This window comes from Mya arenaria, chromosome 5 (assembly GCF_026914265.1).
Source record: "Mya arenaria isolate MELC-2E11 chromosome 5, ASM2691426v1".
In the NCBI taxonomy this organism is placed as follows: domain Eukaryota; kingdom Metazoa; phylum Mollusca; class Bivalvia; order Myida; family Myidae; genus Mya; species Mya arenaria.
In genome coordinates, this window is record NC_069126.1 from 14214948 (window position 1) to 14287036 (window position 72089).

The 72089-nt window shown below is 34.0% G+C and overlaps 1 protein-coding gene and 1 pseudogene across 3 annotated transcripts; one reads left to right on the plus strand and one right to left on the minus strand.

Moving 5' to 3' along the window:
* Positions 1-12078: 12078 nt before the first annotated feature.
* On the minus strand, positions 12079-18656 carry LOC128235466 (uncharacterized; annotated as a pseudogene).
* Positions 18657-35095: 16439 nt separating this feature from the next.
* On the plus strand, positions 35096-50760 carry LOC128233669 (uncharacterized). 3 transcript variants are annotated; one of them, XM_052947458.1, is made up of 11 exons: positions 35096-35207; positions 38134-38288; positions 39356-39493; positions 41595-41621; positions 44018-44331; positions 46130-46192; positions 46502-46616; positions 48239-48410; positions 48681-49388; positions 49543-49607; positions 50155-50760. In XM_052947458.1, exons 6-11 carry the CDS (start codon positions 46139-46141, stop codon positions 50274-50276), a joined length of 1236 nt encoding a protein of 411 aa, XP_052803418.1. In that variant the 5' UTR covers positions 35096-35207; positions 38134-38288; positions 39356-39493; positions 41595-41621; positions 44018-44331; positions 46130-46138; the 3' UTR covers positions 50277-50760. The 3 variants fall into 3 exon arrangements, with proteins under 3 accessions (XP_052803418.1, XP_052803417.1, XP_052803419.1); XM_052947457.1 differs by lacking the exon at positions 41595-41621; XM_052947459.1 differs by lacking the exons at positions 35096-35207; positions 41595-41621 and adding an exon at positions 35739-35802.
* The last annotated feature ends 21329 nt before the right edge of the window (positions 50761-72089 follow it).

Below are 72089 nucleotides of genomic sequence, written 5' to 3' on the forward strand. Positions count from 1 at the left end.
GTTTTTACTACCGTCACCGTGTTTGTTCGATATAAGTACGGTACTCCTTTGATATGTACCCGATTGTTCACTAGTTGTGTACAGTTTAGCACGATTTACTACGGGTTTATACGATTAAATACACCAGTCGGTATGTTATGGTACTATACATTGCGGACATTGGTATGGTATTTTAAGCCTTAGAAATAATTGAATGCGATGTATGAACATGTTTTACCATTTGCACAAAAGGTGGTTGCAATGATAAATACTGATTTGTATATAGCATTGGTATATAGCTCTCGATAGGGGTTAACTGTGTGGATCCTTGTTTGGTTTATACCACACGATATTGCTTAACTCAAACGCATATTTGCGAGCAATTATTCGAAGAAAGGTCGCAGTGAATGTCGCAGCAAGTTGTGCGTTACCACCCTTACCTCCCCCTTTGTCGCCCGTGATTTGACAGTTGTTTTGGGAGAGAACAGGCAATTACATGCGAAATAAGCGACAATAATCAGGGCAGTTGTACGACTTTCCATGATTCGGTTACGAAATTTGTGCGAAAACCGTTAACGGGGAGAATTTTAACAATTTTAGGTATCGTAAGCACTTCCAGAAATTGCGAGGTAAGTCCGACTTAAAGCGACGTATTTCCACATCTTTACGACATTCCCATAACATAGGCAAATGTTCTACCTACTGTTTTTACTAGTCTAGACAGGATAGCACGTGGGATATATGTTTCTCATCGGAGTTAATTTTAAACAGTTAAGAATTCTCGAACATTATGCGAACAGCGACGACACTCAGTTCAGTCCCATATGAGATAATGCTGTGTTTTGGATTTTGAAATTTTAAAACAGTAAATGATCGTTGCTTTAACCCAGTCGCTATCAATCAGGTGGATTACAAATTAAGTGCAACATCAATAGCCTGGCGATCGACTTTACACATCAAAGCAACCGACTGCCTTCATCAGAGATATCCCGTATTCTTTTACACATCAGGTGGAACTAACTCCGGAAAATTATTGCAAAGCAAAGCATCCAAACACGTTAACTTTACAATTAAATTGTAGCTTTAAATTCACTTGCAAGAACGGCGCGATGACAAACGAAGTTATTCGAAGTGGTGAAACTGGCTGTTGGAGTATCACGAAGTTACCGTTTCTTCCTTGTAAATGGATCTGTTTAACCGTATGACAGGCGTGTTGCGCAACGTTCTTGTTAAAATGGTAGTATAACGACATATCAACGACCTCACGACGACACGACACACAGTGTTTACTCATCGAAATTTGTAAAAAAGTTGCAATTTTCTCTAGCTTTTACTTTCTAATTCTAATGGCACATAACTCTTATGGCTGTCTCTTATGATTGGTTTATCATTTCATCAAAATAAGCGTATATTTTCTTGCTTAAACATTTCATTTTTACCTTTTAATAACGACGTAGTTCAAATATTAAATATCGGCGCTTAGTTTAGTAATATTTTAATCATGAATACATTTTAAGTGGTTTTTGTTGCTGTTTTGTTTTTATGTTCTGTATTTATACATATTTGGAGTTGTACTTGCAAAATTATGTCTTGCATTTAATATATCTGTATCATGTTTTATAAGACATAGTTAAGTTCAATACAGAGGATACAACTTTTACTATAATGTGTGAACTGAAATGCCAAAGGCCACTTTTTATGTCATGGACGAAAAGATTAATTGTACGGCATTTCTTATGGAATGAATTTAAATCACTTCTTGAAATAAGAGAAAAAAAAGAAAAAGTATTTTATAAAGAAAAATGCAACAGGTAATAAGGAAGATAATATACCAGCTTTTCAGTTTGTTCTGTTCAGAACTGACATTTTCCCATGTTGAAACAAATTAAGCAAACAAAGCGTTAGTTTATTAATTTGATCAGTTGAGCGTGTGAAATATATTGTACGGTTATTAGTAATGCGTTTTAATCCGAGAAGATGTATTCGAATCGAGTGGACTTTTGCATATTCGAATTTCAAAATCAAACTGAAATCAAAATTTTCAAATATCGAATAGTCGAGTACGACATTTTTGCGGCAAAACGCTTTACTATTAAACCTTTTATTTTATACATTACTGGTTACATCACTTAAAATATTTTCATAACAAATGTCATTTTAATGACGCACTATTTTGTTTATGACGTCATTTTAACATCGCGCAACGATACATTTATGAGGTGCTGTTAGCAGATTCGAATACGACCGCATTGCACTGGCATGGAATACGGACTACCGAATTTGCGATATGTATTTGGTGTGGATATATGGTTGGTATATAAGAAAGTGAGGTATTTTATTTTGGTCAAGTTTGGACTTATTGGTGCAATATTGACATATTAATAAACATCTCATAACCTGTGTGGGAATAAAAGGATAGTGGGCGGTTGATTGGAATGCAAATCGAGGTTATGAAACGCGAGAAGGAGAGAGGCACAAGTATTATCACTTTCGTCATTATTCAAGGCGGGACAAGTTAAAACAGTTGCATGCAAACCGGTTCTTCGTCAGGGTTTAAATGAGTGTGTCCAAGGTTTTTATCACTGAGTATTGCACACCTATGCAACGCCGAAAGAAATATTGATATGTGTAATAAAATAATGGATTATACAGAGACAGGGCTAGAAGACGCAAAAATAAAATATACTAATTAATGTTTAAAGGTGCTCGGATCAATGTCATTCGAGCAAAAAACAAAAGACACTAACAGTTTAGACAGCAATCATTACAAGAATATCAACATATCGTCATTTTTGAATGTCGGGTGAATAAAAACGTAAGAACTTACTCGGGGCTTATAAAATGGTTTCCGACAACCCAAACAAGAAGAAAAATATCATAGTTGTATACGGGCATGCCACCAAAGTGTGCGCCAAACCGGCAGAGTAAAACGTGTTATGTTAACATTTATGATACACTTTGTATAACATAACAAGTATATATGAAGTACATAGTCAAAATCGGATGCTTGTAACAAAATAACATATGCAGGAAAAATCATGCTTTCTATAAGGCATTATTTAACATGAATGCTTCTATATATAATAGTGGTATAAATGCAATGCAAACTTCAGGGACAATCTATATTCTTTTCACGTTGTTCTTAAATTATGATCACGTGGTATTGACTTCATACACACGTACTAGACATTGGTAGGTTTTGCTTCTGGAACAATTCCCTTTACAGCCGGAACTCGAACGAATAAAGTTTTATTTGACTTAGATCTGAGGAACCTGTCTGTTGTTTAGTGTATCTGTATGCCTTAAAAAAGAGTCAACTGTCGAGATATCATTAAATTCTTCAACGTCTAGTTTTTCTAAGAATCATTTTAGAATTAATCAGAGATTCAAAACTAACTCATTTGGCTTCGAAAAATATTGTTACATAGAACCAAAATGCCAATTTTCCATCAGGGAACTGATAGTTCTAGTTATATTGATTAGCATGAAGCACAAACGTATAAACCATTGTTGTTTTCTTCCATGTATATCTACAGTAAATTTTAGTGATTTTCAGAAAAGTTATTAAGTTCATAATAAGGATACTGCAAATTTGTCCGGCAAATGAGTTCAATGTGTATTCGTTTAAACTATTTTTATCATAAAAAAATGTTGTTCCCCGGCTGCAGGGAAACAAAACACAAACAATCAAACCTACATTTGCAAATTGTGAAGATGTCCGTCCGTGCAGGTTGTGAAAGGCGTCCTTTTGGAGTATATTTTCAATGGTATTTCAAATATTCAATCTGCATTCACTAGCGGGTTCAGGGGAGGGGGGTTGGGGCGCCGGCTAAAATCGTCCAAAATTACTTTTTATTTCAATAAAGGAGATGAAGTAATAAAATACGCCCAAAATGCACACTTTCGGACTAGAAATTGTTCACATTTTCTTGCGGGAGGACACCCAAACCCGCCTTCCAACACTTTAAACCAAATAAATTTCGTTGTTGAGGGAGGGGCGCAAGTCAAAAGAGTACGCCCCTGGCATTCTACTGTATAGCCATGAACATTTCGGTAATTAGAAAAAAAATCACATTTTGTGCAACTTTCCACTTCCATTCAGTCACAATATGTGCGTGTTTTTTTCTATATCATGAAATTATGCTATCTAAAATAATGTTTCTGACCTGTAATGATATTGGAATGTAGAGAAACATTTGCTTACCTTTAAGCTAGATAATTAACAAATTTACTGTTGTCGGTAAGCACAAACCTCAGAGCTCTGTGTATCCAGTATACATTGGAAATGCTTTTGTAAAATTCCTAAATTGATATGGCAAATTTATGTCAAAGGAAAGTTACTCTGTTAATACTTACATGAAGTAAGCAATATAAATATTACAGATAACTGTCTTTTTATAAAAAATATATCTTATGTTTTCGCGTTAAAAGTATTTAAATAGTTTGGCATGCTTTTAAGCCAATTGCCATGTTTATTTACCATTGCAGTTACTTATTTTAGCTATGCGATCGAAAATGCGATCGAAGTTAAGCGAAACGATCACACGTTCGATCAACACTTTCAATATTTTAATGTGTGTCCTTAAAAACATGCAATTGATGTTTTAGCGACATTTTTAGTTAGACATCATTGCTGTTTCAAACGATCAAGTTTATCGAAATATTTTGATTTGTTATTCGACGCATTCCGATCCATTTCGATCGCATTTTTGGTATTGATGGCCGCCGATTTTCGGCACAAAACAACTGGTCCGTTGGTTTCAAGCAGTGCACATGTCCTTTGCATTTATTTGCAATAACGGGTAATTAAAGGGTTAGAACCTTAAAGTTAAGTAATGGATTTGGACGATCTAAAGGAATGGTTCAAAATAAGGTGAAAAAACATCCACTTCAACATTATTATCAGCTGAAGAAAGATATAAAATCGTCTATGAAAGAATTCAACAACAGTCTTCGACGTATTCTATTATGCATACTAACATCACAGATTCAGGCAGTGACATTTTATATTACACTTACGATGTGTGCAAACTATTATCAAATGTACTGAACAAAACTGTACCGGTGCATCATTTTTAAATAAATGTACACCAAACACGGGACACACAATGTGTGTGACAATACAAACGGGTGAGGCTAGAGTTTAAATAGACAAGGAGAGTGACAACAGATAAGACCATCTCTTGAACACTCCTTGGCCTTTTTCACGTCCCAGCAGTAATTATAGTCACCTTAGTTATGAAGATGTATAAAAAAATATTGTTAAAGCTGCACTCTCAAAGATTGGCCATTTTAACAACTTTTTTTTTTGTCTTCGAAAGAGGAATTTTTTGCGTAAATATCTGCAAACCAATGATATAAGATTGCTGACAAAAAATCAGATCGTAGATGTACATATTTCTGTTCGAAAATTAATGTTTAATGGCTTAAACCATTACTAACGGTTTGAGAAAAATGCATAGAATATCAATTTTTGAACTTAAATATAAAATCTACGATCTGATTTATTGTCAGCAGTCTTTTATAACTGGTTTACATAGATTTTCGCAAAAAATGGCTCGTTCCAAGACAAAAAATAAAAAACAGTTGCCAAAACGTTCAATCTTTGAGACTGCAGCTTAAACGTCTCGACTTTTTAATGCTTTTGGAAAAAAATGTTTCAATAGCTTTAAAAGTAAGTAAAGTGTTTTAAACATGCAAGGGGACAGCAGAAGAAAACATAATTGCACTTAACATGAACATTCTCGTTCGTTAATCTCAAAATAGTTTAAAATCGTTCCGTGATGTGCCTTCCAATCAACCGTGACAGCTATAGGGACAATGCCATACCGTACTCATATATTTCAACTATGCTAGCAAGAAAATAATAAAAATCACTATGTATTCGTCATTTAAGACTGTAGAGTCAATTTATGTCTAAAAAAATCAAGACTGCGCTAGAAATTATTTTATATAGTTGTTTAATCGACATCAGCGGTTTATGGCTGTTGTCAGATGTTTCCAAAACATTTGTTGACAGTCAGATTCGCGTGTATGCCTAATGTACGAATGATTGTCTATCCAGTCCAGAATTTCGAGAGGCAATTCTTCCGCGGGAACATTCTCGTACAGTACAATTACTAAACACCCATTCTCGCTCACACGCTTGTCAATACTTTCCATTCTTGCCATGTTGAATTCAAATATGCACCATTGCTTCATTACAAAGGTTTTAGAGAGAATCACAACCGTTTCCTTTTGCTAGTGCGTATCGCATCCACTATGTTGTCCCATATTATATGCCAGGTAGAAAGTCCCGTTCATGGACACACAGCTTCATCCCTCTGCCCTCCAGCCTCGGTATAATTTCGTCTCGAATAAAATGTAAATCATGGTCTGAATGAGATATAAATGCATCGTATCGGTAATTTTCAGTTTTATAGTCGTTTACGAGTCGGCGGGAACCAAAATAATTTTGTTTTGTCATGTAGTACCAATACCGTATTTTCCATCTCTTTTTGTACAAAATGCCTCCAAACATAATTGCACAGACTGACAAAACGCCAAACGCGGACAGTACAATCGCAACGATATATGATCTACATTGTGAACGCAAGTGGGGCACATCGCGCAGAAATGCATTTGCATCTACAGAGCTTCCATTTAACCTAAAGAAAACCATCTCATAAAAACCTAGTAACCTTTCTTTATGATCAAGCAACCAGTACAAAAACTTCTGATTGCTACAACTGTATTCGATTGAATTGTTTCGCAAATACAGAGTAAAATTCATCTTTGTTCGCTTTGAATTGTCTTTAAGAAGTTGTCTTATTTAATGATCCAGTTTAGAAACTGCGTTATTTCGAAGGTTCAAATAAAGCAGATTTGTCAAAGACATGGACGTCAAACATTTCAATGTTGTTACTGCTTAAATCAATTTCTTGTACATTTCTGAGACGACTAAAGATATGCTTTTGTAAGCGTGTTATGTGGTTGTTCGAAAGATATAGTGTTTTCAAATTTGTTAGATATTCAAACGTGTCTCTTCCTTCCTGATGTGCAAACATTCCTCCTAAATAATTCTGATCAAGCTGAAGGTTTTCAAGTTTGTCTGTCGACAAAAAGTCTGAACTGATAAATGAACTATAGGAACGGGAGAGTGACAGAAACTTTAGATTTGGAAATGGCCCAATCCTGCTGTTCAAAGAATTGAAATCGTTTCGTGAAAAATCCAATACTTCAAGTGAGTTATTTGATGGATAAATATGCATTTGTGTATTGTCAACGCTGTATGCCATGTTGCAGCCAGATAAATAAATGTTTTTGAGTGATTTTGGAAAATGTGGAACAATATCTGTAACGGTTGCATGTGTTGAGAAGTACGAACAATCGAGAATATCTTTCGCAATGGACTTCAAACTGTCTTCCGTCATGAATTGACATTCCGAATCCCTGCTTCGTTCGTTGTTTTGGTTCCGCAAGGTATGAAATAGGTGTATGCATCTTATGCTGGTTATTTGCATGGATATGTATCATGTTTTCCATGCAACCCAACTGAAGCAGGTATACTCCAAAAGAGAATTTGTTTTCTTGTGCATAAATTGTTTCAAGGTGCTCAGGAAGTAACAAATTCGTGTTCTGTTCTATCATTTGAATCCTGTTGTCATCAAAGGCGATTGCTTTCAGAGAAGTATTCCGTAGGTAGCATATATCTCTGTTCAAGAGTATTGTTCCAATGCCAAATGAAGTATAAACCCGCGAGTAATTCAGAAATTGGATATTTGTCAACTGGAGCGAATATGAAACCATTCATCAGGGAGCTAAATCCAAGACGTCTGTTCAAAGAAAGGTCCAGAATTTCAAGACTCTTCATGTGTTTGAAGGCATCTCTGTAAATATTTTCAATTCTGCACGAGGATACATCTAGAACACGCACGTTTACAAGCGAGTGAAACGTGGTCTGGAAAATTTCCTTTATGGAGCAGAACCCCAGAGGCCCTTTTGATGATAGAGTTAAATTTTTGACACCACTGTTTTCATAGTCTATGCCGAAATCGGTTACAACGCCATCCATCTGCAACATCGCAAGATTACGTAAATTTGAAAAGTTTGGGTAGGCAAAGCTTCTTTCAAGCTTGCTATCCTCTCGAAAATTGCCGTAGAGTTTGAGGATTCTCAGAGATGATGGAAGCACGCTTGGGTCAAACGCCGTTTTGTTGTAAATGTCGAGCACGTTTTCGCTCAAATCAAGGGTCAATATATTCCGAAAATCTTTAAAGACACCACTACGCAGAGACGAGATCTGGTTGTAATTCATATTCAAACTACTGATGTTTCGACAGTGGTTCAAATCTTCGGCATTAAAGTTACCAATGTTATTTCGTGCAATATTAAGATCCGAAACAGTTGGGTATGTAAGCGCAATGCTTTCACAAACCTGGCGAAGGTTTACTCTTCTTCCTTTACAATCCATTTCAACCATTTCTGACGGCATGCACGAACATTTTAGGTCGGGTCCACATTTAAAGAAGCTCATAGAGATATTCGCGTGTACAATAAGCAATGCAAGAACTAATAGACTATTATTCAGTGCCATGTTGTTCAAAATGAAATGCCTTCATATGAGATGTGTGTTATCGTTCCAACTAAATCGTTATCATAAAGGCTCTCTGAGTTTCATTGGTAGAACATTCAATTGAAAAAGGAAATAAAATGAAAAATGAATAACAACTGTGCCACTTTCTGTTCGAAATGCAATGTACCGGAAAATAATAACTCAACATGTACAATGTGTTTCAGATTAACCTGAGTTTAATAAACACGGATATTGTATAACAATAATGACAACGACAATATGTTATCTTCATTCAATGGCATGATGCGCACCCGGATATTTTTGTGAGTAGTAGGAAGTGGTTTACATTTGCTGTTTATATCTGCTGTCATTGACTCTCCCATTGTTTTATCTGTCATCGAATAGTGGGCTTGTAAACATGCTTTAATGCAAACTATTTTATAAGATGGCAATTGTAACACCAAACATTAGGCCCCAGTTTCTCAAAAATACTCGAAAAATTACGCCATCTTATTCAATTAATTAATCCACGAACAGCCTGGCATGGTTCGAAATCTTAATGTTTAGATTCTTGAAATAACGCGTTACCCCATAAATTATGTTGAGATAAATATTTGGTCATTATTTCACAGAATTTTATTTAAAGAGCATGAAATGTACTTTGGTGATAACTCAAAATTTATTACCGATTGGATTACGTTTTAAAACTGATTTTCATTAGTAAGAAGCATCATTTTCTCTTCTTAATTTTTAAAAAACCTAAAACGAAATCAGAACTAAAGATCTGCAGAGATAAATTCCATTCGTTTATACACTGGATTAAGGCATACACATAAGAAAGTACTTAAGAATTTTCGAAACAAACCGGGGCCAGAGTTTAACTTCGATTACCTTATCTAACATTTCAAGTATATCGTCATCTAAAGGCTCGAAACCATATGAAATGATAATGCAGAAGTCCACGTAGTCTAGAATGCAAATAAAGTGTGCGTGCGCGTGCGCGTGGTAGTGTGAGTGGTAGTTTGTGTGCGTGTGTGTGTGCGTGCGTGCGTGCGTGCGTGCGTGCATATTAATCAACATCTGAAGGCTTGACCATTCATATGTGCCCTTTTAAGATAAAGAATCTAAAATCCAATATTTGCAAGTTTACGAAACAAAAGAGCAACATATCATATTGTCGAACAAACTGACTTGGTACAAATTAAATACTCTGACAGTTTATTTCAATTCTTATATTATACTGTTCAACACCCAAATCCTAGCGCTCTCATTTACACATTGATTCAAATAAAAAAAATAACCTTTTTCGTTTTTCATAGCTTTTTATTACAGTTTCGTTTAAATTAATGTTTCATATAGATACAAAACGAAAATCAGTAAAACATAACAATTTAAAAACAACAAAACAAAACAACGAACTACAAAACGTTGTTATGCACAAGGTTATGATGGTCCTATGCCTAGAAATACCAAGACATAACACATCTAGACTAAAGGGACTTGTTCGCATATTAATATATGGTCGGACATAAAAAAAAAACGTTAATGTCAAAGGTAAACAAATGCTATTTTTATGATTAAAAATCATCAAACGTTCACATTAGAACTCTATCGTTAAAAAACATTATGACAAATAATGCTCTATTTTGCCGAAAAGCGTTGGATAAGCTAAATTTGAATGAGCAGAAAATAATGTGAAATGGGTATCGGCTTATTGCTGTTAGTTGTGTGTTCATTAAAGCTGCCCCCTAACAGATATACCATTGGAACTTTTTTATTACTTGTCTTGGAAAGAGCATTTTTTGCGTAAATATCTGCAAACCAGTGATATAAGATTGTTGACAAAAAATCAGATCGTAGATTTTCATATTTCCGTTCGAAAATTAATGTTTTATGGCTTAAACCTTTCCTAACGGTTTAAGAAAAACGCATAAAACATCAATTTTTAAACTCAAATATAAAAATCTGCGATCTGATTTATTGCCAGCAATCTTATATAACTGGTTTTCATGTATTTTCGCAAAAATGGGCTCGTTCCAAGACAAAAAAAAATAAAAAAAGTTGTCAAAACGTTCAACCTGTGAAAGTGCAGCTTTAAAGTAAATAAAATATTTGATTTAAACAAAGTTTAAAAGGAATTGTTGCTGACATAAAATATGTAAACGAGTCGCTTTATACAGTCGATATATTTAGGTACAATATATTTTAATAAATCTAATAAATACTACGAGTATTGTCACTATTCACTTTAAGTACAACGTCAATAACAGTAAAAACATGCACATTTGTAGTGGGCAACTTGCACAGCTACCTTAGTGCAAATCGGTGTCACTAATTGATTTATAGCATTACTTTGTGTTCGAATATCGGACGGTATTCATTAAGCATCTCAAGTTATTTTCTGACTTAAGTCACTGTCCTAATTTAAGGGCCGAATTCAGAACAGCCACTCTCACTCCAACCACATTAACTTAAGGATCACTCAAGTGGAGTGGTACAAGGGGAGTGACACTTAAGTGATCTATTCGTATTCACACGCCTCACTAATATCGGAACTGCTATGTGATTACAGAGGGTTAACTCATTGAGTGTGGGTGAGAGTGGTTGTTCTGAATTCGGCATTAAGTATGTCAGTGGTCTTATCATATACGAACTTAATACTTTTTTGAATTACTTTATTTCCATTGACATTATTGAAAAAAATACAAATTCTATGAAAAAAAAAGACATGGACTTAAATTAGGAACTAACTTTAGTTATATTATAAATACCAGTTCCGCTGACCATTCCCAAGCAGAAACAACAGTATTTGTTGATCTGTCTTTATTCATGTTTTGTTTATTTTGACGTTCGCGTCATGTTTATAAATTTAAACATGTTTTTTGAGAGGTAAATCAAGTTGTGTTGACTATTATTGTTGTGAATCAAATTCATAAACATCAGGGCCAAAACCAACCTCGCGGCAAGTTTGCCGGGCCAGTATTCAGTATTGATCTTATCCTTATAATTAGTCATTCCTCAGTGATTCCATTCACCTTATTGGTCAGCTAAATATACAGGCCAATCAAAACACTTAAGTTTCTAATCTTGATTGTAAGTTCAATCCAAGTTGCTTATTGAATAGAGCCCCTGGTGCCATGTTGTTTGAGAGGAAATCAAGTTGTGTAAACTACTATTGTCGTGAATCAAATTTATTAACAACGGGGACAAAATCACCCTCGCGGCAAGTTTGCTGGGCCAGTATTCAATATTTATCTTATCCCTATCCTTAGACATGCCAGTGATTCCATTCCGTCCATTGGTCAGCTTAATATACAGACCAATCAAAGCACTTAGTTTCTAATCTTAAATTTAAGTTCAATCTAAGTTGCTTATTGAATACGGCCCCTGGACTATGCTAAAACATTTTAAAGGGTAAAGTGGCGATCAGGATTGTATGGAACATTCATAGTGCGTAATCCGACAGAACATACTATGCGTTTAGTACAGTTCTACGAAGCATGTGTAATACTCATTTAATTACAACATTCCTAATTTCTCTATCGTTAATATTGTCCATACGGGTCATTTTGGCGATTGTCATACTCCTCGTCGCGTGAATAACGTCGACGTTGTGGACGTGACGTGATGTCCGGCAGTTGTTCGAACACAATCTTCTCCCTTGGATTAGGGTCAAACTAAAAGGAAAAAACGTGTTTGAGACACACAATTTTAATATCATGTAACAATGTAACTATAGGATAGAAAAAAACAGGGTTATAGTTCTGTTACAGTATTATTTTGTTCGTGAGGTAGATAGGTAATATTTCAATTGGGTCGATGTTTGCATCTTAGGATTTCACGTGGCGCTATTCGAATAAAACCTCCCAAATTAAAAAAGTACTTAAAACTTTTTAAATATATGACTCACTTGTTAAATCATTTAAAAGACACGTTTAAACGTAAAATGGAATACTTTAATAATACACTATGTATCCAATGGCACCATTTGGTATCGCATAGATGTTGCCTCAGCAGAAATGAATACGACCGTGTGTGTTCTTAGATATGTTTTACTTTTTATAATGAGATTAAAACATTTTATCATGTTTCATCTGCAGACACATTCGTTCAGAAAATATACTTCGGATATATTCCTTTCGCAATTTACAAAAGTAAAGTCGCTAAATAAATACGCACATCTTCAAATGGTTGAGACTCCATGGATTGCCTCTGTCTGCTGTGACGCTTCCCACCATGGTGGCCACGGGACTCGTGGTGCCCGGTGTCACGATGCTCGTCTCCATAGCGACGCGATTCTCTGCAAGCAAAGCATCAGACCTCATTTTGAAACTGCTTTACTTAAAGTGACACTCTTATTCAAACTCAATAAATACACATGTATAAAAACAAACATAAATTTTGAGTGATAAATCTTTAACTACTTACTAAAAATGCATTTATGGAAAATATTGATTACTGATAACAAGATTGTAACCGAGTATTTGATAGCACAAAACCCAAAAATATTAAATGATTGGTCAATGTTAAAATATTTATAGTGATCTACTATCGTCGCATAAGGTAGAAATACCGTGTTTTCTGCACCTTTCTTTCAAATTAAACTCGGAATCCTTCATAACAACCATTGTTTTCGACATTTATTCATGTTTTCTGGTATATCTAAACAATTGTATTAATTGTGGTAAATCTTATTTGTGAGCAATAGTGCATCTTTAAAGGTTTGTTCAAGTGGCAGTGCATTTGACTACGACTGCATAATGTCAATCCCTGTTCAGGTTTTACTAATGTACCGATAAATAAAGTAATATCACGTCTTAAGGACAGAGAACTTAAAACGATATCCGAAATCCGTTCAAATACTTGAGTAAAATAAGGCTTCGAGTTAACAAACTTGAAGCCATATTTAACGCATGTAATGGAATGGATTTAAGATCTATGTCCTTGAGAAGAAAATATTTCAAAAAGTGGCAATGTTAACGGAATCTCGAACGATAACATGCCGATCATGTAGTAAAGCGTCCAATTCATAAATGCTATGTTTAAATTGTCAATATAAACAAAGTAAAGCGGAAATTAGCATTACTATGTCGCTACATGTAATCTGTAAAAATATGAAAATACATTACATGTTATAAACGGTTCATTGTTGAAAATGTCTGGCAGATATAGATTATGCCAGACGGATGTATTTTTTAAGTTTCAAACTAGAAAAAGGTTTGTAAAGTTTAAAAACGACCACAAAGTTGGACGGCAATAGACCCTAAATAAAATGTATGGTAAGCGAACTATATAAAAAGTATGGAGGGTGGAGGGGTGGTTCGCGGTTGATAAAATAAATTTGTAAAACTTCTCTGAAAAGTTTTCGCTGCTGCGCATCCAAAACGAGGCTAATTTATGACAGAGGTTATGTTGCATTTTACAATGTGCGGTTACACTAAACTAATTTAAGTTGCGATATCTCCAACCTCCAAGGCAAACATACAATGATGAAAATTATAATAATAGTATGTCTCGCAAATATGAACCACTTTATAAATGGCTTATAAAGTATGATTTTCTTACCGAAAATCGCAGTGTATTTTGCAAAAAGCGAAACATAAAAGGCACGGTCTTAAAACTTTTTACACTTGCAATTATATGTCTTATGTTTACGGAAAGTACCAATAGATAATTGACCCTATCTCAAATAATACGTGTACCCGGTATCCTTATGTTTAGCGATGTATAATTGGCAAATACCAATAGCTCATCATTATAAGTTGTATTCGGTAAAGCATACACCCAAAACTGTCGGTACCTTTGACCCTAGTAATCCTCTCGTTCTCGCAGACCCTCTATATCCCCACTTTGGCGCCTCCGTCGCTCCCGACGCTCCGTTCGCGGTTCCGAGTGTTCAAGACTGTGACGTCGTGGAGCTTCATGCGTTCTCGCGTGATGTGGCCCAATCTCGGATTTCACTTCGGGTTGGTTATCTGTGACGTCACGGTCTGACGTCAGCGGTTGGCTATCATCACGTTTCTTGTGATGACGACCAAATCCGTCGGTGTCATCTACTTGTTTCTCCGTTCGTCCTCGTTTATGGTTAATGGAGTCCTCGGCGCGTGTATCGGCATGGCGAGGATCGATTGCCTTCACCTTTTCCACCTTGGCGTTATACTCGTAGCCATAATCAGCACGAGGATTAAAGTCCTCCACCGGCTGTTCTGCAGGCTGAGTGCCTGGGAATTATATATAACGCATATGAGACATAATAACTATTACAAATAACGTATATATCATATAGCTAATCATAAATATCGGTATATATGGCAAAATCCTACTTTAATGTGTCTGGCAACTACAGTAATGTTAATACTTCATTCCATAAAAGGAACACTTTCTATCCCATGAATAATGTATATTTAACAGCTTACCTTCATCGCTTTTCAAATCGGATCCGAGGGTTGACCCATAGCTTTTTACTGGCTGTGCTGAAATAAAAAAAAAACATTTTAAGATAATATCAACTTAATTCATGATAATATTGGTTATAATAGGAAAAAATATATTTCATTGCACCAAAATATATTTTGAAATCGAGATCCTTCAGAAGAACACAAACTATTCCAATCGGAACCTAATAGTTTAATTAGGGCAGTTCGTCAAACCAATAGCAGTTTCATCACTGTAAGTGCATCTTTACAATTGCTAAAGAAGTATTTTTATATTTTTCAAACGAATAATATAAAAAAAACTCCTTCCAATTTACCGTCTAGCTGTTTAAGCTTGTTGCTGGAGAGGTCACGTGCCATACCGGAAGGCACGCCATGCGGGTTAAAGGTCATCGCCTGGTCCTCGAGAGTCTCGTGGGGAATGTGACTTTCCATGGAGACGCCTTGACGACGGAGATACACACCGACCCCGATGAAAGCAATCAGGACGAATATACACGTGATTCCATAGGCGCGGAAAGTTATTTCACTGCCTGCAAGTCGAAGAATTTTATTGGGCAGACATAATAAAAATTGGTAAACATTAACATGAAAAACATCTAGAGTTTGGATAGAAAAAAATGCTTGATTTGTTATGCCCCAGTCACACTGTCACGACATTTCACACGAAATAAACGGCAATATAAACCTTACAAAAATCACCCTGGGTGACAATAATTATTATTGTCGGCGCAAAGTTTGTTTAAAATGTATGTATGAATGTTCTACGTAACGGCATCTTTCAACTGTTTAGGGCCATATATACGAGACTTTTACGACAGTCTTCGACATGTATGCAAACGATAATACTACCGAAACCAGCTAGTGGAAATGTAAGGTTTTTGTACGAAATGAAAAAGAATAATCGAGTTTTGGTTAGCAATTTCTCGGCATACTTAGTCGCAGTAAGTTGTACGTTACCCCAACGCCTCTTATTTTGTCGCCCATGATTTGGCAATGCTTTATTGATGGTGTGAACAGGCACATAACATAAGAAAACCGGCTCAAAATTCAGAGAATGTCTACTACAATGAACGAGTTGATTACGAGATGTGTTCGAGAACAGTAAAGGGGGAGACTTTAAAACACTAAAAATATCGAAGCCAGTTCCCGAAATGGCGAAGTCCGATTTGGTGCTACGTATCGCGAAATCCCTACGTGCTAAGCGATTTTTTTAAAAGCTCGCCGATACTCGTCTAGACACGGTGGCAAGGATATCAGTTTCTGAACGGCGTCAGTTTTATACAGCTCAAAATCCACGCAAGAACTTTTTGTTTCGACAATATGGAAGTAACGAGGACACTGCTTCACATCTTACTGTTTATTGTGCTTCATATAAAATTACCGTTTAATCGTTTGAATGAGTGATGACCGTGGCGTCAACTCCGTCGTTAACCAATTTCTCGAACCATCTTAAGCTTAACAGGCTTAAGTTGCTTATTTCAGTAAAATACAAACTTTCAGTGATATTTTTATTCTTTTCGAATTTACAGCCTCTTCGGAGTTTATGACATTACGACCGTGTTTTGTAAAACTGTTTGACGCGCCCGTGTCACTAGGTTTAAATAAAAACGCTAGTGTCGTGATAAATCAACGATCTTCCTATGACAAGTTATAAAGTCATCGCAATTCGTAGAAAAAAAGAAACTGTCATGGGAATTTAACGTTTTACTAAATACATACTAGGTAGCACTAAACACAATTTCTTTTAACTTTCCAAAGTATGATTTTATAGACACTCGCACTTATGTTTTTTATGAATTCATCCAAACTGATATATTCTTGGTAAACGTATCATTTTTTCCCTTTAAAATAACAACCATATTTAACTATTTAACACTGGCATTACTAGTGATATTTTAGTCATGAAAACATTTTTAAGTTTGTTTTGGTGTGGTTTATTTAGCTATGTTTTTATCAGTGTTGTATGGATTTTTACTTGGAAAATGCTGCCAAGGAAAAGATCTGTATTAAGTTTCCTAACAAATTGTTCAGCTCAATAGAGTGAATATCAATACTGTCATGCCTAAACATAAATGCTAAAGGCCACTGACGAAATGGTAATCTGTTTCGCAATTTTGTGTAGAATTATTCGCGTTCACATCTTGACATTGAGGAGCTTGAATTTAAATGTTGTAAATTAAGAAAGAAATGCAATAAAATTAAAGTTTAGAAATAATCAGGAAAAATGAAGTTCCAGCTTGTCAATTCAATTTGGCTTCACCAGAACTGATATTTTCCCATGCTGAAACATATAATGCAAACAAAGGGTTAGTTGAGGAGTCTGATAAACATTAACATTTAAATAACCATGTGACAAAATGTGTGGGAGTAGAAAAATGTGTGGGAGTATAAGGGAATTGGGCGTTTAATTCGAATGGTAATCGTTTCTTTGAAACACGTGGGGAAGAGGGGCACTAATATATTTGCATTTGAATTAAATGTCTATTACATTTTGGTAATAATTCGTAATACGTTGACATCTTAAGAGCGATCAAAGGTGAAAACAGCTGAGGTCAATGTATGAATTATCTCTTTTTTCAAGTTTTTTGGTTGGACAATAAATAGATGAAAGCCATCTGGTATTAACATATCGTCATTAGTGAATATTTCGTAAACCGCAATGGTAAGGTCGATGGAAAATATGTCAGAGCTCACTCGGGGTTTCAACCGGTTTGCGACAAAGCAATGAAAAAATAATAAATACCATAGCTGTATACGAGCATGCCGCCAAAGACAGCCCCGCATCCCCTCCCAAGCCCGTGGTGAAGGCCCTGTAGGATCCCCTGGGCCGAAGAACGTAACGTCAATGGAATGGCCTGCATCACGTAGGAACAAGTCGTTGCCCACACTGAGGCGTGTGTAAGACCTGCAGAGAAAAACGTGTTGTATATCACACATTAAGTATAACCTAACACGTTTATCTGAAGTACCTAGTTTAGTTTACAACGTGCTGTTGTATTGTTTGTTTTCGACTGTCCAAGCAGAACCTCTTCAGTAAAGTATTCGACGTCGAAATATTTTAAAATCAATATGTGATATAAAAGTAAACTTTTCAGCTTAAAATAAAAAAAAAATACATAGAAGCGTGCCAATTTCAATTTACCATAAGGGAACCTATTATTCTAGTTATACTGGTAAGCATGAAACGAATACAACATTGTTGATTTCCTATGTAAATTAGTTTTAATGTATCTTGGTGAGGATACGGCAAATACTTCCAGTTAACATGTCCTAAAGTTTTCGTTATTCTTATTACAAACGTACTGCCAAATATGTTCTAAAATTCGCTGTTGCTTTTCTTAAGTTTCTTTAACCAAATACTCATAGTATATCATTTCAACAGTTGTTCCAAAAAACGACAGGATTACAATACACATTAATATAAATATATTTGCATTTGAATGTTTGGCGGTAGTTTAACTTCAAATGTGTTCGGTATATCTTTTTTCAAAAACCATATGTGACCAACCATGTCGATTTAAAAACGTATATCTAAGTTGTCAACAATTGTTATGTCAACGCAGCTAACCTTGCACGAGCTCAAACGGCAGCACCATCCAGGGACTCGTGAGACACGAAATGTAGATGAAGCGTACAATGTTTCCTACCAAACCCATGTACAGGACCTTGATGTGACCTGAAAGTAGAAATTGGAAACATAGTTGTTAACATGAGAACGTAACATACGTGTCGAAAATGCATAAAAGATGCTTATCTTGATTTGACATCTTCATCTGAAAATGGCCTGAACTACGACCCAAGCAAGAAAAGCAAAAAGCACCATTCAGTTGACCTCCGGACTCACCTATTCGAAGCGATGGCTATTGGTTAGCATTGCACATGTATCTTGGGAGATAGTTGGACAAGAAAAGTAGATAAATCGAACACTGTAATACGTTAGGAAACAAATACCTTTTTAAGTTCCAAACAAATCGAAAATGCATTAGGAAACAAATGTACAGTACATACCTATTAACATTATTCAGTCCCTATACATATCGAAAATGCATGTCTATGATTTCTTCATTTGCCATATCCACCTACAAATAGCCTGATCGAAGGTACATGCAAAAAAGGATAAATGGCTGATCCATAGGTGATCAATATCGCTCAACATTGCAACTATTGTGAACTAGTGAAACTGAAGATACGTGTTAACATCAGTAGTTACGGCCCATTTGACATGTATTAAATTTGTATTTGGACAGAAAGAAGTATAAACTTAATTTAATATTATCACGTTGGCGTGTGAGTTTCAAGAGAAATACAGCCTAATTGTCAGCTTAATACACCTTTATGCGTGACCTTCAGTCGAACATGATTTTTGTTTGCGCATGATGTGAATTTCTGGTACTAGTTAATGACACGTATATGGGAACTCTATTAGAAAACACAAATAAGTTTCGTTTGCAACATTGTTTGATCCGCCAGAGAACACAGTAGTGGTTGCTGCTTATTTGCCTAGATGTGTGACACGGCAGAAACCACAGCATTGTTTGCTGCTTATGTGCACCATTGTGCGACCCGACAGAGAATACAGTAGTAGCTGATACTCCTTTGGGCGGACCGTGATGTGACCCGCAAAAATATATAGCAATTGTTGCTGCTCACGTGCACCGTTGTATTAAGGCGAGAGAAAACAGCAATGGGTGCTACTAATTTGCACGATTGTGGGAACCGCCAAAGAACACAGGAGTGGTTGCTGCTCAGTAACTGTTTAAGTGTTGTCACAATAAGTAAACCGTCAATGTTGTAGTTTGGGATGACCTTATTTGAGTAGCTTGTGTTGAGTAATGCGAAATAGTTGATTTGCAGTAACATCACGTGGTAAAGTACAATTCAAAGCAAAAGTCAATGGACAGTGAATTCATTTGTAAATCCACTATCTCCCATTTTAGTTACATAAAATAAATCAACTGTGCCACGACTGACAGTTTACATACTATTGTCCATTAACAAACAAAAGGGCTACAGAAAATAGTGCGGATGAATTAACTTAGTATAAAGTAGGTCACATTCATTCTTTTGTTCCACGGATTTTGCCAAGATAATGGAGCGAGCGGGCGAAAAAAAACATACAATTTTGTCATTTTATTAATCCATGCAATGGCATCTAACCCATTTCAACATATTCTTAACCTTAATCTCTATTTTACAATAAATAAACTATTTACTTACAATTGTTTAGAGTAGACACAGAAGTGGATCAACCGAATTTTACCAGTATGATTATTTTAGGAAAAATACGAGAATCACTTTAACAATATCGCAACCGTATCAAAACATGAATTATTATTGATTTTGGACGTTTAAAATAAAACTAGTAAGCATAATCGTACAAAGTCAGCATAACATATTTCAGGAGCCTGTAAACAATTCAATTTCTTGATTTGATTTTATGTTCAATATATTGTAAATGAAAGGGCACATGCTTACCAAAATGAACAATACCAATTGCATCTTCAGAATACTTTTAAGGTCAGAAAGCTGGTGGATTCATCCAAAATAAAATACAGATATCAAATAAACCGTTATTATTGCTTTGGTATGTCCGGACCAGTTCTTTGTGCAAGTATTTGTTAAAGAATGACTTTTAAATATCATTTCAGATCAAACAATGAAACACATTTACTTGGTGTTATTGCTATCTTCCTCATCATTGACGTCATGAAGTCTTATTCTAGTTATGAGTATCATGACTTGAAACAGTTTAAAGTCATCTAAGCAGAACTTCTAAAAAACAGTTAAAAGCTTGGACAAGCTGCAACTTGTGTTTTTTTTTATCATCGTGACACACAATTCATAACAGGCGTTTGTAAGAGAACTTTTGCCTTTTAAAGATATATTCGAAGTTCAGTTTTCATTTTAGTGAGAAAACAACATTTTATTTCAGTTTGAAAATTGCAAAAAATGTTTATCGGATGCCGCCATTTTGTTTGAAATGAACGAATAGTATGAATAAAGCAGATTCATGTGGAAGAAGGCATTGGAATATGATCAGAGATATATCGTATACACTGTTTCATTAGATAAACACAATGTCACATTACTTGCCTTTAAGAATAATTATAAATAAATTCGAATCTTAACCTATACATAAACAATAAATGTGAAGCAGATGTTATGATTATATTTGTATATAGGTGCAAAGCATACCATAAGAAATGTGTACTCTAAGTTTCAATTTTTTACCAAAAACAGGTTTCGAATTGCTGTGTTAAAGAATAATGATATTCAAAACGAACTACATGTTCTTATAATTGAATAAACCAAAGCGATGGAAAATATGTTATTAGCTAAAATGGGCTCTAACGTATACACTTAGCAATACTTTCTTTCAAAAGTGCAACAACTATGAGCCTGAAAAAAAAAGACGTAAAAGTGATGCAACCAGTTTTTCGGTTCATAAACCATATTGAGCGCGTGAATGCCGGACACCAAAATTTCACCAGAGCGTGACGAAACTGCGTTCGGTAGTTTTCGTCATCGCGAATTCGGCCGATTCCGTGAAGAATATATTCACATGAAAATTGAAACTACGAGAATCAAAATAGCGCCAAAGTAATTATCAAAAGAGTTCCATGTATGATTATAAACAATTGCTATAAAAACAAAGAAAGACAAGTAAATCATATTTATTAAGGTTGTCGGCGGTATATAAAAATAATGAAAAATATGTATTTATTATGTATTAACTTTTTGATTAAAGATATTCATACACATGTGGAAATATGCGAGAAGTGACGGTGCCCATTTAACAAAGTTTAAATGAGGTACAAACCTCCTGATATTATCGGTCCGCTGGCACAGCGAGAAGAACGAGGTGTAGTGGCGCAAGGCTTGGAGACACAATCCGCACTGCACGGTCACGCAATCCGCACGGCTCGTAGCAAGGGTCTGAACGTTAGGCATGATATGAACTTAATAGGTTTAAAAAATCGCCAAACATAAACGATATTGGAGGTCTCTATTTAACATTTATTGACAGAGCTTATGAGCCTTGTCTTACTCAAGCGAAATCTTAATATGTGAGAATATTTGTATTAATATTCGAAACAATTATTATATAAGTTGAAAACATTTTTAATCGTTCTATAATATCTATCTTAAATTATGAATACACACATATTTTTAACGGTCATATTTTTAAAATGATATTCCAAACTCTGTCATGCTTTAAATACCTTATGTGTATTTTTAGAATTAAGATAACGACTCTTGCGATCGTAAAACTAAACCAGACTTTGAATTTCTCTCCCCTTTGTTGTCAAATTCAGATAAACATTGATATGCGAAGTCACCTAGCTTGAAAGTGTTAAATGAAGACAAGAGTTAAAACGAAAACTAATCTAGGTATCTCACCTGTATGTGATACTGCAAATAATAAAAAAACGCCGGAAATCGAATCACAACAGTACAATGTCAATTGCGGTTTTGGCATACGAAAAACGTTAACTGGCTGAATGAGTTTGTTTACCTACGTTCAATTGACGTTATTTTTAGAGGACTGTTTTGGCGGGGAAAAACAACTTAAATAAATGCGAATAAATGACACACTATAATGTTTTACTTCATCTTGCAGATATTCGCAAGTATTCAAATATTTACAATAATTGAACCAAATGCCATCGATTTTGGTGACGTGTAATAAAAATGTGTGTCTCTCGAGGAGTCCAGAATTTATCAACTGCTACAAAATTCCACCCCTAATGTGAACTCAGCTTTGTATGTGGCATTTGATAACAATTATCAATAACAGTTGCATGTTTTGGATAGGACCACTACCACTCTGACCGCATGTATACCATATATTTTTCGGTGAATGGAGAGGGGACACATGTCGCAAGCTGCGCCCCGAAACTGTTTACATTTAAATTGATATAATTAGACACATGAAATAGGATTGTATTTATTTGAATCACGTATGGACATGTTAACATTTGTTCAGGATGCCTTCGAAGCCATTTTCGAGGTAAGTAGAAGGGAACAGGATATCCTAGGGCCCCGTTGGGATTGGAGAGATTAGGGGAAGGGGACAGGTGACCATAGAGGAAGATCGAGGAGGGGGTCAGGGGCCCCCGGTGGAATAGGATAGGTTAGATAAACGGGTCAGGATGATCGATGATTGAACCATTGGTCTTGCAATGTTTTTTGTCACTTTTCTATTGCGCATCACATGATCCGCATCTGTAATATTGTAAATGCTTATGTATGTCACGTAACAGAAAAGAATGACTATGTCATACGCACCGTTATTTTTTACGGGATATATCGAAACGTTTGCATTGAAAAAAGGAATAAGCTACACCGGATATGATTGTAGCCTCCAAACTCCAAAGACTCTTTTTCCACATAGATATCAATATGTTCGAATGCTAAAACAACAATAAAACGTTTAATAGGCTAGATAATATGCTATGACCTAAGAGAAAGGCGCACCACGTTGAAATGAAATCAAATGCTTCGAGCGGCGAGGATGTTACGAATGCTTTTAATAAGAATGAATAGGGCAAAGAAGAAGACACGGGTGACTCCTCAGAGGACGAGCAAGTAGACCCCTGGGGGACTCTGATAGATGGAAATGTAAAAAGTGTAAATCGGAATACAAAGACAAAGTGCAAAACTACCTGGACATCAAATGTCTTGCGGAAAATGATGCTTGAACTTTTCAACGAAACTTTACCAAATTTAGGTAAGGCTTAATTTTCTTGCTATGATATCATCTGCATGTCAGTGATGAATACATTCTTGCATTTTAATATATACGCTTATATAATATAAAAGTTTGCATGCCGCGTTGAGCAATTATCCCATTATGTAAGACGATACACAGGATGTTTACATCATCTTAAGTAAATTGATAGTTTTTCTTGTCTGATTTTTAGAAAACAGAATCTTTTTTTCTTGTTCTTCTAGGAACGACAAGAGTGCAAACATGCGACGTTTGTCCTTGACACAGATGAAGATCACGTTTTGGTATCATGAAAGAACGCTCTTGACCTAGCATCTCAAATAAATACTTAAGCAGCGATATTATTAACCCATGTATACTAGTTTCATAGGGTAAACGATTTTCTTTGTCCCCTATCATCTTCATGACATCTTTCATGATGAAATCTTAAACATGTTATGTTGCATCATTTGATAATTTACTAAACATTTTCTCTAAATGGTTATTTGTTTTTAGCATGATATCGGATACAATTATTTAGATACAATTTAATCAAGTTTCAACATTTTTCTTTTTGTAAACATCAGGACATACAAATAAACCTAAAATACAAACAAATCACACCAGATGACCAAATGGTTTGGGTAACAAGTAAAAACAATATGTGTTGAAGCCCTTTCCATGCATTCCCTGTAACGTCAGTGACGTATGTATTTAAGAAAAACTAGAAAAAATGATATGAATTGGAAATACATGTACATGTATTTTTTGGCTTGCAAAAGATTTAGTTGCCATCATTAAAAAACTGACATACGTTGTACTAACATATACCAGGCCATTTGTGTTGTATTTTAATGCGAAAATTAAAACAGACGCTTGAAATCATGTTCAAGCCATCTTGATTTAAGCAAAAGCATATTGTTTCAATTCCAAAAAAGCGTTTATTACATCTAAAACGTTTGAAACAAAATGTCAATTTCTAATTGAATTTGTTTGAACGTGTTTTTTTCAAACTACAGAAAGACAAGCTTTTCTAGTTCCCACTAACTTTAAACAGTATTTTTGTTGCACCATACCGGCGTTTGAAAGATGTGATCACTTTTATTAACCTCTGGACCTCGAAGTAGTTTCGGTCAAGCGCTTTGCGCGGAGCTTCTATCCTTTTTCAAACAACTAATTGAAATATGAAATTACAAGACATGTAGATAAACACAAAGGTGAAAATGATGCAATATAAAGTAAAGTTAATCTGTAAAAGACAACAGGGTTAGCATAATTGTAAATCGCCGCCCAATACCATGAAATGTTAAGATTAAATAGGTCAAATATCGTAGGCCGGTTAACAAAAGAAGTTTCACAAGTTATATATAGTACTGCAAAAATATCACGAGATGCCATATACACGCCCTTAGACATGATTTAAGAAACACATTGCACTTTGCAAAGGTTTTCAAAAACAACAATAATGTGTAACCATGTTTTCGAACAACAAAATATAACAATAAATGTCGAGTTTTACTGCAATCATAAATCAGAATAATTAATCTTATTTTCAGTTTATGAGATCGTAATACTTTGCGCATTGTTTTAGAGTTCGCATTTACTTTTATAAAACATGGAGTAAAACATTTGTTATCAAATAAGTATTTTTCCAAACAATATATTAAATATGAATATCATTAAAAAATATAAAAAGCACAAACGCTCACATTTTTCAGAGCTTTGTTTTCAAAATTGAGCAGAAGGGTTAGTGTTTCCCTAACAACAGACTGCTTTATTAAATGTGTTCTGGTTTCTTGTTTAGAAACCCTTTTTCAGATTAAAAGCCTTATCATGAAATGATATTCTGTAAAATCAAATCTTCTTCATCTGAAAATGTTTAAACTATTAACAATAGTTTGGTATTGTTTCAGTTTATCTAATATAACATGTCTTGTCCTTGTGGTCGATGATTGTCTTAGTATATAGTGATTAGTAGGATGTGAGAAAATCTACATAAGGATTATTCCTAAACAATTCTTTGCTCCTGAAGTGAAATGGCCCATGGGTGCAAATATACACACAAATGTACAAGCTATACTGAATGGAAGTGCGGTAGCTATTAACGTTTAGTATATTGAAATGTGTTCGTACTTTATTCTACTTGTATACAAGCCTCAGATGAGACCAAATAGTAAGAAAGAGTCGCCTGTAAAATGATGGGCTTAAAATGTACAAGACATACTGAATGGAGTGCGGTAGCTGTTAACGTATTGTATATTGAAATGTGTTCGTAAGTCATTCTATTATTTTATTACTAACTCATTATTATCTATAAGACAGTTTTTCCGACATTTTTCTCATTTGCATACTTTTCAAATGATATGCACTTGTAGGAGATTGTATTGCATTTAAATATTCTATTTTATCATTTAATATCTAGCAAAGTAACCGCATAATCTAAAAATAGCATTCCATGAAATCCGTTACAAAGAAGTATAGTAATCCTTCAGTTGTTAGTACATAACGTCGTCGTGAAGAAGTCTGATATGAGCTTCAAAAGTAATTGAAGACGTTCATATTTGTTCTTTAAGGTTAAAAAATCACACTCTGACTTAGCACAGTAACCGAATTTTCCAAAAATAGCATTCCATGAAAGGCGTTAGAAAGGAGAATAGAAATTTATATTGTTTTTCGTACATATTTAATATTTCGGTGAAGTCTTACATGAACTTTAAAATATACGAAATTATAGAAAAAAAACTATACACATTAAATGTAACATTAAAAACGTTTTAACATGAATTTAGTATTATAATAATCTGCATCTTTTTAGAAATGATTTCACCCCATTTGTGAGACATTTTATATTTTCATCTATTTTTACTAGTGCTTTAGTTGCAACAAGCACATTGATATTAAAGAATGCTAAACATCTCTTATGAATAACTAACCTCTTTAAAGAAAACAAGTTAAAATAAGTGTTTGCATTTTTTTAAACACATTTTCTATATAAAATTAAAACAATATTTTCCATAAATGCTTGTACCTTTTCTTTGACATTTTGACATAACAAATGCGATCATGAGTACTGAGTTTTCATAGGGTATATAGCATGATTCTCGTTAAATTGTGATAAACCAAACTGTAATTTAATCATTGTTATTATGCTAACGCACTAAGGCAACCATTATGGAAACAAGTCCAAAAAACAATTAACAAGTATATTCTCATGATATTTAACTTGCAACGTTTGACTTTATAAACTTGAGAATGCCAGGATTTGGGAGTTTAAGATTGCCTTAAGCACGATTCTTCAAAAATTGAACTCAATAACAAATGCAAATGTAGACTAATGTAATGATAGCCCAAACTAAAAACATGTCACGATATTATTATGAAACCTGCTACAAAAGAGGGGTAGTTTCAGATAACACAAAACTTGTTTCAATCTTATGCGAGACAAGGTGTGTGTGTGTGCCACCTTGTGATAACCTGATGAGCTGTGCCAGGTGTGGGCTATCGTATCACATACGTATAATTTGATTAATACACAACGAACGAATTTCACGGTGTTGCGTTTCCATGAAAGTAGTAATGTATTACCTAGTCTTTGTAACAGAAATACTTCATTTATGAATGTATATGTTTGTTTTTAAACGATTAAGTCGGTAGGCTGGGCGCAGCCAGTTTGCATATGCGAGCTTCTAAAAAGCTCAATTAAACCAATTGAAAAATGCGAATACGTAACTAGAAAGAAGGGTTTATAATATTAGGAAACAAAGGAAACTGTACCTATTAATTTCCTCATTCTTAGTCATCATTTCCGTTGTTTTCATATGACGTATGTTGTAGAATTTCTCTTAGTATTTTCAAAGTGTATATATAAAGCTTCCATTATCCTTAAAACAATTAAAAGCTTTCTTATTATATTGATGAAATGGTATGAATCAAGTATGAATCAATCAAGTTTATAAAACACATACATTACGCAACAGGCTTTAATTGTTTGAATGCTGACTGTTGCCCGCTGTAGTTTACTATGTATTCAATACTATCAAAGATAATCAAAAACATGAGATGAGTATTCATAAAATTTCATAACTTTCTAACGTTTTTGGCAATAACATCGGCGGAAGGATCGGAAACATCACCTAGGCGGAGCCGAACGCCCGCGTTTGACCAATTAGCGATTAGAATTCGCTGCATAGAAGTGTAATAAGAGTCTGAAGGGTCTAGGGTAAACAAGCATCAAACAAGAGACTCTTACACTACAGACAACGAACATCACGAAAAGAGCAACATATCGCCATTGGTGAATGTCTTTTTAACCACCTGACTCTGATAAATTACACAAGATTTTGTGCTTTCCCCTGAAAACGATTAATTACAGATTTTAAGGGCAAATGATACTGTATATTCAAAAGTAAATGCTTATTTCAAAGAAATGTTTAAAAAGTAACATCAAATACTAAGAAAATATGTAAAATGATGACCTAGGTTTCAAAGACGGAGTTCAAGATATCAGTAATAAAGATTAAATTCAGTATTTATTTTCACAAAATATTGCACACATTTTAAAAAATGGGATGTAAACTTCAATGTACATTGTTCATATTTCAAATGCTTAATGCTGCATTACCTAGCTCAAGGAAAAGTTTAAGGCCACTTCAAATACAAAAAAAACAAAAACATTTTAGAAATCCAGATTTTTTTCTGGTATAGAGCAGCATATGGGTTTGGTTGCCAAAGTGTTTAGGACTTAAAATCATATTGTGTTAGACACATGGGTTTATTTGGCTCTAGAATGAATAAATCAAGCAGCATTTGGGCTTGAAAGGCATTTAATGGGCTTAATGATTGAATAATGTTGTCTGATTTGGACTGAGTAGGCTTAATTAGAGCTTCATATGGTGATATTGATCTGTGTATGAGCTGTTTGTTACGATTTGATCTTACTGGTACTGAGTATGCTTCATAAAAGCAGCAAATGGCTCTAAATGGGACGGACTATTTGGCACTGATTGAGCTTAATAAAAGCTTTGCATTGTATGTCTTTGCTCTGATTGTGAAGTTTCCAAAATGTGGAATATTTGGCAATGAGGAGGCTAACTAGAGCTTCACATGCGTTTGTTTGGCTTTGAAGTGGTCACAATTTATATGTTGGAAAGTGGACCGACTTACGTATATACCCAGTGAGGTTTATTTATCTCTTAATATGCTTGCCTGTAGTCACTTTGGTAATTGTCAGATCCAGAAAACGTTTGTGTGGACGCCAACAATGGTTTAGAATGCCGATTGTAATGCTGCTATGAGGTTTGGTTATATCTTAAACGTAGTTGGATCAAGAAGAGCCCTCCTGTTGAACGTTTGACACAAGATTATTACACAGGAATTTGGATTTATTGGGCACTGGATAACATTCATTAACACCAAAAAGCCTCAAGAATAGCAAACCTTTGTTTATTTGGCACTTGATAGAGCTTCATAGATATGCTGTGTTTGGCACAATATGGAATGCCAAAAGGTCTTTTGACACACAGTCGACTTTAGAATTTTGTAGTGAATGAATGGTAAATTTGGGTCGTTTGTAGCTTAAATGTGGTAGCTTTAGTTGTTAATGAGTGGGATTGACTATAACCACTATAGGGATATACTGAGCTGCTCGAGACCTTTTGTGTCTAAACGAATTGCAATGGACTGCAAAAGACGTTAGCTTTCTAAATACTGATTGGAACTTGAAAATAATGTTTAAGGTTGTCTGATACTAGAATATTCACTTGATAATATAAAGTTAATAGTAATATCAGTTGCAAGGACATGGAACACACATATTGTATATGTAACCTATTAAGCTCTAGATGCGCTAAGGCAAGACCGTTGTATGGTTTATATGAATTATAATATTGGAGAGGAGATGAACTTTAAGCGTAACTGTTAAAATATTTTATTTAAGTTCTGACTTCTTTAATTAATATAAGTTTATACCTAATAAGTAAAATTGCTGTCAATATTTGTAATATTTCCATTTTGACATCAAAATGATTTGAAATGCTTTGTTTTGTATATCAATATGAAGCTCATTATGAAACAGTCATCATTAATCCACGCTGACGAATTTGCACCTGGGGAATTTTATGTCTACCTCGTAACATGATGACAAAGCTATTATATCAAAGATGACACGACTCTTTTTGACCTTTCGATATTATGTTGCATTAATTTAAGTAAAATAATATGAATATCTTTGTCATTTACGTAATAGTATATGTTTATAGAAACATAACCTTTGAGGGGGAATTTAAATCCAAACTAATAAAGATCAAACTGCTTTTAACACTACAATGTTATCAAATAAAGATACAGTACATTTCTACATTTATATATTGTAAAATGAAGTATTTTATATTCAAATACCTCATAACCGACTCGTTACGGAGACAATTCAACGTATAAACGGCTCTTTTTTACTTATAAAAGGACCATTTTCGTTTGATTTTCGTTTCCAAATATACAAATGATACGATTTATTGAAACAAAATGTACATTTATCTTCTAAAATAATACCATAAGAGCTTGTACAAATGATCAATTAGAGAATACTCCAATGCATGAACAATTCAATGTACTTCCGTAGAAATGGCGCGCTGTTTATTTTTCAAAAAATTTTATAGCTTAATTCACAATAAAATGACTGTTAATGATGCATTAACATATTTGTGTTTAATATTGTCAGCGTCATCATTTCTAATAATACTGTAATTGAACGTGTTCTTTATTATTTTATTTTCATATGCGCATCTAGGTATTTTCTAATGCCATCGCCAAAGTACGTGAAATATAAACCTCAGTTTTACTTGTGTAGCGACTTTAAAATGTTAGTCTTTAGGTTGACTTTTTTGTTAAGAAAAACTATTCAAACATACCCATTTACAAGTATCTTTCTCGTACTGCCAAAGCTTTATTTCATGTATTATGATTATTTATATGCGCACAATATTTCTGACACAAGTTATTTCAGGAACGGAGGACCGAAATTTGTGCCGACCGCTTCGGACTTAAAGTGTCGTCTGTCTACGAAACTGAATAAAACACAAAGTCACGTCATCGTTCATATATGAGTAACTACCCGTGTCTAGTATACCAAAGACCATTCCCAAGCTGTAGTGGAGGGGAACATCACATGAATAAAGCGTAAAGAAATTTTAAATTAAGGTCCTTCACTTAAAACGACTGTACTCCGTTTGATAAAATAACGAAAAAAAAAGAAATTGTGGAAAACTGACATAAACTTGGCATCGATGTGTACAATGCATTGAAATTTACTAACTGAAGTACCACATAGTTTACAATTTATTTAAGTTGAGCAGTTATTTCGTATTTTTCATTAAAAAAGATTACTGGGTATGTCTACCAGGTATAATTTATTCCTTATGCGTGATTGGCTAGTCGGTTTTATCACGTGATATTACCGAGGTAGGTGTATAGCATGACTATGTCACTCGATTTGAGTAAGCCCCAGTGGCTCAGTGGATACGACGCTTGTGTAATTTTGGCGACACGGGTTCGAACCCGGTCTTCGACATAGTTTTTTTTTACATTTTGGTACCTTTTTTTACAATTATGATATCAAAGCGTAACACATTCTATTAGATAATTGTCCTGAGATTCGTTACAGAACAAACTTTTTTTGGTGCCAATCGGGTGTATAGTCCCTTTAAATTAATTGTTCATATATAAACCACCAAACGTCTTTTTCTATAGTGTGTGGATTTCTTTAGTTAAGCTAGATATTTTATTGTCAATTACGCAATACCTCACATGAATAGACATAATTTGCAAGTACCAATATAATAAAGGACTATGCAATTATTGAAGTGTATATATTGTTTATATTATAGAAAATGTATGACCACTTCAAACACTAAAGTGTAAATTTGGAATAGATATTGTTTCTTACCCACAATTAATAATGGACAATTAAAAGGATTGTATACCAGATTGGCACAAAAAAGTTTTTTTCTGTAACGAATCTCAGGACATTTATTTATTAATATGTTTAACTCTTTGATATCATAATTGTAAAAACAGTTGACTAGGTTGGAACCGGTTTCGCCAAATTCCAGTCCAGTGTTATATCCACTGTGCTACGAAGGCTAACCCAAACCAGTTGGGTAATATCACGTACTAGGAATGAAGTCTACTAGGTAGACATGACTAGTGATCGCTTTTAATGGAAAAATCGAAAAAAACTGCTAAATTTTTTAATAACTATATGGTACTTCGGTAAGTAAGTTTCAATGCATTGTACAAATAGGTTTTTCGCTATTTCATCATGCGGAGTACAGCCCCTTTAACAATGAGTTGCAAGAAAAACGTTTCGTTTCAACAATTATTAATGTATATTTTTACTGTGAGCTAAAATACAAAACGTTTCGTGTCTACATCTGTAATATATTTGGTATATTTATGTTAATATGTTCACTCAATGTAAATAAACAATGTCCTATATGTGTTATTACGAAAAGGATACCAAATGTAGTATCGTCTTAGTATTACATTTTAAGGGAGCTCGTTTGCCTTGGTGTCCCTTTCTAGCCAGTGTCGAGTAACTACAAACTCCTCAACAAGACCACCTGTTGTGCGAGATGAGGGCTTAACACTTTCCAAAGATATAAGATATAAAATACAGTGTACGTTTCATAAATAAAGTAATGATCTTTGTGTTCTTCGCATGGGTTTGGGCTTATAGAACGAACATGGCCACCAGATTTTATCATATTGACGAGCACTTTGACTTGTCCGTACGGCCATCTTACTTTAGAACGTATTGCCATATGTTTGTTTTCATTGTGTTTTCTTGTTCAGTTTTGCTTTGCCTTGGTAAGTCAAATTATGGACACTAGTCTTGTAAGAGTTATGCCTCTTCTCACTGACATTTTCTAAATTCTGCCCGGGATTAAAACTAAACAAGAAGACACAGTCATCACTGCACACCCTATTAAGTCAATGCAGATGTTTCCTAACTCGATGGCTGCTTCAAAACTCTAGCGGTTTCTGTACTCTGCCCTCCGCTTAATCTTCTCGCGCATACAGTTTTTATATTCCGATATGTATGCGAGCTTAGGTGTGGTATTCCTACAACAGAGAAGTGTTCAGAATTGTATTGGTTTCTACAAAAGGAGCCTAATAGTTTCTGTGAGTATTTAAAGAAAAACATAAGAGTGCAATAATCTGGTTAATGTTTAAAGACAAATACACACGTGTAGCTCGGATAATGTGTCTCACACATCACTCATTTAAGTTATAAGCCCTTAAAGTGAATTTATCGAGACCTATTTGCATGTATCAATAAACATGTCAATGCCGTTCAAACCAGTAGGAAAATATTTTTAACAGGGCCTCACCAAGCGTGCCATAATTGTAATTATGAAACCTGTGCTTTTAACACCACAATACATTTATATAATATTTTCATAAGAAATATTATATTTGAAAACAATCTTAGAGATATTTAAGATGAATAAGTAAGTGAAATTCAAATGTGGAAAGGGACAAAGTTTTAACTAGTTAAAAACCAAATAATGTCAATTTATACAATTTTCTGTTCGGGACAATTTTATTAGATACTAATTGGTAACATAACTCTACGCTTGGCTCTCGGTCATATATGCATTTAATATATTTTAATCACAATCCACAAAATCGTTTTTTGATCAATATCATATAAATATTACGTCTTAAAAATGAGTTTAAATGGATTTATTGACACTTTGTTATTTTTTAAATGTTAATCTGCATGATTTTTTATTGTGAAGTATTTAAAAAAAAATGTTCAAAAGATAAAACATACAGATGTTGACAACTTTCTATCCTTAGGTAAAGATATTTCGGATAAGCACGCTTTGATGCAATGGGAGAAAATTATTGTCGACAACTTTCACCATGAACTGGAACTGAATGATTTGCGAAGTCCTGAACACAAATTAAATGACACATACAATATGTGAGTTGAAAAGATAGATAATTTGCAATTACCAAAACATATTAAGATGACTTTTTGGCACAAAAGGAACTTCTGTGCTATTTGCTCTTCATTTTCGCAATTTTTCTCTTCATGTGTAACTACATTTATGGCCATTGTAGATAATCGCCTGTTATTGACAGCTTTGTAAATATGGCATGTGTCTGTTTGTTTTATGGTTCTTACTCATTTGTACTTTTTCATTTATGCAAAATACATGTTTAAGTTTGAACTGTCATAGTCAATGGTTACAAGTAGTTAAGGCATTTTTCGGCCTCTCTTTTAGTATTCAGCAGAATCACGAACTGCTTGAAGAGAAAACTCCACTGGAGACGAGGCTGAAAAACATCGAAAATCAGGTATAAAATTAAGGATAAAATAACATTTTCAAAATAAAATAACGTGGATACGATATGATTGAGTGATGCCTCGGTCAACTACAAGTGTTCCACCGAATATAGGTCGATCAGCATGGAGCTGTAGATAAATTGTAGATTTAATACTATTGCATGTACACTACAAATAAGTATGTAACAATGTTTTAAAATGTTATAAAAATAATTCTTCGCAGTTGGAGCAGCTCATACGGATCAAGGAGAATAACCCCCCTGAGCCAGCCCCAACGGTCCAGTCTTGAAAGGAAATGTGTTGAAGGTATGGACTTATCTCAGATAAGGGCTGTATTAGGACACGCATTTGTAAGGATTTATCTCACATAAAGGGGATGCATTATTTTTGTTTCTCTGACTCTTGCAAGGAAGCTTTCCCATTATTTGTCGATACATATTTGATGTTTGTGTGGTCTGTTGTTTGACTTATGAGTCTCACATTGAGTACCTTTTTGGCCGCAACCTTGTGCATCAACCGGGTTTATACAGTTATACTACTGGACGTATTATTATTGTTCATTGTGTTCTTGGCTTGGATCTAACCTCATAAAGGTGGCGGGCATTGTGTCAAACTCAAACTTGTGTAGGTGCTGACCTCAGATTAGGGGTTAGGAAGATAGTCATAAGCTTTTTTGTAGTTTTTCATGTAAATTATTCATTGTTTCAAACGTAAACTGAGATAAAATATGTTAACATGTAGCAAATTTTTTAAAGAATACATAAAAATAAATTAAACTGTTCCATATCTAGGTACTCCGAAGACAAAAATGGCAGTTCTTTTCATGCAGACTGGTAGTATCTTTAAAAATGTCATTTATATCAACCAAGTGGTCTTGAATCCTATCATAAAGATGGAAAATTGTTTAGTTGTGGTGCAAGTCAAACTAAAAATATTTCTAAAACAATGCCAAAAGTGTTCTGATTTAGATACTCAATCAGTACCAAAATAGATTCAAAACAAATCTGGGACACTCCGAATACAGTACTATATCATGTTCCATTTATCTGTTTATCGTTATCTCCGTTTACCTTTGTTTTGGTGGCGGAGGGTTTGTTAGTTTAAATACCGAGTTTTAGTGAATTCGAAAGTATATGGAGCTGGACTTGGACTAAGACAATTTAGTGCTTGGAAGTTGTGAGTATTCAGTTTATAATTGCCCATAATTGACTCATATGTTCGATATAAAAAAAAACGTTCAAATGGAAACGATTGGAAGTTTAAGATATCGATACAAACATATAAAAGCCTTACTTTCAATACGTCTTGAATTAAATCAAAAGTATGAATACACTTTTAAGGAGATGGCATGACTTACATTATTATTATTTGTTGTACAAAAATGGATAACTTATTTGTGTTCTAGACACTTGAACTTCGATGTTAAAAGTTAAAAGACTTCCAAAAGTGAAATTCAAAGAAGTTCAAAATTCCACTTTCTTAGCCCTGGTTAACAACTCTATATTCATTTGCACTACATACTACTTAAAGTAGGGAGGAGGATGCGGAGCTTTGCAAGGACGAAATCCCGACAAACGGGGGGGGGGGGGGGGTTCCAAGGACCTGTACTTCTTAAAACTATAGCAATTGAGTTAAATCGCGCATCAAGAATACGCGAAAACAGATTAAGGCGGCGAGATACACAATGCCGGACGACGTGACGTGACTCATCACCGGACTGATAAACAGACTGTATGAAGACGAGAAAATAGAACTCATGTTTATTTATTGGGTGAGTGTTTGAAAATGGATAAAACATGCAGTCTTACTCCTAAATTAGATTTACCAGAATTAAAACAATTGTTTGAATTTACCAAAAAGGATGAAGAAATGTCGAAAACAATGGTCCTTATGAAAGATACAGAGTTTAATTTGAGGGAAAGGTGCAGAAAACACGGTATTTCTACCTTATGACACGGTATTTCTACCTTATGACACGCTCGAAGATCACACTAAATCTTTAAGCATTCACCAATCATTTAATATTTTTGCGTTTTCAGCTATTAAATACACGTTTACAATCTTGTTATCAGTAATTAAGTTTCCATAAATGCATTATTTAGTAAGTATTTAATGTTTTATCACTCAAAAGTTATTATTGTTATACATGTATATGTATTGATTTTAAATAAAAGTGTCACTTTAAGTTTGACATTTATGGTAATTTATGTCCTCAGCGATTATCGATCAATACGGGTAAGGAAGTTTCAAGTCGAATTCTGCTTTTTATTATTATTTTAAGAGCGCGATACAATGGTTGATTTCTGTGTACATGTTTACACGCCTTCTTAACTTTTCCTAACATACATGATCTAGAGTAATTTTATTTAAGGTTTTTAACTGATGATACCAACTATGTGAACTATTAGAAGGTGTGAGTGTTTTTTTTTTATACTTTGTGTACATTTGATGTAGATCTTAATAAAATGTGTGAACTAAACTTTGATTAAAAAAACTGTTGAAAGTAAAGATATTGGAAAAGAAATCAATAAATACCCTTATACATTGTTTCTGTCGCAAAACCATTTTTTTACCACTGATAACGTAAAACAAATTTTGCACATGCCTTTATTCTATAACTATTACTTTAAAATGGAAATTATGTATTTAAACATTCCTTATTTATCAACAATGTGTAAAACAATTATTTGATTTTAATGCTAAAATGTATGGTCTGAGTGCTTTAGAATTTATTGCAGGCAAGACATTGAACTTGTTGCATTATGATGGACTTTAATCTGTAATAGATTCATATATAACGAAAAAGAACATTGTGTTAAGAGACATTGACTTTGTTTGGTTTAAACAATATTTATTGTATATAAGTACGTTAAGCAAACACATAAACTACATACATGATAATTAAGGATTGTGGAGATAACTTACAGATAATATTTATACCTCTCTACTTATCTGTAATTTTATAAAGTCAACAGTGTAAACATCGATTTAACAAGATAAAATAAATGGCGATGTAGTTCGAGGGTTGTAATAATTGCGTAGCATGTAAAAGGAAACAATATGTTCTTACTTTTGATAAGCACGAAGATGTTCGAAAAAAAATCGATTAGAGGATTGGAAGAAGAGGAAGATAGAATAAATTGAACGTTTAGACTGGGCATGCCCTAATTCATGGGAAATCCCGAGTATGCATTTGGCATTGAAGAAAATATTTTTGTGTCAGCGATAAATTTATGAACATGTTTAAATATGGTTCTTTTTGAATTTTCGTTTAATCGAGAAGTTCCAAATAGAAGTGTCTGGGCGGTGATATGTTCAGTTGGTTGGACACTTTGAAAAAATATTTTTTCTCTGCTGGTGGTAGAGTTGACAATAAAAGAAATAATGCTCTGTTGATTCAATTTGGCCACATTGACAAAATGGATCTGGAACAACATTCTGTGAGACAAATGCTCTCGAAGGGTGCTACAGTAATTCCTAATGCGTGAAAATTCAATGAAAGGTGCACTTTGACTAAAAAACACAGTTTCAAATCACGCAATTTTCTGTTTTCACTTTGTAAACAAGCGATCGCTCAGCTTATACATTCAATACTTTTTTAATTAATGCCTCTAGAAACATAGGTTAAAAAATCTGATAGAAGCTTACACGTGTGGCCTCCGTGTAGGCGTATTTATAGAGCGAGAAAAGTGATAATACTTACTTACCAGGTGAAAATATCCTCCCCAAAAACATAATCTCTTCAAACACCGCCATTTTATACCGCATCACACAGTTCCCTCACTTAAAATTCGGAAAACACAAAACATTTTGGACCCCCTGGTGGGGAAATAATGTAAAAAATGACGTTTTCCTACATCCCATGGAATCGTTCAGCAGGTGCGCGTGACGTATATTCCTACCATTGAGTATTGGGTTATTCAAATAACTGTATATAATTGCGTCACGAGACCAGTCAAATATAAAAACTCTTAAAACTGATATCGCTTCCTCAACGATAAGTGTCAGTCGAATAAGCCTAATTGTTCTACTGTTTACCTTACTTTGTTTACATTTGTAAATGCGCCATGTTATCTTCTTTTTGATACTTTCATTATTTCAGATGGTACAGATGTTTTCGGTGCTATAGATGTCTTCAACGGTATATATCATCGAATCGACAGATTCTCAGTGCACGTCGTGAGGCAATTAGTACGAATCTTTGTGTTGAGTTATTCAACCTGTTCCCCGAACCTACCAACCATTTGAAATCAAAAGGTAAGCCAGTGACATTTTCTTTTTAAGAACTTTCGAACCTTACAAGCACAAGCGCAGCTTAAAGTATTTTTGTCGATTAAAAACATGAACACGTTAATTAGTCGATTAGTAAATAAAATGTGGGTTTTGCACAATTTGTTATTACAAAATTGTTCAGAATGGTCGAACGCTAAACATGAGTCTTTAAATGTTTTATATACGCTGTTTATATGACGAGATTTATTCTTAGTCTGGATGTGTCTAAACATAGGAGCTGTTTTACATTCTGCGTTGTGGCATGTTACAGAGTGCTTTCTCACATTTGCTTTTCGGTCATTAGGAGAATGTAATATGTTTTACAAAGTGAAATGGCAAATTTAAATACGGGATATAATAATTAACAAAAATAAGGTACCCTCATAAACGGAAATTACCAAGCACTTCACAACAAGACCCCTGCTGCTCTAGCCTATCACGAAGAATGTGGTTTACTAAGTTAATAGAAGCAACCCGAGGGCCGCGTCATTAGGGATACATGCTTGCAATTTTCAATTTGGAAGTGCCTTTGGATAAATCTTACAAAGAAATGTAAGAAAAATGACATCTCGCTGTAATTACAATTCTCTTAAAACTTTACTTAAAAATTGTGATCACGAACCGCGCTGATGCATACCAAAACAACTGATAATAAGAGTAAGCCTTACGATTAAAAGGAGAAATTTCAAAAAGTTATTCAGTGTATATTGATGTTGGCTGCTCGCCGGCCGTACGACTTATATAGCTATTTTAAAAAATATTCAATATCTATGAAAACGATTTACATGCATATAAACGTTGTGTTTATAAATGATAATAGTTTATGAGCTGTTTTTTATTAAAACGTGTAAGTACTAAAACACGAAAATAATTGACAACAATAAATGATAAAAATGGAATCCGAAAGGGTCCAGGCCGAAATGAAAAAGTGACCCGACACTTCTGAACATTATCGGTGATAACACAAGGTATCAGTCGAGTTCTAGTTCATCTGTTGATTCTTTGATCTTGTGTTTAGCATGGCCAAGTTATTCCTAACCCTTTTATTGCAGAAATATGCTGAAGACAATGGCGTTCTGTTACATTTGTTTCCTTTTTGCCATTGTTGGTGTCATACTGTCGAATTCAAGAAGCATTTCCGACACTGAGGACATTTGTGACGGTGTCTGCTGGAACTGCTTAAATTGCAGGTATGGTGTATTTAGATAAAGAAGATATCCAATTTTTACGTCGCAAACATACATTAATATGTTGGTGTATTTCTGTATAGGGTATAGTTCATATATTCAAATTTGCATATTTAAATTTAAACTAATTATTTGTATATTTCGTATTAAGTTATTGACGTCGCTTGGTAGGTTTCAATGTCGTACAATGGAGAGTCACGTGATCAAAATTATTATATTTTAATATACACAAACAATTATATAAACTGATTTAAGAAAAAAAAAAACATCAATAATATACAAAAACAAATCGTATGTCTCTTTCTTTTTGGAATTGCCAAGCATGACAATCCGTTTATTCATTCCAAGTAATCACATCGACGAAATAGTATGAATATAAAAACATAGTTTACATGTCGTATCTAGTAATTACATATGAATAGTATCTTTGGTACATTTCACAAAACTTCAAAAAAAATACATTTCTGTTTGAATGATGACTTTGGAGAACAATTTGATCGTAGTACAAATAATTTAAAATATTTACATAAACTTATCTTCTTTCGCTTACAAAATATGTCTTAAAAATAAAGTACGCTATTTGGCTAAGGACAACGTTAACAGTGTTATACTCTTTTTAGTCTATTGTATATCCCTTGACAATATATTTAATGTGTTTAAAAGTTCTGTTAAAACCACATTATTGAACACGTGATTTATAGAGTTCCGAAAAACAGACAGGTAGGGACAATGTATGAAAATATGTTCGTAATCTTCTACTCCATTAGCATACAGAGGGGAATCTTTTATTTTAGAAAACAAATTATAGCTGGTCGGAACGAGATTATGAAGTAATTTTATTTTAAATTGTTTTACTTTGTTGTCAACTACTAATGCATGTGTTATTTAATATCAAGATTCCCAATTCATATTTTCATATATGCGCTGATTCCAATAAGTGTGCATAAAGGGCTTTTCAAAATTGCGTTTTATGTACATCTGGTAAATGTCTTTATTCGACATATCATTAAGAGGTATTTATTTGCATGATAGTAATAATTTTGTATTTACTTTTGTATTCATTGATGTGTCAGTTGTAAGCGTGTTTATTCCTACGATTTTGGAAGGCTTTTAATAGAATATGTTTTTCAACAATCCAGTTAATTATTTTTAACTTACTTAAGGTGATATTTATTTATTTCATGCATACTGGTGAAAAAGTGAAAATTTTAGTGATTGAAAACTTGATAATTTCACTCGAGTGAATGATAACCCTTGCTCATTCCACTCTGTACAGACAACCCGGGACTATTTTTTTTCCATCTTTTATAAGATTTGCTTCCCTTGACTTTGAAAAAAATACATGTATGTCACAAGTACATGTTTGTTTGTTGTTGTTTGTAGTGCAGTAATATACACATTGACCGAATCTTATTGAATTGTCAAAATCAAATTATGCAATAGTTTTCATAAAACAAACATTTTTTGCGATTGATTATAACTATTAAAAAAGAACAAGCTTACCAATTTATGTATGAACTATTTCAACATACTTTAACAGTTAACCCGCTTGGTATGTATCGGTTGAATGTTTACTTGGCCACATGTGCTAGTAATAGAGTTGATAAATCATTTCTTCCTACAAACTCTTACAGTGTACATGTATGCACAAGCATTTTGAATTTGACCTAATTTCCAGTTTACATTCATCAGTTCAACAATTCATTTTTCTTCCTTCGGCTGCACTGAGCATGAATTCACCCCGAAAAAAACCGTTAGATCCAGAGTCTGAGAGCGACAGTGACTAGATATACACTACGAAATACACACTAAACACAGACTTCCGTTGCTTTTACAAATACACACTTGTATAAGTCCATCATTGTTAATTTAAATCTGTTGAAATTGTTTTTGAATGTACAAAAAATTCACATGCGTAAGTTTCATTGAATTGTATTTCTACCCGATACATTTTTTTATTTCCGAAATGCTTTTGTTTAAATACTTGTTTTTTTGCCTCAATAAATGTTAAAAATGAAAGGTTTCGTTGACGGAAATAGGGTTTTATCTAAAACTATTTTCAATTCCAACAACCATTTTCATTAAGTGTTGAACTTTTTTTTAGTGGACGGACTGCTTGCACGAAAAGGAGGTAACTTTGATATAGCGATTAAGCCGCAGTTACTTCCCTTCGCAAAGAGGCCACAGAAATTTACTCTGTTTCTTTTTCTTTTTTTCTGTGTCTCTTTTCTTGTAAAGCAGTAAAATAACACTCTATTTTTGTGTTAGAGATAATTCACCTTTACGGTACCCTTCATTTAGAGTTGAAATTACTAAGTGTCCAATTGTTGGCCAGAAGACTTTATAAAACTGCACAGTAAGGCAATGAAGCCCTGGGCCTTTGTTAGATTTCATCTCATGGAGAACTGCTGTAGTTTCTGAATAAATTATTTCTCCTTCACATTTATTTGCAACATTATAATCTTAAGTGTGTTCTAGGTTGATACTTTTAACATTGTGAGTAGTCTATATTACTGTCAAATTTTTACTTATATACATTTTTAGAATTTAGAATTTAGAATTTATAGAATTTTACTTCAGCTTTTAATATATCTTGTGTTTCAAATTAATATATCTTGTGTTTCAAAATTTAATATTCTATTTTGCCTATTGTCACTAAATTTAATACTTTCCTGTTTTGTCGTGATTTTTCAAGGTTTAAAAAATATTTCGAAAAATATTTCAAATTGTATGTCTTATATCGTTTATACAAACCTTTGAACATATATAATGGGTATTTAAAAATTGTACCAAAACTCGCAGGCAACAGGATTTTTATAGCTTGGTTTACGAACCGTACAACCCATTTATGAAAGCTCAAAAAAGTTTTAGATGATGTTTTGCATTTTTAAAATAATCTTATTTTTAATCGATGGGTAGCCTTAAAAAAATCAATAACAATTCATTACATATAACAGTATGAATAATATAATGTAGGAACTGTACGTAACCCAACTATGCAACAATCATGGCCGGATCATTGTCTTATTACTTTCCTTTTCTTCAATTAATATATTTTAGCTTCCAATTGAAATATTATATAAAAATAACAGTGTGAAATAATTATTTGGTTTAAAAATATATTTAAACAAATTACTTCTTAGTTAAAATATAAATATTATACTTTCGGCTTTAGTTTTGGCATGTTTCTTATTACGATAAATGCTTTTTTAGATCATACAATAAAACAATGTTAAAAAGGTTTAGAAAAATCATTTGGATAACATTTATTTCGATAAGTTTACATTAAAAATACTAAAAGATTCTGGGAATGGGACAATAAACATAAAGGACATTTGTGGCTAAATTTAGATAAATAGTTGAATATAACTATTATTTCTATGCTAAAGCAGTTAAAACATGTTGGTTTCTAACATTCACTTTAATACAGTACCGTTTGTTTATTCAGTCCATTGTATTCTTACTAATTGTCGAGTATACAATCATGTTTTATGTATTTAACTTTATATCAAATATCATAATTGCTCCTTTTTGACAATGAATATCATTTGACTTGTTTTAAATACTTTCAATTTCTTTTCTTATATATGCTTCTTGGTTGATATTCATAAAACATCATAAATCATTTCCTAATTTAAGTCCTTTTTTTAGGTTAAGTACTTCACTGATCATATGATATAAGCACTAAATATATCTGAACTACTTTGTTTTCATTAATTTTAGGTTATACACATAATTTTATGTTAAGAAATTTGTACTTTTTTTATTATACCATAATTTTAGGAAATCGACTAATTTAAAAAAAAAAACTTAAGATGTTTTATAAATACAAGCTCAGTCTTTATTATCCCCTAATCAACTAAAAGAGTATAGAATTTCCCTTTTTCACATAAAGCTTGTGTCAAACTAATTATTAAAACATAAAACCTTAAGTTGATAATTGTTAGCATTACAGCACCTAGGATTTTATGCCCCAAAGGGTGACCTTAGGTTCGTAAGATTTGCAGGTTGGTCATGACCTGCAGATAAAGCCGTTTGATTTTGAGGTCAATTGGTCAAAGGTCAATGTCGTTGTGACCTTAAGATAACTTTCAGCTGAAAATCGGTTTCCTATCAATATATAAAGAACACTATGGCCCAAGGACGACAGAATTCGTATGCAAGTTGGTCATAACAAGCAGATGAACCATATTGCTTAAGAGGTTAGGTGGTCCAAGGGCAAGGTCGTTGTGACTGTAAACTGAAAACACGCAGTTTCCTATCAATTATTCAAAACGCCTAGATACTTCGAAGTTGGGGGTTAGAGGTCCCTTAAACATGACCAGCACCCTAAATATTGTGAGGTCGTGGTGACCTTGAGCTGAGAGTCAGACTTCGTTCAATAACTGTAGAATGATTTTATCCAGGTACCTCAAACTTGCTATGCTGGTGAACTGCATCTGCTTCCTTTTGATTATGTTTTAAAAACATTCGTGGCATCTTTGATGCTTTTCAACAAAAGAAGTCTTGTTTCTCTTTATGAAATAGAAAATGCCACCAGAAGATGTGTGATGATGACAGACACGGTTTAATGTTTAAGGAAAACTGCTGCTTCAGGATCCATAAAGATTACATGACCTCGAACTGCAAAAGGATATGCTTTTCAGGTTTAGTTTTGATGCACATAATCATAAAAGTGTATTATATAGCAGTGTATTTATAAGCTTGGCTTACAAGCGAGTTTAAAAAAAAACTACAAATTATCAATTCAATTTGTCGTTGTTCATTCTTAGTTGAATAAATACTGAACAAGTACATAATGTTTTAATTGTTTTCCGAATTGCATTTCAGAAGATGAAAAGGTATGTAGGAATCATTTTAGGTCGAATATTCGAAGAATAACGAGAGCTTTACTACTCACCCTGGCCTCCGCGTCACACCTTCGTTATGGTTTGCATGAAAGCAAATATTTCAGCAAATACTTTATGTATTGCAATGCATCTTAGACACGTGCTCCATTCACACATGCAAATAAGTTGGTCAAGTTAAGAAAATCTTGCATATTTACATGAAAGCACACATGAGTCAATATCTCAGCAACTACTTGATGAATTTCATTGACACTTTTTACTGGGGTTCTCAACACCAAACATATTAATTAAGTAAGATAACTCTATTTCGCATTTATTTTGCAATTCTAACTCTTTATTCGACGTAATAACTCTGGTTAAAGTTTTACTTGTAACTGTGCATATATAGTCGATATCTCAGCAACTACTTGATGTAGTGCATTGAATCTTATACAACTTCTCAGTCATTACACCTTCCAAATTAATTAATTTAGATAACTTTATTTAGCATTTTATCCAAAAAAATGGCTCTTTTTACTACAAATTTTGCATTTAAACGTGCATAAGTGGAAATTTTCATCAAGTATGTGTTTAACTAATTGGTGGCAGTTTGGTATTGAAATTTTACACAATTCTGCGTAGGCATCTATCAATCTAATTTTATGGTGATCCATGCTTGTTTTACAAAAACTTTCTATCAGCCGCAGATAATTAGAGCGCTCTATCTCGTTGACAGGTCTTTTTTTAACAAGAGTACCATTTTCCTCACTCCAGAAGATCCACATAATTGTCCATGCTGGAAATCCTTATCTTGCCCACAGAAAAGATAAGAAATACCCGTATGGAACTGCTTTTGTATTGTCATCATGCAATTACCTCCCTTGTTGAAGACCGTCGTTTGTAGCACCATGCAAACCTTGTTTGTGACAACCACAAATTTTCACATATCTATACACAAACTATTTTCCCTTTGCACAAAAGAGTTCCAGCGACAAAATAAACATTAACCTAATTTTGTTTAACTGGGGTCAGAGAAAAAGCATATACTATGGCCGCTCGTGTAAGATATGTTCATCCCGACCCTCGCGCAGGATGTTCTGCTAAAACTCGGTAAACGTCGTTTCCCTAAAACATCATATACTTGGGTTGGGGTGAACCTATCTTACATGAGCGGCAATGGCAGACACTTATAATCTCACTTGCTTGTAAAGAAAATCACACCTTCTAAAAACGATGACTTTTTAAAGAAGAGCATGTTTGATGTTATCTTTTATGAGGCATTAAGTATTTCTGAAGTTAAGTATGTTTTCTGATTAATATTTTAACAATGTATAGAACCTCCAGTAATAGTTAAACGAATAATTCGACTGATCATTTAGAGGATCAACAAAAATACTAAATGTTCAGTGCGAAATGACTATAGAATGCTTTAGACTAGCCAGTGCGTAGGCACGAGCCTCTAAATAACTCACTTCAATATATATCCAATTAATAGCTGAATGACAAACTGGCATTTGTTTTCTTTACTAATTAGAAATTTGGTGGTTGTAATCTGCTGAATGGATTTCGGTTGTGAGAGCTCATCTAAACGATTAAATCTGAAGCCTGATTAGCAGAGGAATGAGTCTGAACACTAAATAGTAATGTAGGCTTATCAACAGTTAAAAAAAATTAGTATCTTAACATTATAGTACTACATCTATGCATTTTTAATTCCAAATGTATTACTTCGCACAAATAAGAGATATGAGAAACTTATTCTAGTGTCTTCAATTATGTTATTAATGCGATTCATTTTATCTTGCTAAAGCTGCAGTTAATGGCTGAAGAAATCATCAACATCCGTAGGCAGCTAGGAGAAAAAAATAAACAGGTACCTCTAAAATAAAGTTAAACATATGTAACATTATTCACAGTGTGTTTGGTTAAAGATTGAAATAACCATTCTTTGTCAACAATGTTACTGTAACACACTTTTAATGTGGCTAAGGAAACATACCTGCCCTAAACGAGGTTTGTCGCAGACTGTCGCTTGTCGCAGACTGCATTAGCCATAAGTACACGGTAAGCAATTGAACTCAGGTTTGGTTAAAATTATCATCAATGTAATAATATAAAAGTGTTCAGTATTCCAAGTGACATGGAATGATCAATTCAATTTTTAAAAACATATTTGTTTCAGTTGGAGACAAGAGACGGCGAAATAAAAGAGCTTAATAAAAAAATTAAAGGTTTCACAGAAAATGTCAACAATGACATTCAGTTTTGTAAAGAGGCTAAAACAACAGACGAAACAGGTAAGTTTTTAAATACACACATATTTGACTTCAGTCTCTCGAAATTGGCAAAATGTCTTCACAAATATGTGTATTTCTTAATGAATCCCCACATTTGGATGATACAAATTTATTCCTAAGTATCATTGTCTTTCATCTGAAGTTGCCATTGCCATGCCCACAGTATTTTTAAGTAATTATGTCATACTTAAAAAAAAACATTTCCAATTGGCTAAATGTTACATTCAAAGTTATGTACACTATTCATTTTTTCATAATTTATTCTGATTTTAGTTTGACATTTGACGTATTTTAGTTATGGTCATTCGTTGTCTGTGATATTTCTTTATAAAAAAAAAAACGAAAAACGTTTCGTTTTTACCGTTTTGAAAATCAGTTTATTTATTTTTCAAACCATGACATATATTAATAGTATTTATACTCCCTTATTTCTGACATTAAATTATCTATAAAGAAATTAATATTCTATTGAACAATGCGTGTAAGAGGATTTCTTGAAATCAACTCCATCATAACCTTGATTATTAAAAGTAAAGGTTTATGTAAACAAGCCAAATAATGCAGAAAAAATAATGGCTGTGTCACAGACATAACTCCAAGATTTTGCAACAGCATTGCAACTTATCTTTACCAAAAACGGAAAACATTACAGTATGTTTGTGACATGAATAATTTAAGAGGTTCTTTAAACTCAGACATAAGTGTCCATGCTGATGTGGTTGGTTATGTTAAACATCTTTTAATAGGTAAATAATGCGTCACATACACTTCAACTTACGATGATATTTAAACAAGATGGACATTTCAAATCTAAATTTATTGTGAATACACTAGTTTTCTTTTGCATAACATTTTGGTTAAGGCCTACATTTAATGCAAAATCATATATGAAAAATGAAAAATAATTTATTTTAATTTCATAATTTATTCAGCATTTTAAAGTTAAGTTCCTACTTGAAAATGTTGTATTTGACATGTCTTTGGTTATTGATAGATATGCGTTTTTGTATAAAATTATCTGTTTTATAAGCAATAGCATGACATTGAAAATACCCACTTTTGGGGTGCTGCGGCAGCAAACGGAAACAAATAGTTGATAAAGCCTTAAAGGAATTAAAATACCACTGGATTAGTAGGAACTGCAACATCACCTGAGTCTAGCATATGATTAAAAGTGATTTTAACAGCAAGTGCAAAATATTCTTATATACTTATGGATAACACAGAAAACAATGAATCGCTCAAAATAGTGCGAAAATGGCATATGCAAAATTATAAAACATTCTTGTATGTAAAATATGTGCAAGAAAAATAATATTTGAATGAATATAGGCGCAGATGAAACGAGATTACAAACAAACAACACCACAAAGGGATCAAACTCTTTACAATGAAGTTCATAACCTAAAATAACATATATGGTACATGTAACACAATAGAATTCGTTGTTACTGCTGCTGTAATTGATGATGACAATGATGATGATGATGATGATGATGATGATGATGATGATGATGATGATGATGAGGCTTTCATTAAGAATCTTATATGTATTCTTTACATTATATTTTAAAACTTACCATATCACCCTGAAACATAACTGTCTATTCAATTTTATTCAGTGGTACGCCAACACGACGAAGATTGCCCAGTGTTTTGTCCACTTGCTGTATTCCACCTTTGTGTCATAGTTATTATCATAGCTGTAGTATTTAGAGAGAAAATATCCCAAATTGTACTTGTCGTATGGCTTCGAGAGAAAATATCCCGTCTTGCTTTTTGTTGCCATAAACAGTAAGCATTTCTGGTGTAATTAATGATAACAATGCATTCGTTTAGTTGTTTTTGGAAAATCAACTGAATTAATCAAACAAGTAAATATAACTGTACATGTTTGAATATTTATTAGTCTACAAGAAAACTATTACAGCTCTTAGCATACTTTAAGTACATAATCACAAATGATTTTAGCTAAACTATACTAAATATGTAGCATAGTATAACTTTATATTGTGGATGGTCTAGTAGTGTCAATCTTACTTAAAAGTTATTTTTATTTTGCAGATTTCCAAAATGTCCTGCAATGTGGAATCAATCATGCAAGGATTCAATTGTAAAGAAAAAGACAGGGAACCATAACGATGATGAATCAAAGCCTTTTTTTGATGATCACGGTCTTCAAATCGGAAGAGATAACAAAGTTAAACACATTAATGAATTAGTTGAACGTAATAAAGAGTTAAATCATACCGACGTAGCAAAAGAAAAGCAGACAAACGAGACGACTGTTTCTGCACAGATAAATTCGCAAAATGAGTATGATACAAAGGATGGGGCAGTTTATATACAAAGCTTAGACAGTTCTAATAACGCTCCAGAGAATATAGTTAATATATCAGAGAAAGTACTAAGTGGTGACTGTGATGGTAACGCTTTAGAGAATGCAGCAAATAATGATGCAGAGGAAAGTCGGGATAATGCAGAAAATGAACACAGGCGGGGCATTTGTAAAAACGATGCAGAGGAAAGTAAGGATGATGTAATGCATACAGATAGTGGTGACATTTTAAATAACTCTGCATTAAGTGACGAAAGTTCTAACAACCCTACGGATAAGTTTTCGGTGGAAGAAAGTGGTAGTGGTGTTGAAATAGAAAATATTAGTGCTCCTGTAGCAGATGTTTCCGACTCTTGGGGACAAAATGCATTAAACAGGGTGAAACTTGATCCTCCATCTGCTTCATGTGGTCTACCAGATCAACAAGACGAAAGGTAACAGTGTTAACAAATATTATTTGAATGTTTAATTGTACCTCACAAATTGAGGATGAGACATATAAGTTTAACAGGGAAATTATTTATAACAAATTATAATAACACATTCTAAAGTACAGTTGTTTTTTGAGCATTTTAATTGTTTTTATAGGAATACACCAGACAATACACGGATGAACAACGGCAATCAGGATAAGGAAGAACATATAAAAAATGGTAGGTTAAGCTTACATTTTCATGAGCAATACATTCTATGAAATAATGGTATAACGTTACAACATAGTTTTTAAAAACATCTATGTAAAGCTATCAGACCTTTGAGATCATCAAGCTCATCCGGTACGCCTTATACCCAAAGTCTTACATGATGTTCTCTTGAAAACATGCTTATCCCTGTGTTGATCGGACGATCTGGGATATCAAAATATTACAATGTCTGTATGTCGTCTGTATATCGTAGATTTAGTGTTATTTAAAAAAAATCCCCCGAGCACTTAAGTAGTAAATTATTATTCGAGTACACGGACGATCAATCGAATTCTTGATTTCGCGTTGCCAAACCTAGTATAACATTTGAACATGAAAATACGTTTGATTTAAAGCTTTTGCCATTACAATCACAAAACGTGTAGCAAAAGATGAGTATATAAATATTAGCTATACTTTTAAATACTAATAAACGAATAAACATCCAAATAGAGTTACAGTACCAGATCAACGTTTACTTTTGATAGTTAATGTCATGTTGCTTTATAAATTTCAGGCCATAAAAGAGATGATGTACTGCCGACCGACATGACCACATGCCATCTCAAAATGGAAATTTATAACGAGAAATATACCAATTCCAACACTCTGCCAAGTCAATCAGAAGAACAATTATAATGATACTTCCGACCTTAAAAACACGATTATAAATCCCAAGCTTACTTCGATGTATAAGTGAAAGACACTTAAATATTGTTATTGAAGCAGGATGGTTGCTTATGCGTTTTGAGCTTCTTATTCGAAAAAAGGATAGCTATACTACTCACCCAAGCCTCTGCCTCGGCGTCGGCGTCGGCGTCACACCTAGAATAAGGTTTTGCATGTAAGCTCCTTTAAATCATTATCTCAGCAAAATCATAATCTATTGCATTTTAAATTTAGATATGTTTTCCCAATTATCCAATTGACTGAATGAAGATAATGTTCAATGAGTTAGATGCACCTTTTACTGTTGATGTTTTAAGTAGAGATATAAAGACGTCAAATCTAAGTCGAAGTGTTGGGCCCGATAAAGTTTTAAATGAGTAAGATTTGATATAAATCAGAAATGACATATTTTAAACAATGTTATCTTTGTTGTACAATAAACCTTTAGAAATTGGTAATTTTCCGGAATTATGGATTGATGGAAATTGAGTGCCTTTTCACAAGAAGGGTAGTCTGTCAGATATTAAGATTTTTAGAAGAATCACATTATTTAAATGTATTAGGGAAATTATTTACTATATGTAGCAATGAACGTTTGGCATCATTGGCTGAAAAAATAACATATACGATTAATCACAAGCCGGGTTCCGTTCAAAAATGGAAAAACTGGCCATATTTTGTTATACATAGTTTGATAAGGCATGTCCTTAATGCGAATGAACAATTGCTTTGTTTATATGTTGATTATTCTCAAACATTTGATTGTCTTGTTTGACCTAACATTTGGTAAAAATTGTATAAGTAAGGATTTGGAGGAAAACTGTTTAATGGTATATATAGTAGTGTAAAAACAAAAGTGGAGCTTCTTGGAGAAACTGGTGAATTGTTGAAAATTTTATTGATGTTCGTCAAGGGGAAGGGGATGTTTAAGCCCGTTCATTTTTTATATAGATGTTGAGTCAATTTAACTATTTCTAATGATGTATGCAGATGATATTGTAATACGTTTTTGTATTTAGGAAAGGCGGTCAACTACCGCAAAATTTGCAGTTTCATTGAAGTGACGTGGTATCAAAATATTTTTATTTAGGTATTGTTTTCACATCTAGGGAAACTTTTATAGAATATTATAAAACACTATCAGGTCAGGCAAAAAAGGCTCTTTTTAAGCTGAAAAAGTATCTTCAAAGTTTTGTAAACATATCAACGGAACATGTTTTAGATGTATTTGATAAATTAGTTATGCCCATCATATTTTATGGTTGAGAGGTTTGGGCATTTTCCCATGCTGGCAATAAAGAAAAAATACATACAATGTTTTGTAAGACCTATTCAGGGGTTAAAACCTTGTCACAAAATGATTTCGTATATGGTGAACTAGGAATAATATATTTGTATTCTATTCGATTGACATATTTTAAAATATTGGTTCAAAACATTACATTGCTGTGACAGAAAGTATTCAAAGTTTAGGTATAAAACGATGTTCAATGAAATTGAAAATAACCCAAGAAAATTTAACTGGGCAGTAAATGTTAAAAAATATGTTATGTAATTATTGTTTTCATGAAGTCTGGATTGCGCAAGGGTGGGCAGTACAAACTCATTTATCAGTATTTTTCAGCGTCGAGTTAAGGATATGATCGACTCTTTACCAAAAGAACAGCAGATTAAAGAACTCATCCAGAGCGTCGTTTTATAAAGTATTTTTAAATTTTGAGTTAAAGGCATGTTTGAAGAATGGTTACACTAAGAAATATACAATAGCCTAACTAACCAACAGCTATCATCACACCGGCTCTCTAATTTGTTGTTTTCCCCTTTAAGTTGGTTGGGAATGGGGCACAGTTATTAAGGTTAACCACGTATGTAAGTCTAATAAGATAAGTAATATTTTTAAAAATATATATCACATTTAGTGCACGGTTATGTTATTATAGTGTATTATATTGACAGAATAGTTAAGGCACAACACGCACGCACGCACGCACGCACGCACGCACGCACGCACTCACGCACGCACGCACGCACGCACGCAAGCACACACACACACACGCACGCACGCACACACAACACGCACGCACGCACGCACGCACACACGCACACACACACACACACACATATATCAAATATCATTACTAAATTATGCATTATTGGAGTTATTTTGCAAGAAGTTTATTATATTTACTTCGTTAAGTTATTGAGTGCACTGATATAGTGCATACATAAAGTCATGTATAATATTTATATTTATAATATGTTTATCAAATACTATAAATACTGTAGTTGATACTATGATACAAATATATTTGTTTATTGTTTAATTCATTTAGTATTTATGATGTGTATATCAAACGTGTGTATAAGTAACATGTCTGCTATTTATATACGTAATGAATTTGATCACGAGTCATGTTGGCCTATTTCAAATATATATGTGTTAAATTTCCTTGAATAGCTCTTTTTTTCATAAACAATGAAGTTGGGTTACACTTTTTTTAATACAATGCAAATAATGGGCCTTTATTTCACTACTTAAACATTCTGGTTAAGGTTTTGCATGTAAGAACATATGGGTTAATATCTCAGTAACAACTTGATTTATTGCATTGAGTCTTTATAAGACAGAACTCAACAAACTTAAACAAACCTGGTAAGATAACTATATTTTGCATTACTTGCTTATTATGATCCCAAATTAAGCATAAAAGAAACAGAAAATTTGTTGATTTCAGTGTAAGATCGTGCTTAATTTCACTCGTGAACTTAGAAAAACTATATGTTAAGGGTGTCGTGACACTGAAATTATTTTCGCTTTATTGTATACTCTGCTTATACAATCCCTCTAAGTAAAGAGCAGTACTGATGTCCCGTTATTAAAGAGACCATGAGAATGGTCAACTTAGGGGATCGAACCCAAAACATCTTATCTGAGGGACTGACACCTATACCATGTGTCTACTGCCACCTTCATTCATAAAGTTTTACTTCTCTGCATATAAAGTACGTTTAAAATTACACAGTTAAAATGTATTATTAGGTCTATTCCTTTATCTGTGTATTCCTTATTGGCATTTGGGTGCTAGGCGACTCACAGCCAAAGCGCACAAGTAACTACACACGAGAGAGAACCTGCAGAATCAGAAACCACCGAAATTTTGGCCAATGCATTTTACATAACGGTTTATTCACTTAATAAATCAAAGATGAAATAGAGTGGTGTTTTCGTCAGACAGCAAAATATTGCGCATTTTGACACCCCAACATGCATACTTTATGTTGCTATGAAAATGCATAAATCACTAAACTCTCTTCTTTAATAACTATTTTCTAATTTGCAAAAGTGAACTTCTTCATTAATAATTATCTTCCACGCAAAAAGAAATTAAGTCTTGCTTTTTCGTGTATTAAATTATCATTTGATACAGTAAAATGATTCCAAGTTCAGCTCTAAATAAAGTTCATTGTTTTCCAATATAGCTCCACCAAGGATGTGTCGACAGCTCTTTTTCTTTGCACCACCGTAAAGTGGTGGAGCTGGCGTTTAGAGGCCGTGAGATAAGAACTTTTAATGTTTATGTTATTTTCCTTTAATAGCAATTCTTTTATAAATTATTTCAAGACTGTTTTGAATAAGCTAAATGAATTGATAGGAATTGAGAAAATATTTACATGTGTTCCATTTGTTCCATTTGTTTATGCCAGTCTTAAAGTGATGAACGTTTCGTTGTAAAGACAAACGTCAACATCAATGTGTAAATAGTATGTCATTATTGATTGACCGTCAATTGTGTTTGTGTTTAATAAAATGTAGCTTTCTGGTTAATCTTATTTTCCGGCCAACGATTACGGATTGTTTTACAATCCCGGTAAATATATTCAAATATAGAGCTGGATCTAGTCTATACCTATATCAAAGAAATGTACACATTTTTCAGGTTTTAGAAGAAAATGTATAATTCAAACATTATCATAGATATGTAACATATTTTCCCTCCACAACTGCACAACTGTCCTTAGAAGAACTCATAGATGACCATTAAATTGAGTCAATATCACATTGCCCAGTACGCATTTTAAGAAGGCGTCATCTACGGATATCTACGTCCTTTAGATCACTGGTTTAAAAATTGTTCATGACTTTCCGCTTACAAAACGTAGTCCATATTTATTGTCAACACACATCGAGTACCTATAAAAAACTACCAACAAATCAGACTCAAAAAGAAACATGTTTTGTTTTTTTTCAATCCGCATGTGTAATGTATAATTCTACGTATCTTACCTTGTTTGAAACATTTAATTGGAAGCGTCATCCCAAGTTTCCGAAAGCAGATTGTATTTAAACTCGTTGTCATATGAAACAATAGATCGAGTGCAAGTTCCGTCTTCAAGAAAAAGATCAGGATAGGCCATAAGGCGGCCCAGATATTGAGGAAGTTGACATTTTAAATTTGTAGCTTTCGATTTACATGACGTTGTGTGGAAAAGGAGGGAAGCAACCAGTACTTTTTTATGATTTTACATCTTGAAGATACGCCAGTATAGTACCCAACCTTGTCTTATTGAATATGGATCAGACAAATTTGCGAGCTTAACGCATTATAGTTCGACACTGTCTAAGAACGCAATTTAATGCTTGTTTTTATAATTGGCCTGAACTCCATTAGGCTTCAGGTTTAACATCTGTTTTAGGCCATTTAAAAATTCCATTTTTCAAAATCGAAGTACTGCCGGGAAAATTTGAATATGCCTGGGTACGCTCCTGAAAGAAATCATTAGGAAAGAATACAAAAATGCAAGGATTCAAGACTTAAACTCATTCATAAGCTAATTGGACATACAGCCAATGTTTTCCTCATATATATGCACTGTGTCATTAATACAGATGAACTGCTGTATATGGTATACAAAGAAGAAAGGCACATACACAATGTATTAACAATGCCACCTTACAAAACAGTTTGACAATCAGTCAAAAGGACTTGGTGCAGTATCACCATGAAATAGCCGCAAAACAGATGTCAATATTGAATATAGGTCATGTCGAGTCTAAAATTAGGTCACAAGGTCAAATCCTGAACAACATAGAGAACATGTAACATCATGGCCACTCGCAATTGGTAAAGTAAATTTCTGTTTAGGTCATCTGGCTATTAAGTGGCCAGAAATGCCAAAGTATTTATTTCCAAGGCCCTCATTATGGTTAAAGATTAGTGTCGATTAGACACCCTGTGGATAGCTGGAACAGTCAATCACTTTATCATACCTTTAGGATGGCTCGAAGACTTGAATAATAATTAGCGAAGGTTTAGTCCTTTCGGTAAGCTCAGACTATGCTTGAAGCTATCGAATATCAATAAACTTCGAACAAGTAAACCGCTTATGGCTGAATTAAGCGCTGTCCAAGAAAGAGTTTAATTATTTTGCTTAAAAAAATCAGTCAAAAGGGCTGCTAACCACATTAGGTGCTCTGATTTGTTTCCCTCCCTCTGCAGATAGAGTTGGGATCTCTAATCATTGAAGTACTTGGGGTTTACCTTTTCGTTTATTATTATTATTTGTTTTATTGATAAGTTTCCTCAAGTTAATGCATACTTTGATAAGATTTATCGTTTGCGTTTTATCTTTATTAAGAATTGTTGGGATAAGAGTGAGGTTTGTGCACATAAACTGGTTTAAACCCCCAGTAAATTTACATTTTACTGACCGTTCCAAGGCGGTACCTAACAATTATTGATAAACATACCAACTTATATATATATATATAGTATTTATGCACAGTGTTGTTTGTAGAGTTGTGTGCTGTTCTATGTTTCTTGTTTGTGAATTTGTGTTCTATGTCTTTGGCGTTTGCCCATTGCGACTAAACCGGGTTTATGTTTAAACTTTTTGCTACTGAGCATGTTTCTGTAGCTTTTTGCATATATATTGGCTAAATTTTACGTCACTGAAACTGTTTATTGACAAGCTCCTGATAGTGATAGCCAGTAAAATAGGCTTATTCTTGTCAGACGAGGTTGAAATGTGAATAAAAATTTGGGCTTCATCATCAGTCAGCTTCTCTATAAGGTAAGAGAGACTGCTTTACTCTCGCTTGATGAAACAAACATGTAGCCCTGTGGATATTTCAGCATTTAGTAAAAAGTGTTGTCTGCTCCAGTTCTCATATTTTGTGTTGACTGCTACCTTTCCCCCCTGATATTTGAGGTTATTGTGAGAATAGCAATCTGCCAGGATTGCAGCTTTTGGCGCACTTTTAGAGCCTTATTATTTTAACTAGTTCCTGGAAGTATTTCCATGTTTGGTATGTATTAAATGAATTCAAGAGTGTTATTCTTTTAATTGCAATATGTTGTATTGGCTGTGCATTCTGTATTTTTGGAAGGTTTGGTAAATTCTGTTCTATTACAGTATTTCAAGATAGCAGCCCTTTTAAGTAACCCTTTGCATGTGTTTCACTGTGTTCATAATTGTTTACAGTAGTAACCACAGTGACCAGATTAACAGACACCATGGGTGAGAGATGAGAGACATGTATACAGTGAGAACACTCAGTTCCATAAACTTGTAAGTGTATCTGTAGTTGTTGATGTCATACATGTTTTATTGTTGTTGCCATTACTGTATTATCTTTGTAAGAAATGTTATTTATCTCATTAGTCGTTTGTTAAAACGGGCCACTAAGCACATGATTATTGTATGAGATAAACCTTTTCTTTAACCTTTTGTAATAACTAAATGTGATGATGCATTTAACTGATTACTGTTCATATTATATTTCAGTGTGTTGCTTCGTGCTTCGTGCTTCATGTTGATTCATGATTTATCTGTATAGAAACGAAGAGAGTAAACTATGGAAAACAGCTTTTGTTAGTTATACACACTAGGACATAAAACGAACCTCGACCGGCCTGGTCTTATACTCACTATAACTATATGACCTTAATAAAGGTCAGGGTAAAGGCCAGACCATTATAATGGCGCCCAACGTGATTTATTGTGAAAAGTGTGTTTTTCATATGGATTAGATAGAGTGAAATTTGTGTGGACTACAGATCAACTGCCACTGTTGTAAACATAACTATAGTTTTAAACCTGGGGATATCAGGATTTAACCAATACACAATTTGACAAACATGCCATGCATGGAATTTAAATTTGGATTAACATGTTAATGGATCTATTGGACATTCGTTGAGATGCAACATACGGAGGAAGCTAGCACATTCCCAAGATTGACCCATGTGTACGTTAGAATTCAGATGGATATATGGAATGCCAAGGATGACATTCAGGGAAGCAGGGACCTAACCAGGATACACCGGAAATGATGAACATTTGTTGTGTGAAATGATATGTAGTGACACTTGTGTTTAGTGGCCATTGTGAGAGACTTGCTGTGTTTCTGGTTTTGGATTTTGTGAGTACCATATTTTGCCTAAAATGCTTAGAACTTGCAATTTAATTTCTATTTTGCATTTTAAATAAATAACAAATTGCAGATTCTAGTATTTTATATGATTTCTGTGAGATTTAGTTTCTGTAAAGTAAGAGAGAGATTTCACTTGCATGAATAATAATCTGGTAAAGGTATTTAATTACTAATTAATCCCTTCCTCATAAGTGCATTTTAATATTTTAAATATTCACCACAAATGTTACTCATTTAAAGTGCTGCTGTTTTGAAAATATTGTGAAGACCTATTTGTTTACATTAATCAGCTGTTCCAATACATTGCCAGTACAACATATATTGATCTTGACCTAGTTTGAGACCTCTGAGTGCATACAGGTGTAAATTCCTAAATCAAGGTTATTGTGCAATATTCAAGGTTTAGGAGATTCATTTCCTTCTGCATTTATTTTGTACTTGATTACTTTTGTCATTTTTTGGATGTGTTTATTGAAATTAAGAGGTTAAAATTGGAACTATTTCTTTTACCTGTACGGGACTTGTTTAGATTGAATCATTGAAAATTACTACGCCATTCATACGGCATGTGACTTACATTCTTGTCATGTGATCAGGGATTCTATTTATTGTCGTTGCTCTCATTGGTTGATTGTGGAGTTTTCCCTCTGTGACATCATTGATATGTACCGTCATGTGACACTATCATGTGATATTCTTACACCGTAGTATAGTTAGATAAATACATGTAGTAAAGTTTAGAAAAGTAGTACTTGACATTAGATAAATGTAGATTGATAGTATTTGTGTTTTATAGTTAATTAATCAAAGACTATTGTAGTATTTAGAAAGACACTGTAGCAATTAGGTGCATAAGTGGCTGTTAAATTAGCCAAATTAATAAGACATTTATTTATTTGAACTTAGAAACATTTTTTTTTTTGTACTCAAATGATTTTATTTGAACTTAGAAATATTTTTTGGTACTATAATGATTTCATTCAAAATAAACATTGTTTTGAGTGAATTGTAGAAATTTATCATTGTATTTTAAATAAATTTAAAATACTTTGATGGTACAAATACACAAAGAAAACATGTACATGTACAATTATTAATATTATTATTATAACTAATAATATTCATAAAATTTTATTTGCAAATCAAAGTGACAGAAATAAATTTGACTTATATAATTTATTATTCTTTGCGAGGAAAGTGGTAAAATTAAATTGAATATTTAACCGGTTATAGATTTGTGGGTAATGTGAAAGCTGCTTTTGATGGAAAGAGAAACAAGACAATCTAAAGACTAAATAGTTATGAGTTGTCATGATTTGGTTTGTTTGAATTAAAGGTACACCTTTAGTGTTGAAGTGAATGAAATTAAAGGGACAGTTTAGAATTTCATGTGAATTAAAGGCACAGTATGAACACGTGTGTGAATTAGAGGGACAGTATTGATCATCCATGTTGAATTAAGTTAAAGGGACAGTATTGAACATTGTGTGAGTTAAAGGGACGGCATGACAGTTCGGGTTTAATTGAATTAAAGGGACATTACAAGTTGAAATGCTTGAATGAGTTGTCTGATATGTGCATTGGCATTCACCATTGTGTATTGAAAATATGATAAGAGAACACTTATAGTGAAGCAAAGTGGAGTTGAATAGATACCAACTTATGGATGGCATATATGAGTTTATGATACATTGTGATGATTCGTGTGAAATTGGGAGTCATGATATTGTGAAAATAGATTATTGATTATTCAGACGCAGTGATTAAGGATTTTGAATCTACTCATTATCACCGGAGTTTGACTGATTGTGTGAAGTGAAACTATGGTGTACATTAGGGACACTTATGAAGTGAATTGTGAATTTCATTTTGGAAACTGAGTTTATTTGAAGTGATTTGTGAAATGAGATCATAGTTGGTGCAGCAGTTGTGCCGTTTGGATTTATTAGTGTGAATTTTACATTTTTAATTTGTGTTGTGGTGAAAGCATGGTCTTGTGTTGAAGACTTAGTGATGAGAAGTGATACTTATTGTGATTTGAAATAATTGTATGGTGCTACATATGGAACATAATTCATTAAGTAGTGATTGATCAAGTGAATTATTTGATCTTTGGGTGATGAATTAAGTGCTAAACATGCAAATATTGTGATTATTTGTAGTGAAAAGTGACAAGTGAACACTTGTGTGTGAACATAGTTGAATTATGGAAGTGATTTGTGTGCTTAAAAGAACATTTTGACACTGGGACATTGTAACTTTAGTGTTAAACAGTGATAAGTGATACTTGTGATTAAGCTTTGTGAATGTTAGTGCATTAGTGAACTTAGTTCAGAATGGCAGAATTTGTTGATGAAGACAGCGATATGGAGTGGGAGCATGAGACCTACCTGTACCCGCCATTATCCACATTCAGTGGAAATGAGTCGGACAGTGATGTCAATTGGGATACATTTAAATTTGAAGTGGAGATGTTGGTGGAAAGTAATGCCTATAGTGAAAATGAGATACTTATGAGTATACGGAAATCATTGAAAGGTGGGGCATTTGATATAATGAGATTTCTGGGTGTGAATGCAACTGTTAAAGAAGTTTTGGTGAGGTTAGACAGTAACTATGGAAGTTTGGAAAGCCGAGTAGAGGTATTAAGAGATTTTTACTCATTGGATCAGGGTGCAGAAGAATCAGTGTCTAGGTTTTGCGCAAGAGCTGAGTATTTGTTTTATAAGGCAATAAAACTTGATGGTTTGAAACAAAGTGATACTGAAATTTTGAAAAGAACTGTACATAAAGGTTTAAAAAGAGATATTAGGCATCTTTCATTCTACAAGCTGGACACTGTACAAGATTATGATACATTTGTTTTAGAGTTAAGACGTCTTGAGCTGGACTTAGAAAGAGATAAGAAAGTGGAAACGGAATCAAACATATATAGTAACTCGGCACAAGAAGTTGATAGTGAACCTGAAGTGAATGAATTAGTTAAAAATTTATATCATAGAATTGAAATTTTAGAAAAGGAGAGAGAAAGTGGCTATTCAGCAAATACTTACAGTTTTGGAAGAAATTATAGAAGATACAAACCCCATTATGATAGAAGAAGGCCACAGTTTTACCCAAGAAGGCCAACATATACTCATTCATTTGCGCCTGCCTGTTACCAATGCAATAAAAAGGGCCACATTGCAAAGGACTGCCAGATAATAGTGTCCAAGCCCATAGTAAATAATCTGAACAAGACGAAGAGGGATACTCAGCTAGTAGGAGACACGAATGAAACAGATGTAAAAGTAAATGGCATAACAGCTAAAGCACTTATTGACACTGGAAGCTGCGTGAGTGTTATGTCGAAGGCATTTTATGACAGTCATCTCAGCCACATTATAATTGAGCCAGTGAATGAGGTCTTGAACGTGGAATGTGCCAATGGTGAGAACTTGCCGTATGAGGGCTGCATTGAAGTGGAGTTAGATGCTGGACAAGGACTACAGTCAGCAGAGACACAGCCTTGTTTATTTCTTGTCAGTAAAATTACTCAGTACTCTGACAAAACTCCACTGATACTTGGAACTAACATCCTCAACATACTTCTGGAAGAATGCAAGTTAAATTTTGGCGAACAATTCTTACAAAAGGCCAAGCTTCATATGCCATGGTATTTATCCTTCAGATGTATAGTTATCAGAGAACGGGAGCTGAAACGAAGGAAGAATCGTATAGCTGTCATCAGATCTGTCAACCAGAGAGTTATATTGAAGCCAAATGAGAGCCTTGACATTGAGTGTTACACAGATAAGGAATTGGAATATCATAACACTACTGCTCTTATTCATGAAGCTGATGATACCTACCTGCCTGACTTTGTGGACATTACACCTGGAATAATACACTATGAATTTAAGAAGAATAAGCCAGTAACAGTAAACATTTCAAACCTCACCACCAACACCGTATCCATCGCTCCAAGATCTATAATTTGTGAACTTCAACCAGTTACAATTGATAATGATGTGCTAAATCATATTGAGAACCAGTCAGTGAAGGACGTGTTAAAAGAAGTTCATATAGACGAGAACATGAAGCTTAATGCAGATCAGAAAAGACAGATTGATGAATTACTAGAGAAACACCGCGACATTTTTTCAACTGGAGACACTGACATTGGCGTGTGTGACATGATGAAACACCGCATAGATTGTCTCCCAGGGTTCGAAACACCATTTAAACAACGCCATAGACGTATACCACCAGATATGATCAACGAGGTTAGACTACACATAGAACAGCTTCTGGCTGCAGGCATTATACAGAAGTCAAGGTCGCCATGGGCTTCTAATGTAGTTCTTGTGCGGAAAAAGAATGGCAAGCTGCGTATGTGTGTTGACTATAGGCAACTGAACAACCGATCAGTCAAAGATGCTTACGCACTGCCACGCATCGAAGAAGTTTTTGACATCCTTCATGGCAGCCGGTTCTTTTCAACGATCGACATGAAGGCCGGCTATCATCAGGTCGAGATCGAAGAAGGTCACAAAGAACGCACAGCATTCACCGTAGGACCACTGGGCTTCTACGAATATATTAAAATGCCGTTTGGTATGTCAAACAGTCCAGCAACTTATCAGCGGCTGATGGAGGAGTGTCTTGGACCCCTGAACATGACCATCTGCGTGATATATCTGGACGACCTGATCATATTTTCTGATACTTACGAGGAACATCTGAAACGACTTGACATAGTGTTAACAAGGCTCAAGGAATGCGGGCTGAAGTTATCACCAGAAAAGTGTTTCTTTATTCAGGAGAAGGTACATTTTCTTGGCCACGTAGTCAGTGAAGAAGGCATTGAGACAGATCCCGCCAAGATACAGAAGGTGCGTGACTGGCCAGTACCCAATAATGCAGACGAACTTCGCTCGTTCCTTGCCTTCGCTGGGTATTACAGGCGGTTCGTGAAGGATTTCAGCAAGGTTGTACGACCACTAACAGATCTCCTTCCGGGCACTGCGACCAAAAAGTCTAAGCACAACAAAAGCAGGAAACCTGAAATAGAATGGCAATGGACTTTAATAGAACAGGAAGTATTTGAACACCTGAAAGAAATACTTACCCATCCACCGATCCTTGCATACCCTGATTTCACCAAACCCTTTGAAGTACACACTGATGCTTCGTTCAAAGGACTAGGAGCAGTATTGTGTCAAGAACAGGACAAGCAGAAAAGAGTCATAGCCTATGCAAGTAGATCTTTAACGAAATCAGAGAAGAACTATCCGGCTCACAAATTGGAATTTTTGGCACTAAAATGGGCACTTACTGAAAAATTCTCCGATTACCTGAAAATAAAACCCTTTACAGTACTTACAGATAACAATCCTCTTACTTATATACTTACCTCTGCGAAACTTGATACTACTGGACAGCGATGGGCATCTGCACTTGCACAATACAATTTCGAAATCACATATAGAGCTGGACTGAAAAATGCTGACGCCGACGGCATGAGTCGATATCCCAATGTAGAAGAAGAGTCAGAAGAAGGGAGAAGGGTAAAGATTGAGGACAGCACGGTCAAGGCGATATGTGGAATTATTGCACCACCATATTTTGAGACATTGCCATCAATGAATATCAGTATAGTTGATGCTACCGAGATGCCAGGACAGATGATGGCCCAGAAAGAACTAAGGGAAGTAAGACGGAAACAGCGAGAAGACCCGTTGATAGAAAGATGGCGAAGAGCTGTTATAGATCAGACCTTACCCCGATACAACCACGGACGAGACGATATCACCATGAAAAGACATTTCAAGAATTTCAAAATGAAGAGAGGAGTACTGTATAAGCAGATGAATGAAAATGAAAAGATCATAGAACAACTTGTGTTACCTGAAGTATATAGAAAGGAAGTTTTAATGGGACTGCACAATGATGTTGGTCATCCGGGACGTGAACGGACACTTTCCCTACTCCGGGAAAGATATTACTGGCCTGGTATGACATCAGATGTTGACAAGTGGGTCTCTAGATGTGATAGGTGCTTACGGAGGAAGACGCCAACCAACACCAGGGCACCACTAGTCTCCATATGTTCTACATACCCTTTGGAGCTAGTCTGTATGGACTTTTTAACCCTGGAGCCGTCTAAGGGTAGAATTGCAAACATTTTGGTTGTAACAGATCATTTCACGAAGTTTGCACAGGCTATTCCACTGAAGAATCAGACTGCGAAGACCACAGCGGAAGCCTTTTACAACAACTTTGTCTTGCACTATGGCATTCCGACTGTTCTACACTCTGATCAAGGGGCTAACTTCGAGTCCGAAATCGTCCAAGAGCTCTGTAGGATTACAAACATGCAGAAAAGTAGGACTACCCCGTACCATCCGATGGGCAACGGTCAAACCGAACGGATGAATAGGACACTACTGAGTATGTTAGGGACGCTAGAACCAGCTCAGAAACATGACTGGAAGAAGTTTGTTGCACCTCTTGTGTATGCCTACAACTGCACACCACACGAGACAACTGGTATAGCGCCCTTTGAGTTGATGTTCGGTAGAAAGCCAAAATTGCCTATAGACGCAGTCTTTGAGATTGATACCGGTGACACTCCGAAGAAGCTGAGTACTAGAGAATATCTGGATGATATGAAGGAAAGGATTATGAAGACCAACGAGATAGTCCAGAAACACACCGAGAAGGCTCAAAGTAAACAAAAGAAGTATTACGACAGAAAGGCCAGAGCGGCTGAGATACAAGTAGGGGATAGAGTTCTGGTAAAGATACTTGCCTTTGAAGGAAAACACAAGATTCAGGACAGATTTGAGGAAGACATCTATGAGGTTATAGAACAACCAAGAGTAGATATACCCGTATTTAAAGTGAAAAATGAAATGTCAAACAGAGTGAAGACGCTGCACAGAAACCATTTAGTCCCTGTGAATTACAAGGAAGAGCTAGATGAAGATGTGACAGTAGGGAAAGTGCCTGAAGAGACATCAGCTCATAAAGAGGATGGTGTACAGGCAGAAAGACCATCAGATGATAAGAGAGATGAAGAAGTAGCGAAAGGTGAAGAAAAAGGTGTCGACACAAATGAGGATTCAGAAACAGATGACGAGTCAGGTTATTTTTTTGTAGTAACTACATCTAATGGTGGGGACGCCCATTTACCTGTGACAACTGGAAGAGTTGATGGAACTATTGAAGTAGTAGAAGATGATAGAAGAAACAGAAATAGCGCTACAGTGGAACATAGAGATGTTATTGAGATCAGGCCTGATGTGGACGAGAGTGGCAGAAATCCACCTCTGATGGACGTTGAAATAGTACAAGATGGTCAAGGACAGAATACTGGGTATGAACGGCAAGATAGACAGGAAGACCGAATCGTAGAACAAAGTGATGATGAACCTAAAGAACCTGAAGTGGAGACAAATGAAAACTTAGCACAGGCGACAAGAGAAGCAAATCTGAGAGAAGAAACTCATCAGAAATTGGTCGATAATGGAGAAAGCGGACAGAGAAGTAGAGAGAGAGTGAAAGAAAGTAATAGAGATGAACAAGCAGATAGGCATAGAGATCAAACAGTAGATGCTCAACCTACTGAAACTGAAGAGGATATGGAAGAAGGTCTGAGAAGATCAACAAGACAAAGGAGAATGCCTGCTAGATATGACGCATATCAGTTAAACCAGATGGTACCAAGACCACATGATTCGAGAATAGTAGCTCTGACGATGTTGGTCGAGTCAGGAATATTGATGGATATGGATACTATGATAGCACAGAAGTTAGTAGATTCTGTTTGGAAGTGAAATACAATTATGAAAAATGAAATTTGTTTTACTGTATTTTATTGAATTTTAAATAAATTGAATAAAACGCCATGAATTTTCATATGCTCGAGACAAGCGCGGACGCTTATTTTCAAGAGAGGGAGAGAAGCGGCAGTTACAGATTTTTAAAGTCTTAAATATGAAATTAACAGTAAGTAGTATATTTGAAATGCTGAAATTTGATTTTGTGTGTGCAAATTTTGAATTTGTTTGACATATATTCGTGTGATTATAAGATCATATTGTTTGAATAAAACAGATTAGTTTTAAGAGAAGTAGTACAGTGGTATACTACAGTAGTTATAGGCTAGTTCTGATTTCAATTTTGTTGGAAGTTGTGTAGAAGAATGACGAGACGTCATTTCTTAGGGCAGGGGTGTATGTAGCCCTGTGGATATTTCAGCATTTAGTAAAAAGTGTTGTCTGCTCCTGTTCTCATATTTTGTGTTGACTGCTACCTTTCCCCCCTGATATTTGAGGTTATTGTGAGAATAGCAATCTGCCAGGATTGCAGCTTTTGGCGCACTTTTAGAGCCTTATTATTTTAACTAGTTCCTGGAAGTATTTCCATGTTTGGTATGTATTAAATGAATTCAAGAGTGTTATTCTTTTAATTGCAATATGTTGTATTGGCTGTGCATTCTGTATTTTTGGAAGGTTTGGTAAATTCTGTTCTATTACAGTATTTCAAGATAGCAGCCCTTTTAAGTAACCCTTTGCATGTGTTTCACTGTGTTCATAATTGTTTACAGTAGTAACCACAGTGACCAGATTAACAGACACCATGGGTGAGAGATGAGAGACATGTATACAGTGAGAACACTCAGTTCCATAAACTTGTAAGTGTATCTGTAGTTGTTGATGTCATACATGTTTTATTGTTGTTGCCATTACTGTATTATCTTTGTAAGAAATGTTATTTATCTCATTAGTCGTTTGTTAAAACGGGCCACTAAGCACATGATTATTGTATGAGATAAACCTTTTCTTTAACCTTTTGTAATAACTAAATGTGATGATGCATTTAACTGATTACTGTTCATATTATATTTCAGTGTGTTGCTTCGTGCTTCGTGCTTCATGTTGATTCATGATTTATCTGTATAGAAACGAAGAGAGTAAACTATGGAAAACAGCTTTTGTTAGTTATACACACTAGGACATAAAACGAACCTCGACCGGCCTGGTCTTATACTCACTATAACTATATGACCTTAATAAAGGTCAGGGTAAAGGCCAGACCATTATAAACATATTTGACAACTAATAAATAAAATTAACCTACAATAAAACTTGTATCGTGATACAGAGATGTGATTGTTTATGTTACAGGCTGCAGGCCTACATATTTTAGTACTGTAAATCGAAATCAGTCATCGTTAGATCTACTTTTTGACATGACAATAAAAAATGTTAAAAAGAACTAATGCACCGCGGTTACAAATTGGGACGTATGGTGTTTTTTGTTTTAAAATAATGCAAATTAAAGACCACTTGACTAGTATTTAAATACGTTCATAAGATAGCAACGTTAATGTAAATTTGAAAGCAAGCCAAAGAAACTTAAATACATCTTTGTGAGGAACATATGGAAATGGATAAATATAGATAATAACGCAGAAAATGGAAAAGTGTTGACTAAAAGACACTGCCGTTTACTTTACTAAAAGTCAAAACGTCCTCAGCCAATATCGGGGCTCATTTGATTAACTTTAAACTAGCACTATCCGACTATATAAAGTATTTTCAGTTACTGTTATGAAATGAGCTAATTGTATTAAAAATCAGTTTATAAGAACTATTCTTATGTAATGACAGGCACTTAGTGATAATTTACATTAGATTATCACGAAATATGTTCATATCTCACAAAGTTTAAATGTTAGCCATTTCTGGTCAAAGAACAAGTATTAAGGTAAATCAAAAGTGCGTTTATGTTTATTTTCAGTGTCATCAATACAACAGTTTAATTTGATCTTCAACTCAGGCACATATTGTCAGCATGATAATTAAGACCAGTGCGGCTTGGGTTAAAAACTAGGGCACCTGATCAAATACAAAGACAAATGTGTGTTTAGTTTCTTATATCCTTTCACAAAATTATCGGTGTTCATCCAATCTGTAAGATCCTCAGTCAGAATACTTCTCAGTGTGAGTAGTGATCAGCAGCATTTATTTTTTCTCTTAACATACATCCTGCTGCAAAATCACAATTGTCACAAGAAAAAATCCGGCTTTAAAGGGACTGTACACCAGATTGGCACCAAAACAAGTTTTTCTTCTGTAACGAATCTCAGGACAATTATTTAATAAAATGTTTTACTCTTTGATATCATAATTGTGAAAAAAATGTGAAAAGAAATCGAGTCTGAGACCAGGTTCGAACCGGTGTCGCCAAAATAGCGATCCAGTGATGTATCCACTATGCTACGAAGGCTTATCCTAAACAGTTGGAATATTTAAGCTATATACCTTACTTGGTAATATCACGTGATAACATCGACTAGCAAATCACGCATAAGGAACGAATTCTACTACTAGGTAGACATACCTAGTAATCTTTTTAAATGGAAAAATACGAAAAAACTGTGAAAAGTAAATTCATTGTAAACTATGTGGTACTTCATTTAGTAAGTTTCAATGCATTGTATACATCGATACCAAGTTTATGTCAGTTTTCGACAATTTTCTCTTTTTTTTCTCGCTATTTTATCAAACGGAGTACAGCCCCTTTAAAGCTGCACTCTCACAAATTGACAATTTTGACTTTTTTATTATTTTTGTCTCAGTATCTGCTCATTTTGGCATCGGTGCCTTCAATTTAGTCATATAAGATAACTCACAGTAGTTGAATGTTTTTGACTTATTACAAAAGTCTAACGCTCAAGCCTAAAAATAAAACAGTTAGCAAAACAATCAATCTGTGAGGGTGCAGCTTTAATGCTGTTTAATAGCTTTATAAGTATAAATTTTCTTACACAAACTATTGGCTTTTTATGGCAAATATACATTTTTACAACTGCCATATAAACGTTTCCAGAGCAAATGTTTGCCTTATTAATATTTCCAAAGTGGCAGATGTTTGTCATGTAAACAGGGTATATGATAGGATTAATCTGCAGTTGCGGATCCCTACATTTCAACTTTTTAAAATTTTATCAATAAAGGTCACCCCTATCTTTAAACTACCATTAAACTAAAAAGTTCCTTTTGTCAAAGAATAGGGTAAGCAGAACAAAAAGAACAATTTAAGAGATAACTTTATTGAACTACGTACAAAAGTTTGCAAATATATATGTAAAAGAAAATGTAACATCAAAAGACTGGCACTGACAATAACACAAATTTTACCTGAAAAAAGTCTTAAAGAACAAACAAATGAGTTTGGAGAACAATGACCAATTTTGTGGTGTAAACTTGCTATCATATTATCATACTTTCATCAAATGATAATTACCAACAGGAATAATTAAGACTTAATGTCTAAGCATGGATACATGTATAAATTATACCGCATAATTCAAAAATAATTATAGAACAGGGTTTAGTTACTGATGTTTTTGAATGTTACTTAAAGTACTGATGCATAACAGTAGTAGAAAGCCAATGTCATTTCAAACATCTCAATATTTTAATAAAATTAAATCTGCTATTCATTATAATTATAACAAAGACTAAACACACCATCACACTTAGAAAAGAAATAGATAATTTGATCCATCACATCACCCGAGGTAAAATGTTGAGTGCAGTCTGTACAATCGTGTGAATATGGTCAACATAAAAAAAGAAAAATCAGTAGAACTGTAGGCGTGCTCAGTCTGTTTCCCATCTTTCTGACAAAATCTTCTTTCATTTTTTCTATGACCTATGAATCCACTTTACAGTAACAACTTTTGTAAGTTAATGTAGCGCCATGGAACAAACACTAATGCTGAGGCTGGTCATGAAGTCAGTCATATGGGCCCTCCTATACATGTGCGTATTGTTTGATGTGAATATCTTGAGTTATGATCAAGGTTGAAGGCCCATAAGCTGTATTTTTAGTGTTATCCAATATATCTATAATAGTAAATGTTTAATATGATATGTTTAAACATGTTTTTTTTTTTTACTTCAAAGTATTCACAAAAAAATAATAAAAAAAATAAGGCTACACCGGCAAGGGTTCTCTTCCACTGCAGGCAGAAAAAATACCCACTACACCATAGAGACCCACTTCACCATGGAGACAGAAAATTGAATTAGATTTAATGAAACATCAAATATTATTACACACCATTTGTTATTTTGGAAGAACTAGCAATAAGTTTTTACATTCCAATAAATACTTTCACTATTCATCAATATAAGCAAATAAACAGGTCAAAATAGAGTACCTATACATGTGTGTCTTAAAAAAATTGCGTGATGACAGCAACGACAACAAGGCTATTACATTGCCACAGCTTTCTTAAAAAATAGATGAGATAATAAACAAAATAAATACTTTGAAAAGATTGTATAATATCCCTCAAAAATCACAACTAATGAATATTCAAAATACCATGACTTAAAAATATGAAGATAAAGAGATTTAATGGAGTCTAACTTCATATGAAACATAAGAACATTCTTTCCAAATTGGTCTAAATTTACTGATGGTATATTTTTCCTATTTGCATCAACTGTATAAGTCATATTAATTACCCATTTTAATGTTATTGTTTTAGAGTAATATTCAAAATCTGGCATCTCTAAACCACCTTCAAGTTTGTTCCCCATAACTGTTTAACGCTTAATTTTATCTTTTTCCACTCCAAAGAAATTCAAAAACCATGGAATTTACAGTCTTTATAATAGGATCCAGCGTTACTATACATGTATTTTGAGCAAGATACCCTTGTTTTGGAAAAAGAAAAGATTTTATAACAGCTAAAGACAGTAAGATTTCGTTTACTTCAATTATTTATCAATTGCTTACATTTATCTATTTTTCATTCAAGCTTAAATTTATACATTCATGTTTATCATTTCCAAAATATACATCAAGTGATTTAACTTTCCTTGGCGTTAACTTTATGTTATTCATTGTATTCAAGGTCTTGGGTATTTTCCCTGTTCATTTTCAGTCCAGAATAATTTTAAAACTGATCGATCATATCAAGTATGATTGGTATTTCCTTGTGATTCTTTAGAAAACAGTTGTGTCATCAGCGAGTGGATTAACTTCGTTGTAGTCGGAATGAGTTTGTGATCCATTCATTGTTTGCTATTTTGACGTTATGTTACAATACAGCGTTTTCACCCAACTACGAAAGGAAAGTTTAAATCCATGTTAATTCAAATTTCGAACAAGAAAGGCCACCTCACTGTATCAAAAGTTGTTTTTAAATCCAGAAATATAATAGCACCGACTAAATCGGTTTAATTCGTATAATCAATTATAGAATTATCCCATATTAGGGAATATTTTTATGTAGTAACGTTTCATTTTAAAATGTATTAACAACTTATCAATGATTCGTTTTTCAGACATTACAATCTTTTCTTTTTGAATACATCAAAATAACAACGTAGGGGCCTGAAACCTTATCCATCACTCAAGATGTTCACATAAAACTTGGTATACATGTTGCCCGAGACAATACGCACATGTAAAGCACGGCCCATCATATGTTTGAATTGAATGACCCGCTTAAGCATTTACATTCGCAACAGAAGTTGTGATTGTTAAGATATATTGTACCATCTTTTGAAAATATTCCATTTCATGTTAAATGCTGGGTATTCAAAACTACTTTGCTGCTTGAAAAAAAATTCATTTGTTACAAATAATGTGTGACGGTAAAACTCATTAACAAATCATAAAATAAATTATTGATGTTTTGTCAGATAGACAGGCAAAGTATTGAGCTTTTTATTATGACAATGACTCCTACTTAATGAAGTTTTTGAAAAACATAAATCACTTAACCATCTTTTTTAATATCTTTTAATTATGCAATGAACTTCTTTATTAATAATATTCTTCCACGCTTATTGGACATTACGTCTCACGTTTCTCTGTAAGCAATAATCATTTGATACAGTTACATGAATGCAGTTTCCGACCACAATATTGTTCATATTCTCCAATAGCAACTTCAGGTAAACACTCGCGGGTTTTCTGTATTATACAACTTTTTTCCTCGTTGTTTTTTTGAAATAATCAGTGATAGTGTTTTGATTTTACAACTTATAAATGCATATATATTCTTGTATACGCTTTTGAATAAATTGATTGCTTAAATACTTTTTATTCTGGTTACCCTATGTGTTGACGAAAGCAACTGTTTAGTTTTCTGGTTGTTAAAAGACAGTGGTCATCTGTTTTACTGGAGATAACTTCTATCATATAGTCCATTGATATGGCAAACATGGGCCCCTGGACGTGTTTATGTTGTACTTGACAAAATGCATGTATACTTTCAATAAAAAAGCCATCAGTTTTTGTTTGAAAGTGCTGTTTCCGCTTTAAACCAGGAT

Bases quoted from the DNA above. Each gene is read 5' to 3' on its own strand.
- LOC128233669 (XM_052947458.1), top strand. From the start codon at position 46,139: ATGGCTGAAGAAATCATCAACATCCGTAGGCAGCTAGGAGAAAAAAAT. The intron at 46,617-48,238 runs GTAAGTTTTTAA...AATTTTATTCAG, and splicing joins TAAAACAACAGACGAAACAG to TGGTACGCCAACACGACGAA. The intron at 49,608-50,154 runs GTAGGTTAAGCT...TATAAATTTCAG, and splicing joins GGAAGAACATATAAAAAATG to GCCATAAAAGAGATGATGTA.